The sequence below is a fragment of the Ochotona curzoniae genome, unplaced genomic scaffold (genome assembly GCF_017591425.1).
Source record: "Ochotona curzoniae isolate NIBS_2020 unplaced genomic scaffold, NIBS_Ocur_1.0 contig_1, whole genome shotgun sequence".
In the NCBI taxonomy this organism is placed as follows: Eukaryota; Metazoa; Chordata; class Mammalia; order Lagomorpha; family Ochotonidae; genus Ochotona; species Ochotona curzoniae.
In genome coordinates, this window is record NW_024464918.1 from 10866774 (window position 1) to 10938862 (window position 72089).

General features: G+C 37.9%; 1 non-coding gene across 1 annotated transcript; it reads left to right on the forward strand.

The window, feature by feature from the left end:
- The first annotated feature begins 41321 nt into the window (after nt 1-41321).
- LOC121154554 lies at nt 41322-41430 on the forward strand. Its single transcript, XR_005883551.1, has one exon. It is a non-coding gene; the product is annotated as a U6 spliceosomal RNA (small nuclear RNA).
- Nucleotides 41431-72089: the final 30659 nt, after the last annotated feature.

Consider the following 72089-nt stretch of genomic DNA (forward strand, 5'->3'; position numbering starts at 1 on the left):
ATTTTGCTAAAACACTCACAGCCACGCTCAAATTATGCATTCACCAAGGACTGCATAGATAGTGCAATCATATTTATGCAGCTGAAAGCAAGAAAAGATCAGGTGACTGGTGGAGATCACTTAGCTAAGAGCTATGAGCTTCCATTAACTGTGATAACCACAGTCTAATTTCACTACTGAATGAGAACTGCAAGATAATTAGGAAGAGTGTGTGCCAGAATGCCAGTGCATATTTCTCCTAAATTAATACAGCCTCATCAAATAGGTTATATTAAAAACAGACGCTGGATGATACAAGATCATTGATTGGCTTAATTAATAAGAATCAACAGGCAGAGTCAGCGCCTGTATTAACCTTGGCAGTCATTGAGAGTCTGGGAAAGGCACTGAGTGAGCACGATCTGGTCAGGGATAAATCAGTGCTCACAGAAGAGCTTCTGAAATGGAGTCTGGCTATTGTGCAGTATTGGGGTTGTGCTGGCCTCGACGAGGTTCTTTCAAATGATCTCCCCATGGGGTGGGGTGAAAATCCACTGAAGTGCTCCTGTCAAACAAGGGAGGGAGCCTTGCATCAAAGATAGATGCCTCAAAATCCAGTAGTCTAAATGAATGAATAAAACTTTCAAAATCCATTTTTAGGTCTCTTAGCAAAATTGAGGATGCCAGAAATTAAAGTCTGGAGATAATGCACAAAAATGTAAAGCTAAGTTAGAGTTGATACTGTCTTCATATGTATGCAATGCTGGGGTCTCTTCTACAGCATTTCTAACAAGGTGGCACTCCAGCTTTGTGTTAGGCCTCTGCAGTGAGCTGGTAGCTCAGAAGTTCAGCATTCCATTTTGTGGAGATTTGGGGTATCTTATCCTCAATCAGCAGGAAACTTTTGTTCTGGTTTGAGTGATATTCTTGGAAAACTCCAGTTATTTCAAGTACAGTCATTTTTGTGTTGCCACATTTAGCAAAACGAAATATGAGTGCTCAGTTACATTTGCATTCCAGATACACACGAAATATTTGTGGCATACTTATACTAAAAATTGTTTTGCAAAATTTAAATTTGACTAGATAGTTTTTATTTTATCTGACAGCCACATGTTATTTTAAAGTAGAGTATCTTCTACATTTGCAGTGTGGAAGAAGACCAGAGTTACAGAGAGAGGGAGAGACAAAGAGAAAGTCTTCCGTTTGCTGGTTCACTCTAAATGACTGCATTGGCCTGAGCTGAGCTGATCCAACGCTGGGAAACAGGAACTTATTCTGGACCCCCCACGTGGGTGCAGGGACCCAAGGACTATTAGGACCATTCTCCATTGCTTTCCCAGGCCATAAGCAGAGAGCTAAATCAGAGGTAGGCAGCTGGGATGCTAACCTCTGACCGTAAGAAATGCCAGTGCTACAGGAAAGAGGATTAGTGTGTCTGCCACAATGCTAGCCTCACATTTACTGATACATTCAAATATTTACAGTGCATTACTTTAAAAAATTACATATTCAATTATCATTTAAAACTCAGAGAGAGTGAGAGAAAGAGAGATTCTGTTTGGTGGTTGACTCCTCAGACGCCTGTGATGATTAAAACTGAGTCAGGTTCAAGTCAGGAAGCTAGAACTCAGCCTGCCCCCTTCTTCTGCTGCCTCCCGGGGTGTGCATTACCAGGAAAGAGAATTGGAAAAGGGATTGGGACCAGAGCTAAAAGCCCCTATATGGGATGTGGGTTTCCAAACGGCCTCTTAACTGCTACACCTAATGCAGCATAAACTTATGAAAGAAAGAGCAGTTTAAAAACAGCAACTCTTCTGGTATATTATTTAGTAAGTATATGTTTGTGTATTTACATCTATATGGGCATGTAGTTCTGCGTGAAGATAAAGCCTGGAAATGTTTACATTAAATATTAAAATCAACTACTTCAGAATGACAGGATTCTAGATATTTTTCTGCATGAATTTTCTTTACTTCTCTTTTCTAAGACTCCAATACTATGTTAGTTCTTCCGATATTATCTAATAGGCTGGAGGCTCTTCTAAATGTAATGTTTGATACATAATTTTTATTGCTCCCAATATTTAATTTTTTTAAATGTTTATTTTCTAAGTCTTCTGTAATTAGCATATACTACTTATAAAGGTAAATATGTTTTTCATTTTAATTTTGAAAGAAAAGATATTGTGTGAATACCATGATTTTTTGGCAAACATTATAATTATATATATATATTATATATATATAATCATTTTTGATGATGAGGTAACCAAATATAAAGATAGCTTGTTATAATTTGGGTGCAAGTATAGAGTGGAGGTCAGTCTCCATTGTGACAAAGATATGCAAATTAGTGCATTGCTTTTCATAATCAATGCTATCTAAATTTTATTTTTTAAGAAGTATTGATGCATGCATATATTTGAGAAAGTGAGAGCGGGAGAGAGTGAGAGTGCTCCCATCACCTGACTGATTTTCCAAATGCCTACAGCACATGAACTGAGTAGGGCGCCACTGCTGTGACGCAGTGGGTAGAGCCACTGCCTGTAGAGCCAGCATCCCATATGGGTACCAGATTGGGTTCCTGCTCTTCCACCTCTGCTCCAGACCCCTACTAATGTGCCTGACAAAGCAGCAGGGCATGACCCAAGTTCTTGGGTTGCTGTACTCACTTGGGAGACCTGGAAGAAACCCTCCTAGTTTCGACCTGTTCCAACACAGGCCATTATGACCCACAGGGGAATCAACCTGTGGGTGGAAGATCTCCACGTTTCTCTGCCTTCACTGAAATAAATACTAAAACTGAAAGAACATGAATTGGGTTGGACTGAGCTAAGGGTTAAGAACTCACTCTTTTCCCGAGTGAATGGCAGAAGGCCAATTATCGAAGCCTCATTGCTGCCGTTAAGGGTCTTCTTTAGCAAGAGGAGAGTGGGCAGCCACAGCCAAGTACCGAAGCCAGGTACTCCAATGTAGGATGATATATATTTACTTTTTAAAGTGTGTATTTGTTTAAAAAGTTGTTGAGGGCCCGGCGCAGTGGCCTAGTAGCTAAAGTCCTCACCCTGAACGCACCAGGATCCCATATGGGTGCCGGTTCTAATCCTGGCAGTTCTGCTTCCCATCCAGCTTCCTGCTGGTGACCTGGGAAAGCAGTTGAGGACGGCCCAAAGCCTTGGGATCCTGCACCTGCATGGGAGACCTGGAGGAGGTTCCTGGCTCCTGGCTTCAGATTGGTACAGTACCAACCATTGTGGTCACTTGGGGAATGAATCATTGAACAAAAGATCTTCCTCTCCTCCTCTCTGTATATCTGACTTTGAAATAAAAATAAATAAATCTTTTTAAAAAAAGTTATCGAGAGAAAGGGAGAGAGAAGGAGAGAGAAACACAGAGAATCCACTTATCAGTGTACACAAAGGCCAGAGCCTGTAATTCTATCAGGGTCTCCCATGCCACTCCCATTGAGTGGCAGAAACTCAAGTTGTTGAATTGTTTTCTGATCATCTGGGTGCTGGATCAGAAGTGCAGCAGCTGAGACTCAGTCAATGCTCTGCTATGAGATGCCAGTGCTTACAACACCAGTCAGAAATTCTGTAATTTAAATATGTATATATTAATAAAAAGTTAAAAAGGAAAAAAAGGGATAAATTTCTTATCCAACCTCAATGGTCTCTCATGTTTCGCAGGCAGCTAGGTGAGCATTCCAACGCTTTATTTTATTTTTTGAAGATTTATTGCATTTGTTCAAAAGGCAAAGATACATAGATGGCCACACACACACACACACACACACACATGCTTTCTTTTTTTTTTTTTTCTGATATACTCCATTTCCCTATTTTACTAGACATGATTAAAGATGGCTTCTCTAGCTTCTTGTGAAATCCCTGAGGTTAACTAGTAATTTTGAAGTTGAAGATCAATGTAATTTTTCACATTGGTTCAGGAGTCCATATCTATGACCAGGTAGGGGAGAAAGATAAACTACAGCATAGCTAATGGGTTCCCTCAAGTATTTGAAGGCAGTTTACTATCAGGAAAGAGGAAAAAATGCTGAACAAATATTGCAAATATTTCTGTAGTAGCTAGATAAGCTCAATGGTATCTTTCAGCTGTAAATTGGAAAGACCATGATGTGGGAGAAAATTGAATTATTTCTATAATCTAGAGCTTTTCTTCTAAAGAGAGATGATGAAATATTTTAGGAGGTGAATAGCCTTTTTAAAAAAATCTCAGTAATGAAAATCTTGCTGGTATCTCCATTTTTCCCCTCATTTGGAAAAGTATTTATGTGGATGGACGTAAATACTTCAAACTCAGTTCCTTCAAACTGAGTGTGAAGCTACAGAGGAGAGGGCCTTCACGGGGAGTAGCGTCACTTAAATGGCAAAATGTTGGAGTGTGACTGTTGCAATAATATGGGGGGAAATGGTGGCAGGGGAGCGTGGGGAAGAAGAGAAGTGGAGAAAGGAACTCTTATATGACTTAGAAATCAGACGTTATAAAGTCAAAGAGGAAACCACAGGGAGAAAATTAGGTAGTATATACTTATGATCACATTTTTCAAAGACTTATTGTCTGTATATTTTTAGGTATAACATGTCTTTTAAAGCAGAATATTGCTGATTTCTCTCCTACATGCCACAATTTGTTTGGAAGCAGGCACTTTTTCTCCCTTCTTTAAGAGACACCATAAAATATGTGATGAAAGGAAGATTATCATCTGTTCTATCATGTGATGATATAAACTGCTTTAGAACTCAACTAGATTTTAGAATTTCATTTTAGAAGCTCATTTTTATAAACTATACTCCACAGTACCTGCCTAGTGGTGGATATTAGTTTTCAAAGTCCAATTAATGCCTCTTCATAAAGCGAAATCTTACTTCCCTTTGTCACAATAACATCTCTTCTTCCCAAACTGCCAGGTATTTAGTGAAATCTTCGAAAACTGCTGGTAATTTATGAATAGGCCTGCTGGGTAAGAATTAACCTTTTTCTTTATTACAAGATCATAAATCCAGTGCAGCAAAACCATGGAGGAATTAGAATGACAGAGCATATCAGACCCTGCTGCAACTATAGAGAAAATGACAGGAAGGCAAGCATGCAGAAAAATTTAAAGAAAATGTCATTTTTTTAAAAAAAAAGTCCTTACCCCTTAGTATCACTGTAGCACACAGCAAGGCTTTCTATTTCACCTGTGTATGGTAGGTAAGTGTTCTGTACTGAACTACTTAAAAGCGGAAGGCTATATGATTTAAATTTTATGTAAGGAGATTGTATTTCACATCTGCTTTCTTTGATTCAGCAGCAGGATTTATGAAGAATTCTTTTTCATTTTGAAGCTGAAGGTGGAGCCCTTGTGCTGTGACCAAAAGGCATCCTCAGCATTAAAACTTCGAACTTGTTTATGCAGTTCTCAAAAGGACACATCTAACAAAAATGAGTATAGCTGTTTCTTTAACTCCTACACTGCCACCTCCAGTGGTTTTGGAGGAAACTGGTTTAAAGAGGATCCCACATACCGTTGATTGCAAATCCAGCCAGACACTCTTTAAATCTGTAGTGTGACCTCTTCTTCAGTGATGCAGCTTTCATTGATTCTGGACCATATCATTCTTCCTCCTGTCTGCCTGGAACTTTCCTCTGGCAACATTACAACACAGCTTTGGTTTCACCATTTGTAAAGCGAGTGGGTTCTATGAGCTATTTCTCATTTCTTTCCTTTTAAAATACTCTGAGTCCCGTGCAGATCTGCTTGTTCTCTGAAGATGTGCCCACAGTTCAGGTATGAGGGAAAAATGAAGCAGAGATCAAAAGGGTAACACCTGTCAAGTCTCTACTCAATACCTAGAACTTCACCAATGCCGTCACCTTTTCCTTCCAGTAAGAACACTGTTGACTTGGATATTATTTTTATTAGTCTGAGATGCTTAAACTTAATAATAATTTATGCAAAGACACCTCTTGAAGTGGATCACTAAATCTAACTTACACTTAATGGATAGGAATTTAAGATCCTTGAGAAAATCGTGGTGTCAAAACTATTTGAAATTCTGTGAGTGATGCATTTCTTTTATGGGAATATTTTCCTTTATTACACTTTGAGAAATGACTGGCTTATTACATTAGGATATCACTAGGTAATGGGGTGAAATGGTTTCTATTTTTGAAAAAAATATTGGTTTCAGGAAGAGTTATGGACTATGAATGAATTTTTGGAAATGTATCATGGATATTAGAAAGATCATTCTCTTTTTAGAATATAATAATCAGGGCCCAACGCAGTGGCCTTACAGCTAGGGTCCTCGCTTTGGATGTGCCAGGATCCCATATGAGTGCCAGTTCGGATCCCGGTAGCTCCACTTCCCATCCAGCTTCCTGCTTGTGGCCTGGGAAAGCAGTCAAGGATGGCCCAAGGCCTTGGGACCCTGCATCTGCGTGGGAGACCCAGAGGAATTTCCTGGCTCCTGGCTTTGGATTGGCGCAGCTCTGGCCTTTGCAGCCACTTGGGTAGTGAACCATCAGACGGAAGATCTTCCTCTCTGTCTTTTCTCCTCTCTGTATATCTGACTTTGCAATAAAAATAAATAAATATTTAAAATAAAAGAATATAATAATAATTCTTACTCAAATGTGTCATGACATTTTACAATATTTGATTTCTTGAACTGTCATTTTTAAAATAAGGCTATGGATTCTCAAAGTGATTACATTGTTGACTATTGGTTTCTGTATTTTATTTTGTGTTATTAGAAACATACTTTTTCTGTTATTCGCTTTTAAGTGCAATGTAATTTCTTCCAATATGAATAGCCTGCTACAGTTCATTCAAGACCTTCTGCCTTGATTGTTATATTATCTAATATTTGTACCACAATATCTTTTTCCTTTTCATTTGCATTTATAACTGTTCCTTTTCTTCATCTTCATCTCTCTTTTTTAGATAGAATGTGGCTGCTTTTTAAAGATTTTTTTCCAAAAATATCTAATTTATTTGAGAGGCAGACACACTACACATAATAGGGCAGAGAAAGAGAGAGAAACGGAGAAAGTTGACTCCCCAGTTGCCTCAGTGGCCTGGACAATACCAGGCTGAAGTTAGAAGTGGATAATTCAATCTAGGTTGCCCATGTGAATGGTAGAAACCCAACTACCTGAGTCATCACCTCCTGCTTTCCAGCATCTACATAGACAGGTAGCTGGGATTTGGAGAAAAGGTGGAATTCAAACCCAGACATTCAAAATATGAATTGGGGGTATCCCAACTAGCATCGTGACCATCTTGACAAGACCATGGGGAGTAACCGTGACTAGATGTGGGAGAGTGTGGTTTCAGTCATCCCTTCAGAGTCTTCTGGAATAGCAGTGAAGAAATGTGGGTGTTACTGCTTGCAATTGCCATCTCTTCAGGGCCTTGCCCCTGTTACGGTCCTGGTTTAGGGTAATTCTAGTGTTTAGCTAATGTGACCTGATAAGGCCCACTTTAACTGGATTGGAGTGACTTCAGATTGATGTTTCAATGGAGAGAGATCTGGAACATGTATTTTTATAGGGTGTATATATAGATCCTTCATTTTACTTTCCTTCTCCTATGTGACACATGGGCTGAATGTTGGGCTTCCTGGATGTAAAATTCCTGAAATTACTCTAAGGACTTTATAATAAACTCATTAGTCTTCTTGGTACAGGAAGAAGATTCCCTTAGGTTGCCATTAGAAAGAGGACTGGAACTCAAGTTGACAAGGTTATGAGCAAAGGCAAGACCTTTGATCATTAGTCACACAGAATTCCCATCCTTGCGCTCATAGGCTACTGTCTTGCTTGTTAGCAACAGGAGAGTACAGAAATTTACTGACTCTTCTGCCTGTAATGACAGCAAGGACTGTAATGACAGACAGAGTGAGGAGCTTCTTCACTGCAGAGCCTGCAGGCTTTGTGATTTTGATGGAAGGTTCTTTGACTCTCATCACAGTTTCACTTCCAGGTGCTTTGTTTTTCTGGTAGAGCAGGGGAGGCTTCCTTGAAAGCCAGCTTCTGTAATGATGGCTGTTTGTTGGATGTCCTGCTTTTTACATTAAAAACAGGTGCTGTTTTGGGAGCAGATTGGCCTACTTGGATTTTCTTGATGGCAAATCACCACATGAAACAACTATTAATCTTTTCAGATAGGATCAATGTGCCAGTCACATTGATCATCTACCTATTTATTAGGGTACTGGTGTTAACTTTGGACTGAGGGCTATTTTTCTAAGCAGGAAAAAGGACTTACAGTTTTAGACAGGACAAAAAAGTGTCAACATAACCTTTTCTTTCTCCCTGCCACCCCTTTACTAGCTTAGGCTGTTTAAAGGGAGGAGGAGCAGGATTTAGAGCAAGGATGACAGTGTGGTAGGGGAGGTTTAGCCAGCGTTCTGTATCAGTGGTGACCCAATCGTAATCAAAACAGGATGAAGGACAAAGTGACCCCATTACTCTTCACCATCAAACAACCAACACAACACGAATGTAAAATTAATTTAGGTAATCTTGCTGCCTGTAAATACTTTAGAGCAGTTTTTGAATTTTGAAACTGTTAAAGCTGATTCTTGACCACTGGAGAAATTAAGTACTTTGCCAAAATGTTTTAAGCCCCCAGAATCTCAGGAGGATAGTCTAGAAGGCAAGTCATTAAAGCACAACACCAACAACGCTTCATTAACAGACAGGAATAGTTTTTGAGAATCACATTATGGATGACAAAATTTAAACTAATCATAGTGACAATAAAAACTCAGTTGGCCATAGCATCTTAGGAATTATAGAAGACCATCGAGGTCATAGCAGTTTATAGACAGTGGTGACTGGAGAATTCTGTAGTTTAGAATGCGTTTATTAACAAATGAAGCACAGACAAAGCTTACATTGGAGAACTGAAAAACTTGTAGAGTTTATTAAGTGAGAAAATGTCAACTCTGCTTCAGATCATCCAGTCTAGGAAAAACTGCAGAGAGATGGGAAAACATTGCCCTACAATGAGGCTGCTCCATAGCTGAATAGCAATTTAAAATTAATCTTGTTATCAGTTCTTGTCATTATCTTTTAAAAACGGTGGCTAAAGAGGTAGGGAAATGAGACACGTACCATCCATTAGTAAGAAGGACCAACTAAAACCAGGTGCTATGTCTCGGTTACTGGACAGATATGATGTCCATCACCCCACTTTTCCTCCCTTCCCCACATTTGAGATGAAGAAGATGACATAGTGAAAGACAGACCCTGAGCAGCTCAGGTCTAGGAAGAGAGTTTGAGAGAGAATAAATTGACCTAGACCTCTCATCAGATTTCTCCTGCATGAGTGCAGCAATAAAACTTTGGCTGAACGAGATGGCAAGGAAGGGAGATACCAAGGGTTAGAAGAGAATAGGCAAGGGCCTGGCACAGTAGTCTAGCAACTAAAGTTCTTGCCTTGCACATGCAGGGATCCCATATGGAAGTCAGTTTTAATCCCAGTGGCCCCGCTTCCCATCCAGCTCCCTGCTTGTGGCCTGTGAAAGCAGTCAAGGATGGTCCAAAGCCTTGGGACCCTGTGCCCGACTGGGAGACCAGGAAGAGGCTCCAAGCTCCTGGCTTCAGATTGGCACAGTTCCTGTCATTGCAGCCACTTGGGGAGTGAATCAACAAACAGAAAATCTTCTTCTCTGTCTCTCCTCCTCTCTGTATATCAGACTTTCCAATTAAAAAAATCTTTAAAAAAAAAGAGAGAGAGTGTATGTAGGTAAGCCTGTGTCTCCATGGAATTCTGTCAAAGAGATTTTGGCTGCCACTAGACAAGACAGGGGAAAAGAGAAAAGAAGGCTTGGCATGGAGCATTCTTCAGAGCAGAATTGCCTTGGAGTTAACCATGGTTCTTGTGTTTTATTTTTCTTGGCTAGCTCTGCCAGATATGTTTCTAGAGAGAGCCTGGATGAAAGCTTATCTTTGAAGATGAGAGAATTTAGATGTGGGACGATATCACAGTGCAAGATAGCAAGGTTTACATAGGGGAGGGCGTTCATCAGAGTGGATGAACAGACAAAAGATGCCTGAGGAGGAGACTCTGCGAGGTGAAAAAATGAAGGGCAATTATGGCAAAAGAGATAAGCCTGGGCATTGAGAACCTCAGACCATTTGTTGTTTCTCTGTGTAAAGTTATCAAAGATTGTGGTAACTTGGAAGTCAAAAATGATGAATTCTGGCTAAGCTTTTAGTGTAGCACAAAATTAACCATTTTGACTTTTCTTCTCTCTTACACCCACTTGAACATATTTTTAATAGAGAGGTTAGAGGGGTGTTAGGCAGAAAGTGAGACATTTTGGAGGGCACGGGCAGGTAGAATCGGGCTTGGAGGTGGGGTGTTCTCCCAGAGACCTCAAACGTTGGACTCTTCTGGGGAAGGGTAATCACATTCTTGACTTTGCAAGACAGGTTTTGCCACCTTGAAATTAGGGACAATGGCCCCTCCTGTTCCAGTGTTAGAGTGCACGTGGGCTTCTGTTTCAGTACAGAAGGGGAAGAGGGGAATGGGTGCGAAGTCTACTCTAGGTCCCCTGGAGGAAGGGGCCAGTGGCAGTCGGCCTCATCGTGCTTTGGGGAGGCAAAAAGGGAACTTTCTTAACAGTCCAACAGGCTGAATGATCCAGCCCAGTGTTGCATGCAGAGGCTTTCTAATGGAAGGCCTGTGGTTATGAAGAAAGCCTACGAGGGGAGTGAGGGGGTTTGGAGAGGCATCTGCCAGGCCGGAGTCACTCCAGGGAGGGTTATTGCTGGGGAGAGGCATTGAGCCAGAAGTGACAGTGGAGGAGGAAGTCAGACTGGACTAGTTGCTCCGATTTTGCCTTCCTGCTGGGCTTTGGTACAAAAGATTTTTGTTTCCTGAAACTATTATAAAAGTATTGTTCTTGTTTGATATTTTGAGAATGGAGAAAATGATCCTTGCCCGAAATGTTATTATAAGTCACTTGGACAGTTTTAAAAAGGAAGTTAAAAAGTAGATTTTACAGCTCCACGTGGTGGCCTAACGGCTAAAGTCCTTCCCTTACATGTGCCAGGATCCCACATGGGCGCCGGTTCTAATCCCAACAGCTCTACTTCCCAGCCAGCTCTCTATTTGTGACCTAGGAAAGCAGTCGAGGATGGTGCAAAGCCTTGGGACCCTGCACCCGTGTGGAAGACCTGGAGGAAGTTCCTGGCTCCTGGCTTCAGATTGGCGCAGCACAGGCCGTTGTGGTCACTTGGGCAGTGGATCGTTGGACGGAAGATTTCTCCTGCTCTCTGTATATCTGACTTTGCAATAAAAATAAATAAATCTTTTTTAAAAAAGATTTTTTTAAAAAGTAGATTTTATTAATTTAGCGGCACTGGTGATCAAATTTTCTCATTAGATATGTTGGTTGATTAAATATGGTATTTGTGAAGAATTGCCATTATTTATTTAATATTGTTCACAATAAGCATATTGGTAATTTAAAGAACAATTTTCATCCTGTTTCTGGAGGAATTTCTGTCGTGGTTGTTAATCCCAATGTGGAAGCTAAGAGGCTGAAGACAATATCACAGTGCCTTATTCTCACAGGATATGTGCAGTGTCATTATCATACAGATATTAGTGTGGGTGAATACAAGTAATTCTACTGTTGACTCATAGTGTAATAATGAAAGCTTTTAAATAGAAGGTATGAGAATAGTAGGTACTGTTTTTGCTCTGAACAAAAATATTACATTGAACTTTGCTGCCATTACCAAGGCACCTGGTGAGAAACACCTGCAGCTTCTTTCTCTACTATTAAATAAATTTATGTCAGGAAATAAAAACCTTCCAATGAAATATCCTAAAGAGGGGTACAAAAATCTTATATACCTCAGAGACTTGTATAACTTCAATCAATGTGACTGCTTCTTTTTATCAAAATTTCTTATCATTACTTCAAGATTTTTTTCATACATTTTATTATTATTATTATTATTATTATTATTATCACTTGATGATACAGTTCCATATTCCCTTATCCCCTCCCCAATTCCCCCCTCCCCACCTAGTTCCTCTATATCATTACTAACATATAGTTCTTCATACACAGTCATATGTCCATCATTGAGGGCATCGACAATGGCAGAAAGTCCAGAATCCTATTGCCAAGATATAGTAAACAGTTTCACTGTAAGTCCATCTTTGTCTGGAAGCAGAAATGCATACTACACTGCATCTTCACATCTGGATGTTAGTCTCCATTTCACAGCTACTGTACATCCCCTTAAATGAAAAGTCATAATACAAAATCAACAATAGAAAGAAAATTAGAAATTTACAATGCAATGAAGTTAAATGACATGTTACTAGTTATGACAGTCTCCATTACACAGCTACTATACATCCCCTTAAATGAAGAGCCACAAAACAAAATCAACATCAGGGAGAAAAAAGAAATTAACAACACCATGAAGTTAAATAACGTGCTACTGAATGACTAACGTGTCGCTGAAGAAATGAAAATCAAGAACCTTCTTGAAGAAAATGTTGCCACTGCATGATCTACGAGTCATTGAAGAATTTAATCAGAAGAAAGTGTTTTGAAGAGATGAAACCAACAGAAAACCTCAAATCCCATGTGATATAGTTTCCGCTGATCTTTGTTGATTAAGTGTGTCTCCTCCAGACAATAAACAGATGGGTTTTGTTTTTTAATCCAGAACACAGTAGAGCAAATTAAAAGTAAAGTGGAGAGTCTCCAAAATAGAATGAAGCAAGCAGAAGAAAGAATCTCAGAATTGGAAGATATTTCCTGTCATCAAGGGGAAGCAAACAAAAAGCTGGAAGCAGAGCTGGATCAGGCCAAAAAAGTATTCAAGAATTGAAAGACACTATTAAGAGGCCAAATATAAGAGTTATGGGAGTCCCAGAAGGTGCAGAAAGAGAAGCTGAGTTTACAAATGTATTTAATGAAATAATAAAGGAAAATTTTCCTAATGTGGAGAAAGAATTGGGAAACAAGATCCAGGAGGGGCATAGAACTCCCAACATGGTTGATCAAAAGCGATCTTCACCAAGACACATGATCATCAAGCTCTCTTCAATCGAACATAAGGAAAAGATCCTTAAATGTGCACGTGAAAATCAATTGACATATAAAGGAATGCCAATTAAGCCCACAGGAGATCTCTCACAGGAAACTCTACAGGCAAGAAGAGAATGGAGTGACATATTCCAGATTCTAAAAGAAAAAATTGTCGGCCTAGAATAACATATCTAGTAAGGCTTTCTTTTGTCTTTGAAAATGAAATAAAATTCTTCCACAGTAAAGAAAAGCTAAAAGAATTTGCCTCTTCCAAACCTGCCCTACAAATGATACTTTAAGATGTTCTCTTGACAGAGAAGAGGAATAGCACCCACCAAAACCAAAGGCAAAGGGGAAGAACATCCCAGTAAAATGACAACAGAAGACTAAACCAATGAACAACCCATTCCTAAAATGACAGGACCAAAGTACCACCCATACATATTAAACTCTGAATGTAAATGACTTAAACTTCAAAATTTGTTAATATGAAATTAATATAAAGATAGCAGATTATATTTTTTTCAAAGGTACAATTCTTTTTTTACAGATTTTGTTTATTTTTTATTGCAAAGTCAGATATATGTATATATAGAGAGACAGAGGATGAGAGACAGAAATAACTTCCATCCAATGATTCACTCCCCAAGTGACCACAATGGCTGGTGCTGCGCTGGTCTGAAGCCAGGATCCAGGAGCTCTTCCAGGTCTCCCACGTGGGTGCAGGGTCTCAAGGGCTTTGGGCAATCCCCAACTGCCTTCCCAGCCCACATGCAGGAAGCTGGATGGAAAGCGGGGCTGCTGGGATTAGAACCAGTTCCCAAATGGGATCCCAGTGTGTTCAACGCAAGGACTTTAGCCTCTAGGCCACGGTACTAGGTCCCAAAGACACAATTCTAAGAACATAGCCATATATACCTCCCTGCTTCACATCCTTCTTCAACCTCCCTGCTTCCTTCTTTTCTTTTTTCCTTTGAAAAATTTTAAAATTTGTATTTTAAAAAACTTCTGCAAAAATGAAATTGCAATCCACTTTGCAGTCACAGGTTTAAAGCACTACCAACTGTAATATTCAACATGTAAAAAGTAGAAGGGCCACATTTCAACAGACGTATAATAAACATAATCTAAAACAACACCCAAGTCACAAGATGTGTGTTTTGTTTTATACATTTTTTAAAAATTCTGCATTAATTGTCACATGTCAGAGACAACATACGATGATTGGGACTGGCTTATTATGCTAAGCATAATCGTTTATGGTTATAACCATTTTGTTGTGAATGGCAGGATTTCATTTTGTTTTTTTAGGACTGAGTGATCTTTCATCATATCTATCTATCTATCTATCTATCTATCTATCTATCTATCTATCTATCCATGCAATCTATCTATCGCACAGCTTCTTTATCCAGTTATCCACTGATGGACATGTGGACATTGCTTCTATGTCTTAGCTGTTATGAATTGGACTGCAATAAATGTAGGGTCAGAAATAATTTATATGCTGATTCCATTCATTTTGAAAAATTCTCAGGGGTGTGATGACTTGGTAATATGCCTACAACTCTTCAGCAGAAAGCAACATTAATATTTTGGCCAATGGTCTTTAAAAATATTTTCTGTGAATGTACTTAAATGGAAGAGACTGCTTAAAAAATGTACAGAAAACTGGATTTCAAAGACGTGACCCTAATCTTGCTGGGAGCCAAAAGATTGTACCCTGTTGAGAATCATTGCCTCAGAGTAAATTCTTTGAGGAAGAGCTACTCATTATTCACATAAATCAGAAGCAGAGTTTTAACAGTTTTGTTTGCTTCTTTTTTGTTGTTGTTTTGTTTTGGTAACATAAGGATATAAAGGGACAATAGATACTTTTTTTTTTTCATAAGCTAGTTCAGCATGATCTACTTTAATCTTGGACTGCTGCAGCTATGGAATGGGATTCAGAGTTGTTTGAAAGATTAAATATAAAATCCCTTAAGGTGCTTGACAGTGCTCTCCATTTCAAAAGCCTTTCCCTCCAACACTCAAAGAATCATTATTTATTTTCTCCATTTAGTTCTGTACTATACGTTCTCTAAGGAGTCTTTTTAGTATCCACTGTTGTCCCGGAACTTTTTCACTAGCAAGGCAACTGAAGATATGGTACTTCAGGGTGGATTTGCTGTAATTGTGTGTGAGGCAGCATGATAATTTGCAACAGTATCCTATTGGAGGTGGGAGAAAAATACTAGAAGCTTGATTTTCTATTTATTCGAAGTCTCAGTCATTTTAATTTTTGTTTTTTAGCAGGTGGTAATATTCATAGTGTATTGGTAAAAGGATTTGATATATATGATTTATACATAAATAAAAGCACATTGCAGCTGCTTGCTCAAGGTTTCTTTATTGCTGGGGTGTGGTTTCTCTTTTAGGGATCACTGACAGGGAAGGTTGTGTTTTTCTGTTGCTGTGATTTGGAACAGAGGAAGGCAGTCGTAAATCCCACTGCCTGTCAGAATCCCTGCAATTCACTGTGTGTTATTTCAACATCATTATTCATGAAGTTTCATCATTCTTGTGTTTTTCAATAACAACAGAGATATATTTTAAATGTTCCTAACTCCAGTCTTTCAAGATTGATTGAAATAGAGAGCAAGATGATGCATTCCCTGTGTCACTGGTAGTATCTAAGAAGATATTATTTTGTTTGAAAATGGAAAATAAGATACAAGATTCTGCCTTCCTCTCTCGAAAAAAAGCTAGACACCAGGAGACAACAATGTCCAAATTAAATCTTGTTCCTGTTCCTCTCTTCAATTGTCTCTTGGAATAAGGAAGGCTAGAAGATAAGGAAGGCAAGTTTTAGGTTGAAAACATGTAATATAATATAGGATTTTGGAAACTGTGTATTTTTGTGTGTGTACTTGTGTGTGGATACATGCATGTAGGGCAGACACCATTCATTGTATTCCTCCTATCTGGCTGGCTCTTTTTAAGATTTTTATTTTTAGATTTATTTATTTTTATTGTAAAGGCAGACCAGATTTATGGAGGGAAGGAGAGACAGAGAGAAGGATCTTCTATCTGTTGGTTCACTGAGCCAAACAAAAGTCAGGAGCCAGGAGCTTCTTCTGGGTGCAGGGTCTCAAGGCTTTGGCCATCCTGCACTGCTTTCCCAGGATACAGAGAACTGGATGTAAGTGGGGCTGCCGGGATTTGAACCAGCATTCATATAGGATCCTGGCACTTGTCAGGTGATTTAACCATTGAGCCTTTGTGCCACACCCTCAGCTGGTTCATTATACTGTGCATTTTTAATATGTTCTAATACTTACGTAGGAAAGATGAAAGAGCAGAATTTCTTGTTCCTCTCATAGTAAAATGTTTTGACAAGTAATGGAAAGTTAAAATGGACAATTGTTGTGCTTTTTTTTTGCCAAGTACACACACAGCACAGGCAAGCTTCAGGACCCAGGCAGCTGCACAGTGCAGAGCCGCTGGCCCAAGGAGGCCCGCTGTGTCACACTCCCTCGCACATCCCCTCTTTCTCCAACCCTCACATTGGGGTCTGCCCACACCACAAGGAAAGCACTCCGTCACCTGGCCCACGCTAGCAGCCATGCTCTGTTTCAGTCTTCTGCTTTTTCCATGTGCTCTTGCTGTGGTCTAGCCGGCACCAGCATCAGGGACTATCAGTATTCTGTGGATACTTCCAGAAAGCTCTCTATATACAAAAATGTACATGTGTGTGACTTCACAAATGGGAATCATAGCATACAAATGAGAGTCACAGTATTGATATTGTTGTCTAAACTTGTTTTCTTCACCAATAATTTACTGATTTCCATATTTTCCCTATCTAATCTATCTATCTATCCATCTATAAATTTATTCCATTCTTTTAGAGGCTTAATGGCATTCCATTGCAGGAATTTACTGTGATTAATTTAGCCACCTCATTACTCAATACTGTCATTGAATATCTATCTAGGAATACATTTTAGCAATAGAATTACTGTCTCAGACTGTGTACATGTTTAAAATTTAAATTCAACAAGAATACATCAATTTATCTTTCCACAAATGAAACATTTTCATATTTTTTCTAAATCCTCACAATATCTGTCTTTTATGGGAAAATTTTAATTTTGTATTATTTTGCTTTTATTAAATAATGAGAGAGGTTGAGCATCTCTTCCTAACCAATTTTATTGTGCATCTCCTGCAAATAGGTGGTTTTACAAACATTATCAAGAGAGCCCTTTCTTTTGTACTAATTACATCCCTGCTTTTGTATGTGGACTATGAGACAAGCCAGAATCTGGGTTTGAAGGCAGGTTTACAGAAAGAGAGACAGAAACAAAGATCATCTGTCCCCTGGTTCATTCCCCAAGTGGCCTCAAGGGCCAAAGCTGAGCAAATCTAAAGCCGGAAGCCAAGGACACGTTCCACGTCTCCACTGTGAGTGCAGGGTCCCAAGGCTTTGGGCCATCCTCTACTGCTTTCCTAGGCCACAGGCAGGGAGCTGAATGAGAAATGGAGTAACTGGGACCTGAACCGATGCCCATATGGGATTCCAGTGCATGCAAGGTCAGGATTTAACCACTGAGCCATTGTGCCAGGCACAAGAAATAATATCCAAAGTTTTAACCAAGTGATTCATCATGAAAATTCAACATAGATTACAAAATAACTAGATTGCACAGCCTTTTGGCGATTTAGTTGGCCTTATGAGATCATGTTGCCTGCTCTTGCTGCTAACTTGTCTTTGAGAGAGAGATTTATTGGTTAGAGCTGATATTACGATGCTGCCAGGAACTTTGGAAACAGATTCCTAGTACTCAGAACATAGAGAGAAATTATTTAACGTCTTGGCCTTAGGTGGCAATATCTACTTGATTGACTTGAATCAAGCATCAAATTGTGTGGGGTACACTCCTGTCTACTGCGTGAACTGCTCTTCATGCGGTTTCATTATTTTCTGGGTCTTTACTTTGTATTGGATTTCGAAAAGCTTGCAGCTAAAGATAAACTAAAGTGGCAATTTTAAGCGACACCTGAAATAGAAATGTGACTGTGCATACATATGGATTATTAGATGTGCAGTTCATAATGTAACTATATATATGTAGTGTTACTGAAATTGGTGCATTTGCTATTTTGGTGATATTTTAAAGCTATTACTATTTTTTCCCTAAAAAGTTTGGATGCTCTGCTGACTGTTTTATTCTCTAGATATTTCTTGCTCTACTTCCATCAAATTCTACTCTAGAAATTTACTCTGTGGTCTCAAAAGACAAGCACAAGTTCAGGATTGCATCTTTTTTTTGTTTGTTTTTTTTAATTTATTTATTTTATGGGAATGTCAGATATACAGAGAGGAGGAGAGATGAAGAGGAAGATCTTTTGCCTGATGATACACACCCCAAGTGGCTGCAATGGCTAGAGCTATGCTGATCTGAAGCCAGGAGCCCGGAGCCTCTTCTGGGTCTCCCACGCAGGTGTAGGATCCCAAGGCTTTGGGCCGTCCTCAACTGCTTTCCCAGGCCACAAGCAGGGAGCTGAATGGGAAGTGGAGCTGCCAGGATTAGAACTGGCATCCATAAGGGACCCTGGCACATGCAAGGCAACGACTTTAGCTGCTAGGCTACCACGCTGGGCCTCAGCATTACACCTTTTATGTTCAAAGACAGAGAATCCACATTTTCTTTTATTGTTCTCTGAGACAGCTACTATGTTTTACAGTTTTTCATACTTTTTCTCTTCTCTCAAAGGTATTTCTAACTTTAATATTGTATTTCTCAAAAGTCATATAATTTTCAGGAAATAAAATTTTGTAGTCTTGTGGGTTTTATAAGTAATGCAATGAATTAAAATAAAGCAACTTCTATCCAAACCCATTTACCATGTCTATGTAAAAACGTCCCTATTATGTTTGCTAATATTATCTACTTTTCTTGATATAAAGTAATAATATTTGCTAAAATAGGGCAATATAACATGTATATATCTCTTTATAGTTCTACAAAATTGATGTATATTTTATGGAAAGCAAGACTTTGAAGATTAGTAATAGTGAAGAAGTGTACATATATAATGTCACAGTATATAATATTGGAGTTTTTCCTAATACCGTGCCTTTTAGGACTATATGTCTTTGTTCAAAAAATGCTGATTTAAAGATGATAGCTTTAGTAAGGGTGCTCTGACCCAATGAAACTTATGTCTCATGTTTGTAATGCATCTAGTCTGGTTAAATGGAATTGTCTACTCCAAAGTTGTTGTGGTAGAACACTAAAACAAACAAATTGTAATTGTTGAACGGGGCAAACTTTTCCGGATCAGTAAGGAAAACACTGAAGGAATATTTATTTTCTGAATTTATGTTGTCAATGTTAGGTTAGTAATATTGCTTTGATGAGAGTATTTTTAACATATATTGAATAGCTGTGCATTAACAAGCAAAGCTTTAAGTTCTTTCTTTTTTTTTTTAAAGATTTATTTTTATTATTTTTTTTTATTGGAAAGGCGGATATACAGAGAGGAGAGACAGAGAGGAAGATCTTCCGTCCGATGATTCACTCCCCAAGTGAGCACAATGGCCGATGCTATGCCAATCCGAAGCCAGGAGCCTCTTCCGGGTCTCCCACGCGGGTGCAGGTTCCCAAAGCCTTGGGCCGTCCTCAACTGCTTTCCCGGGCCACAGGCAGGGAGCTGGAAGGGAAGTGGGGCTGCCTGGATAGAACCGGCGCCCATATGGGATCCCGGGTGTGCAAGGCGAGGACTTAACCACTGCGCCACCGCGCTGGGCCCAGCTTTAAGTTATTTCTAAATGTTGCCAGAGAGATACTTTGACATTGAGCAAAGTCTTTTTAATAGTTTATTCAAGTTTACAAGCTTGAGGATAGGGGTGTATGGAGAGGCAATCATGTGTACAAGGCACAATAATTTGAAGAAGAGTTAGAAGTAGTGACCAAAGGTCAAAATCCTTAAAGTGTTTCTGAATTGAGAGCCCTTGGTTAAAAAACTTGACTCTCCACAGTGAAGATTCTGCCATTTCCTGAGTGTAAATCTCCCTTTCATTTGACAAGGCTTACACTTGCTGCATACAACTTGAGAGGGAGAAAGTGATGGTTCAAATGGTTGGGTATCAGTTAAACACATGAGACACATGAATTAAGTTGCTGGCTCCCCTCTTTGGCAAGTAAATCGGCAGATGGGGGCTGTCCACCGGTTAACTCCCCGTGTGGCTGCAATAGCTGAAGCTGAGTCGATCTGAAGCCAGGAGCCTCCTCCAGGTCTCCCACACAGGTTCAGGTTCCCAAGGCTTTGGGCCATCCTCTACTGCACTCCCAGGCTACAAGCAGGAAACTAGAAGGAATTTGGAGCACTTAGAACGTGAACTGGTACTCAAAGGGGATCCAGACACTTGCAGTGTGAGGATTTCAGTCACTGAGCCAATCATGCTGGTCCCTACTTACTTGTTTGAAAAGCAGAGTTACAGAGAGAGAAGGAGAGACTCATTCCCCAAATGGCTACAATGGCCAAGATTGTGTCAGGTCAAAGCCAGGAGCCAAGAGCTTCTTCTGGCTCTCTCATGAAGGTGCATGGGCCCAAGAACTTGGTCCATATTCTGCTGCTTTCCCAGCTTCATTAGCAGGGAGCTGAACTGGAAGTGTGGAAGTCTGGACTGGTGCTGTGCCCACACAGGACGCTGGCTCTGTAGAAGGCAGTTTGACTTCTGCACTATATTACTATCTCCTCATCCCCACTGAATTTTAACCTGTTCTTCAACTGAACTCCAGAAATGGATGATTCCGAAAAAGAAAAATTCTTAAAATCTCTATCATACATTCAAAGGTAAAAAGGAAATTTAATCAGACTCAAATAATTTTTAAGCTTTTTTTAGAGAAAATTTTTATTGACAAACATATGAAGAAAATCTTGTTTTGACATCTCCAGATAATGGCAAGCTAGAGGGAAAACAGGTTTAAGGTTTGTAGTAATTAGTTAATCTGTGAGTGATTATTAAAAAATAATATATGCAGTGCTGTGCTTCTCCAGAGGCAATGTTACAAATTGCTATGGTTGTTCTGGTTGCTGCTGCCACTGTTGATGTTTTGTTGTTTTTAAAGGATTGCAGCTACCATATGTTTGTGAATATTAATATTGTTTGAGGTTTCTCAGGTTGCTATAGTCACCACATTTCCCTTCTGCCAGTAGGACGCTGCGCACTGGAGTCAGAACTGTGCAGGAATCCACATATGGATTTGCAACCTGGGCGGCCATTTGTTCTGGAAACAGCCTCTTCCCTTCCCCAAATCCCCTGTCTTGTTCTTTTTGACAGATTGGCCAAAATGCTGCTGCTTCCAGCTGACTAACTTTCTCACACTAGGGTTCTGCCCAGCACAATCATCCATACCCTTTTCTCCTCTATATCCTAGCAACCCTTCAATTTTTAAGACTTAGAAACAACATTCTTACCCAACCCTTTTGGCAGTGCTCCCCCATCCTCTTTCCTCAGTGAAAACCTGGCTTTTCCCTCATCATCATAATGTATGTAGTAGTTCCTGGTGCTTTTATTTTTTTAAAACATCTACCTCTTTTTAAATCCCAACATCTTAGAAACTAGAGAGAGGTCAGTATCAGTTTCAATTTTTCTGTTCTTTTCCATTTGAACATTTCCTTACAGGAACTCCTCGTCCTTTTCACCTTCTCCAACTATTATGTTCTGAGCTCTCCTTTTGCCTCCTTTGTTTGTTTGTTTGTTTGTTTTTTAATACTATTTACTAGGCCAGGCCAAAGCCAGGAGGTATGAAGTCCATCCAAGAATCTGACCTGGTGCTTGGACCACATGCACCAGCAGGGAGCAGTAACGAAGCAGAGTACCCAAGACAAACCAAGCACATCAGTGTGGGATGTGTTTGTGCAGCTGTGTCACAAAGCCTGCTGCACTCCATTTTTTGATTCTTTAAAAAATTTTTTTTACTTAAGATTTATTTATTTTTTTTTAAAGTCAGATATACAGAGAGGAGGAGAGACAAAGAGGAAGATCTTCCATCCGATGACTCACTCCCCATGTGACCACAATAGCTGGAGCTGAGCCGATCTGAATCCAGGAGCCAGGAGCTTCTTCCAGGTGTCCCACATGGGTGCAGGGTCCTAAAGCTTTGGGTCATCCTTGACTGTTTTCCCAGGCCACAGCAGGGAGCTGGATGGGAAGTGGAGCAGCTGGGATTAGAATCAGCTCCCATATGGATGCTCCTAGGCATGTTCAAGGCAAGGACTTCCGCCAATAGGCCACTGTGCTGGGCCCTACATTTTTTTTTTAAATGTTTTATTTGCTTTTATCAGAAATGAAGATTTATAGAGAGGGGAGATAGAAAGATTTTCCATTCTCTGGTTCAATCCCCAAGTGGCTGCAATGGCCAATCTGAAGCCTGCGGCCAGAAGATGCGTCCGTTTTTCCCAACTGGATGCAGGGTCCCCTGGCTTTAGGCCATCCTCAACTGCTTTCTTAGATCACAAGCAAGGAGCTAGATGGAATTTGGGGCAGTCAGGCCGGGAACCAGCACCCATATTGAATCCTGCACGTGCAAGGTAAGGATTTAGCCACTGAGCCATCGTGCCAGGCCTTTTATTTTAAATTCTTAACTGGCAGTTTGTAGGATTCTGGACAAGCATATTCTTTCCTGACTTATCTCAAATACAAGAGGAAAGATTACTTTTTAGCCTCTGTTTGATTTGGTAGCTCAGCCAGTGAATCAAAGAACAGATTTTCTTTATTCTTTTTGGGAGCATTTTTGTTGATGTTGCTTTTGTTTTTCATTACATTCACTTTTAAAAGATCCAGATAAATTGTCCTTTAGAAAAATATACATCCAGAAATTTAAAAAAATATATTTATTTTATTTATTTGAACGAAAGAGTGACAGAGAGACACGGAGAGCTGGCTTACTTTACAACCAACCTGGTCCCTTCAGAAGCCAGGGGTGTGATACTCCATTTGAGTGGGAAGATAAAAATATTTTGTCCATCCCCTATTACCTTTCCAGGCATGTTAGCAGGGAGTGGGATGGGAAGTAGAACAGCTGGGAACTGAACTGCTGTGTCACAAGGGGAGCTCTGTGTCACCTGCTGTGCAAACGTAGAAATTTTTGAAAATAATTTAAAGATGCTTTTCTGGGACTTTTAATTTAAGTATTTGGTAGGTAGTCACACTGTCAGTTTTCTGGTTGTTATTTTCATGTGGAGATACATATAGGATAGGAGGCATTTGCCTAAAGCATGGCATTGACAATTTGTCTTTTGACAAATTAAAAATATTTAACAGAACCCTAACTTCATTTGCTCAATTTCTTACATTTTGAGTCTTGTGAGAAATAAAATGGACTGTGAAGTGTTTGACTCCAAGACCATGCCTTTTTCTGACTAATTCATTCAGCTACCTGGCACAAAGGCAATCTACTACTCCACGTGAACATTGATGAGTTGATGATTAGAGTTTTTTTCCATTATATATGTTTTCTATACAAAAAGTGTATTTTGAAGTTGAGAATTAAAGAACTAAGAAATATTGTTACATGTACAAGAACTTCTTTTCTTGTTCCTTTTTTCCTTTTGGGGGTTGGGTGGGTTGTGGAGTTAAAGTTATAAACTCTACAGTTAAAATGAATCGTTGCTACAAATTAGAAGATTAAGTTTTAATATTTTGAATATGGTATTCTAGGAATCCATGAGTAAGTTAGGATAAACTTAACTCTGGTTTTATTATTTCTATACTCTGACTACCCAGAAAACAGAAAAAAACTCTTTTGCTTACTGATATAGTTCTATATTATATATATGCATATATTCTATAAATATATGCATATTTATGTGCATACTTGAGTGGATAAGTGAAAATTGTGAAATGCCTTTTGGGAAGCCAGTTGTTAGATTTCTCAAACTAAAATGATGGATATATAACCATAAGATTAATACTGTTTGGGGCCAATGTGATAACCTAGTGACTAAATCCTCACCTTACATGTGCCAGGATCCTATATGGGCATTGGTCCCTGTTCCAGCTGCTCCATTTCCCATCCGGGTCCCTGCTTGTGGCCTAGGAAAGCAGTCGAGGATGGCCCAGTGCCTTGGGACACTGCACCTGCTTAGAAAACCCAGAAGCAGCTCCTGGCTCGTGGCTTCGGATTGGCTTAGCTTGTGGCCACCTGGGAAGTGAATTAGTGGATGGAAGATCTTTCTGTCTCTGTATCTCCTCTCTGTAGGTCTGCCTTTCCAATAAAAAGAAATAACTCTTTTAAAAATATTGAGTTTTTTTCATTGTAGAATGAATAAAAATTTTAGATGTTGGAGTATCATAATATGCTATAGCTAATATGTATTCTGGATATCATCATAATAAACCACCTAGGAGTTTTTGACTATTTTCTAATATTCCTGGCACCATATTTTTCATGCATTATTTCATTTCATTCTCTTAATAACCTTTGCCAGAAGTACTACTATTTACCTTATTCTGATGAAGAATCTGAGAATTGGGACAATCAACGTTGATTAATATCAGATAATTTATTGAACACTTTCTATTGAAAGTATGGGTTGATCTAGTTTCATCTCTCAAGGTCATGTTTGAGCAATAATTCATAATTTATTTCTGTGTATGAGATTTAAAAATATAAAAATTCCTAGTTGCATAATTGTTGGTTTTTAGACATTTTGTGATTTAATCTGTTTGCCAAGAAGTCCCTTTTTCTATTCCAAAGTAATTTGTGTAGCCTCTGTAGAACCTAGCTTGATTGTCCTGTAGAATTTTTATTGACTGGGCCCAAGAAAACTGTTATTAAATAAAAATTAAGAAAACTCTTATGTATGTACGTCTTACGGTGCTTGCTAATGTAGGAGAATGATACTTGTTAGTGGTTTTCAGATCTCTGTGTAGGTCATGACTATGTTTAATGTGATAGGCAAGAAAAATGATAAACAGAATTACAAGCAGAACAAATGATTTGCTAAACAACTTCCTCTAAGCATAGAAAATTGTTAATTAAGACAATTATATTAAGTGTCCTACATTTAAACTGAGAACTTCATTACAGACAATAGCTTTGATTACTTCCCCTCTGAAGAGAATGTTCTGTAGGCAAAGTAGAGGATACTTCCTGACTTTGGAGCATGTTATTTTGAGATCCTGTCTACTGGCACTGATCTATTCTTCTTGGTCTAAAAGTCCCACAGGCTGTAATGAGTGTACGGACTAGCATCCAGGATTATGATCAAGTTGTAAGAAATTTTCCAAAGTAGGAGAATTTTTTTTTGATAGGGATAATAGTAATCACTTTCTCTATTCCCAATTTTGGGCTGTTATCTCACTTTGATAAGTTGGTTATAATGGAAATAATGATTATTTTTCAACAGGTAAAGAATATGAACTTTGTTGAAGTTAAATAACTTTGCCAAATAATTCTGCTACAATGAACAGTGATTTATTATTGTTGGAAAGGTAGAGTTACAGAGAGAGAAGGTGAGACAGAGTTCATCTATTAATTGGTTCACTCTGTAAATTGCTGCAACAGCCAGAGCTGAACCAATCCAAAACCAAGAGCCAGGAGCTTCTTCTGGGTCTCTCATGTGGGGAAACAGAGACTTGAGGCATCTTGCACTGCTTTCCCAGGCCATCTGCAGTGAGCTGAATAAGAACTGAACAGCTTGGACTTGAATCTGTGTCCATGTGGAATGCTGAGACTGCAAGTGGAGGTCTTGCTTGCTATGGAACCACATCAGCTCTGTAAACTACTGAGATATAAAACACATACATTTTTCTTTATTATATCTTTTCATAAGAAATATTTTCCTTGACTGCTTTCCCGGGCCACAAGCAGGGAGCTGGATGGGAAACAAGGTCACCAGGATACAAACCAGGGCCCATATGGGATCCTGGCGCATGCATGGTGAGGACTTTAACCACTAGGCTACAGTGCCAGGCTCGGGTGCCTTTCATGTAAGGGAGGGTTTGGTTTATATTTCCCGGACCTGGTGCTGGTATGAGAGAAGTGACATAATCCCTTCTAGTCAGAAATAATGCCTCATTCGCGCAACATACCCCATGAGTTTTTTCTCCCCATTGTAATAATGGATACAACATTTGATGGATTTGCTAGTATAGGCAATGAAATGGTGGCTACAAGGGAAGAGGGAGAAATAGGCTTTTGTTTTAAGTCACTGAGATGTTGGAATTATTTGTTACCAGAATCTAATATACTCAGCGGAACGGATCCTTATTTGCACAGAGAATGAAACAACTTGTTCCTATAAATGTGTGCAAAAGCTCTGCAGGACCTGTGACTATCAAAGCAGCTAATTTGCATAGTTTTGAAACTTTAGCTAGTCAATATGTCCTTATTGTGACCTTAAAAATTCACAAATTTCTTATTATATTCTATCTCACAGTAGAAGGATTTCTAAATATAACTCTCTTTAATGCCAACACTCCTTTGCATATTGGAGTGACACTTCAGTCCTTGAGATTGTACGTTTGAGTGAGAACAACACATGAACGACGGATCAGAATCAGTCATTTCTCCCGAGAGGACAAGAACTAGCTTGAGTCTGAATGTATCATTTAGATAGTCTATTCTTTCCAACAATACTAAGAAATCTTAAAATGGAGAATTGAATCTGCCTATCCCTGTTCTATATTCTCATGTCTGGTCCACTCTTGTTATTCAAATTGGACTATCATTCATTATTTTCATTTCTCGGCAAATGAGTCTACAGACAGGAACACAGCTTTTGTCCTGAATGTTAACCATGGTCTAACTGCTTATTTGTTTTCTTTGGGTAAAGATTTTACATCTTAATTCATGGGCTTCAGGTTAAATGAACATAAAAAAATCACCAGCTGCAGTTGTTAACTAATTGTGTGTGAGTGTATATGCAAACGCACACATATGTGTAAAAATTCTTTTAGGGGAATAAACATAAGCATAACCTTCATTTACCAGTTTCAAACAACAATTTGTAAGTCTGTGGCTTCTCCCTAGCCTGGAGGAAATGGGATGAGGCATTAAAAAGTGTTGATACTTTCTTGACCTCATTTAGTGTGTTCAAAACCTACTATGTTAGCACTTTTAGAATAAGCACTAGTTTGTATGCAATCCATATGAAAGGCTTACACTAATGACTTGTGGGTACATACTTCAAGAAACAAAAAGGTGAAAGGTAATCCAAATTGCACTAATTGCTCAGGGACTAAGACGAAATAATTTGGAGTGGAAGAGTTACAAACATAAGGAGAAACTTAGGTTCTGCAAAACAGATGGCCTGTTTGTCTTAGGAGAGAACAAGATTTCAGGCTTGTTTTGTTGGATGAATTAGGGAAAAAGGTCTTTGGGGGTGGGTGTAGTTTTTCAGGGCTTCATAAATGAGAAACTCAAGTCAAGTAAGTACACTCCCAAAACTGACTAGATCGATTAGTCTGTCTATCTATCCATCCATCTCTGTCTCTGTCTAGGCTGAGCTCCCCTGCTCAACCATTCTGCAGTTTTCCTTAAGCATTCATGCATTAATGGACAGTTGGGATGATCTGTGTCTTAGATATTGTGAATAACATTGAAATGAACACAGGAGTGCAGAGATCCTGTTAGAACATTGATTGTACGTCTTTTGGATTTACACCTGGTAGGTAGTGGGATTGCTATATATATGTGATAGTTAAAAATTTTTAATTTTTAAAAAGAAATTCTATGCTGTTTTGCATATAGGCTGTTCTAATCCACATTATCATTACATGTGTACAAAGATTTGCTTTTCTCCAAATTCTCACCGAAACATATTTTGTCTGTTTGATAACAGCCATTCTAATACATGTGAAATGGTATCTCATGGGGTTTTGATTCGATTTGCCTGATTGAATGTTTTAAAACAATGTGTCTGTTGGTCATTTGTCTACCTTCTTTTGAAAAGTATCTTTTTAAAATCCTTTATTTAGTTTATAATTGGGTTATTTTGTCTTAATTTTGTTTTAGTTTCTTTTATGAGTATTTTGAATACTACCCCATTTCCAGATAAATAACTTACAGATACATTTTTCTATTCTGTAAACTGTCTCCTAACTGTCGATTCTTTCCCTGGCTGTGTAGAAGCTTCTTATTTTACTGAAATCCAATTTTTTTGTATTTGCTATTGTTTTTTGTGCAATGAGAATATATCCAGAATACTGCACTCAGGTCAACTGTATGGAGCTTGCCATTTATTTATTTGATGATTTCAGGTCTGAGAGAGCTTATTACTTATTTATTCATATTTTACCGTTTCAGGGTCTAGATTTTTGTTCTTTGCATCGATATGTCCTTTGCATATGCTTTGCTTTGGGGAAGTATAAATACTGGCAAATAAAGAGAACCGCCGAAGGAGGCAGAGGTGGCGGCTCGGTGCTGGGCGCTGGTCACTTGAGTCACTATTCACAGGTCAAAACACCTTAGCAGAAGCTGAAAGGAAATCACCACACAAGAGACCAGAGTGTCTGCTTTCAGTGCATTCATAAGAAAAGATGAATTTAAAACAACAGGAAAAATTTGCCTCGCTTCCCCTCAGTCCACACCTCCAGTGTAAAATGACTAAGAGGCGCCTCACTGGCCGTTTGGGTGAGCGAAAGGAATTAAGTCCGGGCCTCAGACTTGAAACCCAGTACATCAGGTGTGCTGTGGTGGAACCTGGAGCCTGGCGGGCCCTGGTGCCCAGTGTCCAGGCCGGTAGCCATGGCGGGCCCTGGTGCCCAGTGTCCAGGCCGGTAACCGTGGCGGGCCCTGGTGCCCAGTGTCCAGGCCGGTAGCCATGACGGGTCCTGGTGCCCAGTGTCCAGGCCGGTAGCCATGGCGGGCCCTGGTGCCCAGTGTCCAGGCCGGTAGCCATGGACCCTGGGCTGGGCGGAAGGGACCGCCCACCGCTGGCCGCCTCGTGACCTGCGCAGACAGGGGGCGCCAGTGTCCGCAGAACGGGCTGCGGACGGGCAGCTGGAGGCTCCTCAGCGCTGGGCCTGTCGGGGTGAGTGCCAGTACCAGATAATGTCCTGAGGTCTTTTACCCTAGTGCCAGAGCAAACACAAGCCACCTTTTACTCTGTGTGGGCGGAAATCCTGGAAGGGTTTAGGCGGCGCCTGGGTGGCTCCCGTGGGTCTCCCGCACGCGCGCGGCCACACCGCCATGCCCCGTCAGGGCCCATGACTGTGAGAAACGGACGTGAGCCAGTTTGGTGCCAGCCTGAAGGGCAAGGAACCCGCCTCCACCACTTCCTTCCCTGTATCTAGCTAATATTGAAGAGCAGAAGGGCTGTCAGCCGCTGGGGGAGCCAGGCCGTGCCCAGAGCTCGGTGTTACTGTCTCCGCGGGGAGACCCAGCAGCAGAACCGCAGGGCTCCCGTTTCTGGTCAGGCCTCGCAGTGAGCCTCCAGACCTGCGCTGGCAGCAGGTGGGGACCTGCACCCTGGTAGGACTGATGGAATCGTCATCTGCACACCAAAGGCCTGGTCGGGGTCTGCAAGACAGGTTAATGTTTACTTAACTAGACAGTTCCATTAACTGTGGTTTTGCAGTGTTGGAGTTTCCTTACATGACTTAACGTGCTTAGATAAGCTGATAAAATATCCGATTAAAAGACAAAATGAAATTTAGAACCCTAACACTTACCGGCTACTCATTATCTTTCAGACTGTGTTTTAACGTAATTTTTAAAAGATATATTCATTTTTATTTGAAAGGAAAACCTACAGAGAGAAGGAGAGAGAGCAAGAGAGGGGTCATCTGTTTGCTGGTCCACTCCCCTAATGGCCACAACAGCCAGAGCTGAGCCAATCTGCAGCTGGAGCCTGGAGCTTCTTGCGGGTCTCTCATGTGGGTCCCAAGGCTTTGGACCATCCTTCACTGATTTTTTAGGCCAGAATCAGGGAGCTGGATGGGAAATAGAGCCGCCAGTACTCAAATTGGTGCACATGTGGGATGCCAGTTTGGCAGGTGCAGGCTTAGCTCACATGCCACTGCACTGGCCCATAACGCAATTTTAAAAAGATTTTTTTTTCGTATTCTTTTAAAAAAGAGACTAATTGAGGCATTCATTTCGTATACTGAAAGCAGCCTTGAAATATTGGCCAAGAGTGTAAATGTACTTGGAGCTCTGAGTGAGTGAGTTGTGTCGACCTGAGGCATCAAAATTTTACAGTGATTCTTTAGAATGCAGAGGCAGGTTAACTTATTTATTTATTCATTTACCTTTAGGGTCTTTTAAAATGTGTTCCTATGATAGGGGTTTTATGGTGTGTGCTTTATTGATTCTTACGTTGGAGGAGTAGTTGGAATCTGCAAATAGTTACATGTTGATACGTTTCAGAAAATTTTCTAAAGGAATATATAGAGTGATTTCTTGGTGGATTTTGTTGGAAAATATTTTGGATTAAAGTTAGTTTTACAGACATAAAATCGTTGTGTTTGGATGTTTCTTTGCTTTGGGTAGATCTTTCTCTTAAGGATTGCTTAAGAAGTTTGTGGAAAATTGGATTAGAATGTAAGTTTATTTTGCTGCATCGAGGTAAAAGTGTATTGATTTAGTGTGAGAATGGGATGTGCTTCCTGAGAGTCTGAGAACCTGTTGCTGGAGCTGTGTAGGTGGAAACCCCACAGTTATGATGTGAGATTTTTGTGATTCAGTAATACTTACTTGGCAATATGAAAATTAGTAAAAACAAACAAAAACAAAAACAAAAACACTAAAACCAACCAAACAACAACAACAAAACAGCCTACTTTAATTGATTGCTATTGAATTTAATGGATAAATAATTCAATATGGGCTCAATGTGAAAAAAAAACCTGGAAAGTTTAGTTTAGTTTGATGATTGATAGGTTTTGAAAATTGAGAAATACTTTAATTTTGAAAATTAGTATTAGCTTGATTAATTGTTCCTTTAGTTTTCTTTCCCTTTCCATCTCTGAATGCTTGAAAAAGTGAAGAATTATGTGCCTATAAGAGGTGTGCAGTTATTATAAGGAGACTATTTTCAGAATCTTTTAGAAAAGGTGCCTCAAATTTTCACTGAGTTGTTAAAATTTCTCTTTTACCAAGTTAATATCCCAGCACCTTAAAATGAATGCAGTTTTTCCTTTTTCACTTAAAATTGCCATTTATGGTAGTTCTGTGGTGTGCTGTTCTGATGCCTGGCCTGCTCTCCTCTCATTCCTTAACATTTTCTACTTTACCATCATAACAATCATAGCATTTATTCCCTTAAGCCTTTTTTTTTTTTTACAGATTTATTTATTTTTATTGGAAAGGCAGATCAGATTTATGAAGAGAAGGAGAGACAAAGATCCTCCATTTGCTGGTTCACTCCCCAGGTGTCCAAAATGATCAAGCTAAGCTGCCCTGACCTGAAGCCAGGAGCCAGGAGCTTCTTTTGGGCCACCCATGTGGCTGCAGGATCCCAAGGCTGCTTTGCTGCTTTTCCATGCCTCTGGCAGGGAGCTGGATGGGAGGTGGAACATCTGGGATACAAACTGGTGCCCATATCAATTCCTGGTGCTTGCCAGGTGAGGATTTAGCCACTGAGCCATGGGTCCGTGCCCTCTGTTAGCTTTTGTTTTGGAGATTGAGTTAAGATCTATAGTTTACATGTTTAATGCCTTCTGTACTCTGTTGACAGCTCACAACCTGGAGCCCATTTAGGAATGGCTGTAAGCAAAGGCAATTTTGTTGGCGTTGTATTCATGGAGACTTTTGAATATTATGTGAGCTTTTGAATTACTTTTGGTTTCATTGGCTACATAGAGGTTCTCAGTTTCAAGAGATCTTCATAGGATCCTCTGAGGCTTGTGTTACGGTCTTGATTTCTCCTTTTACCCATTCATGCATCATTCCCTTCATTACTCAGTGTTTTATATTGAAAGCCTTCTGCAAATGCAAACTCTAACCTCAGAGCCTCTTTCTTAATGAACCTGACTTAAGAAAATGGGGTGTTTTCATATTAAATTTCCACACTCTTGAGACCTCACAATGAGGATTATATTTCAGTGCATGAAGCCTTTGGGAACACATTCAATCCATATTCAAACCATAACATTAGTTAAAAACAAAAGGGAATTACCCTAGAAGATTTATTATCTTAGGTATTTAAAATATTTAGAAAAAGTAATAAGGTTTGAAGAACCGGATATCTTTCCTCTAGTGCTATGAATATGTTGGAAAAATACAATGAAATGCTGAGAATGGATAGGCATTTACATATGGAAATTAAAGGACTGCAGTAATAAGATGTAGGGAAACTATAATTTCTCAAAGCCAAATGGAAAAAAATCCCCAAACAAACAAATAAATAAGAACAACACTATAAGGACCAGAATTAGAATCCCTGTGGACCAGGCTATAGAGAATTTGAATCTTAATAATATCAGTAATCCTGTGAAAGGTGAGGACCTTGAGACTGGAATATTTGCATCAGAATGCTGGAAAATTTAAAACTCCATTCCCCTTGAATGTTCTGCCCCTGTGGAAGTAGCTCTTACCATTCTGTTGAAAGCCCGCAAAACACTCTTTACTTTGAAGGTGCTGTTGAAACTAGTATATTAAATATAACTTTTTACTTATTAGTGTTGGAAGAGAATATCTTTTCCCATTTATATATTTTTAATGGTTTGTTTTGTGTCTGTGTATTTGCTATGGTGTAGTTCTTGTAAACTAAATATAATTGTATCTTATAACTACAAATGCTTAACTTACCACAATCTACATTGAAGTGCTGTTATTATTTTTTATTTATAGTTAAAATGCTTAGTATAAGGATCTTGTTACAATATTCTTTCATTTTTTCCTCCCAAGGTTTATGCTTTTTTTGTCTTATATTTTACTTATGTATATGTACATTAAAATCCACTATAAATTGATTTTAAGGTTTTTAAAAAAGATTAAAAGTAATAAAAATCACTCATGTATCTATCATTTCTGTGGGTCAGAACTACTCTGAATTGTTCCATCTTTCCCACCAATGTCTTAATAACTTTTTTGTACTGCCACAGGTCTTCCTTTACTGTTTCTTGTGATATAGATCTGATGCTGACTTATGAAAAAGTCATTATAGAATCTTTATTTTTGAAGTATAATTTGCTGGAGATGCAATTTTTGGTTGACAGTTTATTTTCATATCGTAAGTGAACTGTTAGTAATGTCTCCTCAAAGCAGTCATCGTTATTTTGTTACCTTTGCCAGTTGTGTTGAAAACTGTAGTCTTTCATTTTATGTGTTTTTTTGTTCTATATGAGAGTATAAATTCAGTGCCTGACTTCATCTTTGATTAAAGTAGAATTCATTTGGAATATACAGTGGTATCCACCTAACTCTGAACAAAAGTAGTATGAATTAACCGAGTAGAAAGCAGTGATTTGGACAGGTGAAGTGACATAGCTTCTGTCATTAGTCACTTCAGTACTCAAATAAGCCATGGTGGCCAAGATGGATTTTTTTTATCTAATCCCTCTAAGCTACTAATTCATGTCTAAAATGACATCCAAGAGAGACAAATGTGGAGCACTTGATATGGCACCATCTTCTTTAGAAGACCAGTTAGCCATTTGATAATCATTACAAGTTGATTATTTTGGACTCTTTGAGAACATTCATATTGACTGAGATTGAAATATTTTTGGAGTACAGATTAGATTTTCCTACATACAGGGAAATCCACTATTCAAGAGCTTAATGTATTTCATCCATGGATATTGGATTCCATATGTTATTTCAGGCAAGGGGACTCACTTTCTATAAGAATAGAAACAATTTATGAATATATGACCATGGCATCTAGTGTTGTGAACTATAATTCTCAGAATATATTGCCTTTCCAGAGTGATGGAGTGGCAAATAAGTAGTATTTTAAGGATATACAGCATATAAAAACAGCATTTTAAACAGCATTGAAGGCACTTAACAGAGTATACACCCTTACTACGCAAGCACGACATGGGTATATATCTCTACAAAGTGCCTAATGAATACACAGTTCTGGAAGTTTTCCAGGGTCCTATCACTTTGGATGATACTGTTTTAGAATTTTTATTTCTCTCTCTCCAGCGCTGGGCTCTGTGAGTCTAGAGCTTATGATTCCCAAAGAAAGAATTCTTTCTTGGAGGTCATAGCAAGGTTCGCATTAAATACCGAGCAGTGGATAGAGATCTAGTCATTTCAGAATCTTTCTGTCAAAAAATCAGAATGAAGTATCACCCTGGCAGACATTATGCGTCCTCATCAAGAGGAAGTAACGCTGCTGTCATACACATCGAGGTGATCCGCTTTTGGTGTCTTCTGCCCGATTTTGAACAAAATGGATAAGCACAGTGACCCCAATCTGGGAAAAGCATAGTGAGCAGCTGTTGTAATGGTAGAGAGGCTATAATCTATCACACGAAATTTACACTTGCAAGATTCCCCCAGGAAAAGAAGTCAAATAGAATCCTGGAGGAAACATTTTCAAATGAGGTTAATGTCGTTACAACTAATGGATCTAGAAGCATGCAATGTGGATCCATGAATGTTAGGGTGTATCACCAATATCAACTGTTTCAGTATCAATCTATTCATTCCCTTAGCTTTCTAGAAATTGCTCCAGAAAAAGCCCATTGCCTCAATCAAGGTTATGTTTGTTCTTCAGAAGCACACCACATCTAATTCTTAGACAATGTGGGACAGTAAAGGACAGATCCCTCTGATTCAATTTAGGAAAAGTTTGAAGATTAACCTGTTTCTGCAGATGCCTGTGCAATTGGCTGAGATCTGCTTTTTCAGGGTAAATTTTTTCTTTGTGCACGATACTGATTCTTTCACTTCCCTTTAGATGTTGGTTTTGAAAATATTTTCTATTGAACTTCATGTGTGCTGATGTCTGTGTCCAAGTTTGTTTCCCAGGGGATGTGATCTGTAGCACAATTATTTGGGCACCTTTATGCTGTAAAACCAAGTATCAGTCTTCAATCCATATGAAGTTGATTCCAGAGTGCTAATATAAGATTTACATGGTGTTGTCATGAATGATGATTGTTTCTGCAATCCCAAATTCAAACTTTTTCTGATAATTGTATACCAGCTTTCCTCTAGGGATCCACTCCTTTTTCCATTTTATTCTTTGGGTTTTGCCTGAGGTTGATTCCTTCGTAGCTCCATGGATTCACTTAAAATTTAGTCCTGACATTTCAAAGCATCTCTTTTCCCTTGCCAGAGTTCAGGGTTAAATATGTCACTTAATAAGAGTAAATGAGTTACCACAAAATCTGCTTGAGTTGCTAAGGGGAAGATCTGTGTGCTTATTAGATTTGAAATGAGAGCCTATGGTCTAGAATGGATCCATCTCTTCTATATCCTCCATCTGCTACCGAGTATTGAAGCAGACATTGAAGAAAGCAGAATCAGTAAAAGGAGAGACTAGGGTCAAATGGAATTATTCAAGTTCCAGATAAAAATGTATCAGAAGCAAGTATAACTCTTCAGATTTTTCTAGTGTTTGATTCAAATAACTTCTTCCTTTTTTCTTGTTGAATGTTATGTTTAGTGACAAATTAAGCTTGTAAATTTAGAGTGGATTAAAATTATGTCTGCAAAAACTCATGAAGTGAAGGGAAGGAGAGATATTGGGGGAGCAAGGGAGAGAAGGAAGTGCAGAAACATACACATCTGCTCTCTACGTAAAAAAAAATGTAAAATCAAGTCATTTTACCTTGAAAATATTGATGCTTTCATGGTTGAAACATTTGTGGAAATGGAAAATAAAATGAGTAGAAGTGCTTTGGGTGGAGAGACCTACTACCTGAAAGGCACCCTTATTTGAAAAGTGTAATGTGCCACTTTGAGCACTTCTAGGAGTTCTAAGGCAAGTTTAGTCAGATATTTTCTCCTTTTCTTACAGTGTGTTTTAACCATATCACCATAACAAATGCTATAATCACATCAGCATAGCCTAAGAAGTTCCTGCTGCTAATTGGAGAAAACAGGAACACTATGTTTTATTTGGAAATCTAGACTCTTTTTTAGGATACAGAAAGATGCCCCATTTTCTTTTGAAGAAGGGCATCTGGAAGGAAGTTTATTTTTATCTCTTTGAATTTCTATTCCCTAATGTATGTAAAGGGACTTATTTTTTTTAGCCCAGAAGAAAAATTGTCAAGATGACCAAAAATTATGTCCATCTACTCGTGCTATAAACTATTAATGGCTGGATAATTGCCTGTGGCTATTGTTGGTTGCAACTCAGCAAGAAATAAATAGTGTAGCCTTGAATCTTTTGTCTTTGTTTTTTTCACAGTGAGTAGAACATGACACAATACCTACTTTTTTTTTTTAAAGAGTTTTTTTTTTTTTTAATTGACAGAAATACAGGGAGGAGAGACAGATCTTCTGTCCACTGGTTCACTCCCCAAGTGGCTAAAAAGGCCGAAGGTGGGCTAAACTGAAGCCAGGAGCTTCTTCCAGGCCTCCCAAGTGTGTGCAGGAACCCAAGGCTTTGGGCCATCCTTGACTGCTTTCCCAGCCCACAAACAGGGAACTGGATGGGAAATAGAGCCACTAGGATAAGAATCGGTGCCTACATGGAGTCCTGATGGATGCTAGGCAAAGATTTAGCTACTAAGCTAGTGCACTGGGCCCCAACAGTTACCTTTTTAATATTATAAGTGAAATATTATGCTGTAATTTGTTGGAAAGCTGACTCTTTTGTTTTACTTTTCAGTTGTATTCATTTGTGTCAGGTGGATGAAAATCTTGTACCTAGAGATTAATTTGGAGGCTAGGAGCCAGATGTTATCCAGACTTCTTTCTTGGACTTTTCCTTGCTGTTACTGTGACTTATTGAACATGCTTTTTATCACTGCGTTTATCTAAATTTTTAAGCTATCTACCTATATAACAGTTAGTTATGTTAAACTGAGAACTTTTTGAGGCCAGGGCTATAGCTGTTTTAATACTCTTAGTGTCCAGGAACAGTGATCAACACATTGCTAGTACTAAATGAATGCATGTTGAATTTAAGTCAAGTTTGTTTATTTCTTGATTCTCATATTTATTATTATTTAGTTTTAAAGATTTAGTACTAATTTTTGCTACCTGATAAGTTTATATTGATGGAAGAAGTCTTGATTATTATGTCTGGCTGTGGGGCTGTACTTGGGCCAAATCACAAAGATAGGTACTAAGGTTAACTCTGTAGCTTACTGAGAACTAAGAGTTACTCCCATTCACTTTGTCCACTTCTGATAGTTTATTGATCTCCTATTAAATTTTTAAGCACTTAAAACTTAACTGCATTTACTTCATCAGTGTTTTGAAGATGCTATTGCTTATTTTACACATGCATAAATTGAAGTTCCAGGGAATTAGTTTTCTAGTCTTATACTTAGTAGGTATTTGACGCTAATACTGTGATAATCCCCTGGTTTCTTTATCATCTCCTGTCCTAACCTGTCTATCACTAATTCATACACCATAAAAATTTCTAAATAGCTGAAACAGAGATGAACTGTGGAGAATTTATAGGCCTAAGTAGGAAAATATAGCTGAATCGTAACTCCTCAACCCAGGTTAAGGCATATATGATTTATCTGATAAATGAATGATCTGCCCTTCTCTCAATTCTTCCAAAGATAGTATACTAGTACTGTTGTATGTGCATAGTATGTTAGATAATTCATTATATTGATGAAGGTTTTAGGTCATTAGAGCTTAATGCTTTTTTGGAATCCTGTTTGAGAAGAACGGATAGATTGTCATCTTTTCAGAAGACTTTGTCACTCGGGTAGTGTAATTGTTTAAAATTTCAAAACAGACATACATGAAAAAAAACTCTTTGTGTCCATGAGATAATATTTCAGTGACTTTTTGATACCTGAATATCATTCACATAGTAAGTCTATTTACTAACAAATTTGTTCTAGAAATTACCTGAGCATTGATATTTTCAGTTGGCAAATATAAAAATTATCTTATTTTTGACTTTTAATTATCACGCTACTCAAAAAGTGGGATTTCTGAGAAATTTCAGCAGTGACTGTGCTACAGTTTTGTATTTTTCAAAGAAATGTAATTAACATGGCTTGAGTGATGTTCAGAGACATTAAGGAAATTGCCTAGTATTTAGAGTTGTTTGGTAATACAGTGTAGACTTCCATTCAAGTCTGTTGACCTCATATCACTTTGCACGAGGGTGTTCTTTCCCCTGGATAACAGTACAGATATAATATTGGCAGAAACCTTTCTGTCTTCTCATCTGAAGACTAGTGTCATGGGTTGGGAACCACTGGGTGGAAAAAAACACACACAGTGACAGTAACATCAGCATCCCAAACTACCTGGTAAAAATACCGGTTTGTAATCTGCTGTAGTGCAAAAAAAAAAAAAAAAAAGAATCACTTCTGAATGCCCATGAGCGGAGTGAGCAATTCCTGAACAGAGTTTTGCATCTCTATTTGTGATGAGAGGAAGCAGTCATGTTGAAAGCTACAAGACCTTTCTGAGACACGTATCCATGCAAATTTACTGCTTGAAGTACATTCGATGTACTTCTGGTCTCTGGATCCTCCACACCCTGAAGATATAGAGCAGCGGAACTGCTTGTTTTTTTTTTTTTTTTTTTTTTTTAATGCAGAGTGGTTTTAAGAGGCCATTATGTTTAGTTTGTGTTGATGGCTCCGTCCATCCCTGTTTCAAATTGAATGTGACTGATCATAGGGCAGCTCAATTTTCAGTTCTGTAGGACTCTCCATGTTGATCTCCATAGTGGTTGTACCAGCCTATACTCCCACCAACAGTGAAGGAGGGTACCTTTCTTCTACATCCAGGGCAGCAAGTGTTGTTAGTGCTGAGTTCTGAATGTAGGCCAACCTCACCTGAATGCAGTTTTTGGTATTTCCTTGTCAGCTTGGGCGCCTGAGCATTTTTCCCCATGTCCATTAGCCAATTGAATTTGTTCTTTTGAAAAAAATCTCTGTTTATTTACTCTGTCCATTTATTTACAAGATTATTTATTTTGCTGTCATTGAGTTTCTGAAGCTCTTTGTAAATCCTAGATATTAGTGCCCTGTCGGTTGTGTAGTGTGCAAGGATTTCCTCCCATTCTGATGGTTGCTTCATTTTAATCATTTCTTTTGAGAATCTTCATGTCTGTGTTCATCAAGGGTATCGGTCTGTAGCTCTCTTTCACTTTTGTGTCTCTATCTGACTTTGGTAGTAAGGTGATATTGGCTTCATAGAAAGAGTGTGGAAGGTTTGCTTCTGTTTCTGTTCTTTGGAATAGCTCATGCAGGTTTGGGGTAAGTTCTTGAAACATTTGATAGAATTTTGCAGCAAAGCCTGACTGATAGCATCATTTGGTTCAGGAAGGTCTTTGATATTCTTTTTCATTTTTATCAGTGACACACTGATCATTCAGTAGCATGTTACTTAACTTCATGTTGTTCTAAGTTTTCTAGTTTTCTCTCTGCTGTTGATTTTGTTGTATGACTTTTCATTTAAGGGGATGTATAGTAACTGGGTAGTAGAGACTATCACATACTGATGTAAAGAAACAATGCAGTGTGCATCTCTACTTCCAAATTAAAGGTGGACTGTCAATGAAACTGTTGAATGTATCTTAATAATAGGATACTGGACTCTCTGCCGTTGTCTATGCCCGCAATGTCAGTACATACTTTAATAGCAGAATGATGAGACTTATGACATTATATAGTGACATGGGGGAAATTAGTGTGTGTGGAGTATGCTAATTTGAGGAGGGAGGAAGGGAAATCCCAGAGCCTATGGAATTGTATCATGGAATAATAAAAATCAATACATTAATTAAAATTGAATGTGACTAAAGATTTTTTCTTTTAGCACTTCTCACTACTTTACCAGTTTAGTTTTGAAAATAAATTCCCAGAAAAATTCAACCATTTCTTTAACAAGAAGAATCAAATTTGGTTTTAAAGATTTTTGTACTCCTTGGAAACGTGTTCAGTAAAGCTAAACTATCAGTGGCATCATGGCACTCCCTCTTTATCCTTAATTAAGGTTCATTAAGAACTCTGGATAGGCAAAGGCAGCGATAGAGGTCTGACTGGTCGCTATAACCTTGCGATATTTTTTTGAATTCTGTGTCAACAACATGAGCTCAAGCTGGTAACCTGAACACTCAAAGAAGAAAACTTTTGTAAAGAGTTTATTAGTGAGCTCCTGCCCTTGTTTTTCAGTCCCTTACTTTCCTTGTTCTTACTTCAGTTTCCATAACAACCCACCTCCCAGGAACAACTGGGGTTAATAATAAGGAGCATGTTTCCCTTTGCTTCTTATGTTTGTTTTTCAGGGAAATTGCATTTGCTGACATACTGTCATCTACTCGACTGCTGATTGAATTTTAGTTTCCAAGCATTACAAACTCTTCAATGCTTAATACAATAATAATATTTTAAGTTTTGATAGTTGTTACTCTTGTATCAATATGTTAAAACAGTACATATTTTTTTAATTTAGAAAGTAGCAAAAATATAAGCTTTCTTTAACTTCAGCCAGTATTCTGAAAGAAGACAAATGTTGTTATGTGTTATTGATGTGAGGAATTGTTATAGAAAATGATTTCTATAGTGCTTTATTTGGAAAACAATTTCAGAAACTACGCACTTTCCAGCTAGTTTGTCAGTTCGTTACTAGACCCAGCTAGGATCACTCTCCCTGGTAGGTTGATTATGACTTCAGTATTCCCAATTCTGTTGACATCAAACATCTACTGTTTCTCATGTGTACGGAAGCTCGTACATGGGAGCATGGACATTTCCTGGTGGATATGTTTATTGCCTGGATTGTGGTACTGATACCACAGATATATACCCAGATCCAAGCTCACAAAATTGTATATGTTAATGATAGATGGCTTTGGTATGCCAATGATATACCAAACAAAGATGGAAAAAATAAATATAACGAGTTTTTCAAATATTAATCTATTTTGTGAATTCTTTTTGGTTTTCTACACGGATTGATTGTTTGGACAGGTAGAGTTTTCTTCATTCTATTTAGTTTTTATTTCTAGCCTTTCTTGTTCTTGTTACTTTACTTTGTTGTGCTGGCTACAGCTTTCTAGTATAATGATGACTACAAGCAGTGAAAGCAGAGTTGATAGTGACAATCTTGTCTTATTGCCAAATGTAAGGGAAAAGGAAAGTCTGATGTTAGCTATAAGTCTTTTGTTTTTTTAAGTATTCTTTAAAACATTGAGGAAGTATTCACTTCGACAGCACATATACTAAAAAATTGGAACGATACAGAGAAAATTAGCACAGTCCCTGCACAAGGATGACACGCAAATGCATGGAAAAAAAAAACCAGAAATAGAACAGTAAACTTACTTCGAGACTTGGAAGGGGAGCTTTCTCTGGTCCTTGCTTAGTTCCAACTTTGGATCCCCACCCTCTCTTGCAATGACTATCAGGGTCGCGCTGGATCCCCCTACTCCCCCTGGTTAGATAAGATAGACAGAGACCAATAAGGAAAGCTTAGAACCAGACAGGAAACAGTCAGCTTGGACTCACATAGACTTTACTAGGTAGGACACAAAGATTAATTACTCCTAACTAAGGGATTGAAGATTTTTCTGCACACCCTTCCTAAAACTGTTCTGTGCCTCAATTGTTAACATATGCCTTGTTAGAGCTATAAGCCTGTTTGATCTTATTTTTGTTGTAGTTGATAATTGGATATCTTGGCATATTGAAACAAGTCTGTATTTCAAATTTTCTCCTGCTGTTTGATTTTTCTGCTTTCATTTATTTCTTTAGTAAGTTGTCTAATTCTGTGGAGTCAATCTCTCTATTTGTAGTTGTTGCCTCTGTTAAGTGACACATTAATTTTTTGCTTGTATTTTAGTTTTGATTTTTGTTTTCCTTTGTGGTCACTCTTGAATCAATCTGTCCTGTGTTTTCCAATTATTGATCTGAGTCTGGGTTCCAACATTTCACGCTAGTAATACTTCTGTTCTTTGCCAGTATGAGTATGTGTGTGTGTGTGTGTGTGTGTGTGTGTCTGCGTCTGTGTGTGTGTCTGTGTGAGGAATTTGGGGAATGCATTCAGAGCTCTGTGAGTTCATAATTTCTCTTGGTGTTTGCTTTCCGCTCACCCATCTTGTTTCACCTTTGCATATGCACATGAACTTGATCCAGCTACGGATGCATGATTTGCTCTTCAGTTTCAATCTGTTATGCCACAAGTGGATGACCAGAGATATATAACTGCTTATCAGGTCCCAAATATTTCATGCATCACCCTGTCATTGAATTTACAGATCGTCTGCAGTTTTTTGCTAGACAAAATAAGGATCACTCTCCTCCCACAAGGCTAGCTGTAACTTCAATCTTCTCTATTCTGTTTGTATCAAGATGGTTACTGTTTCTAACATAATATGGCGTTTTCTGATCTTTGTTCCAAATCATTACACCCTCCCCTCTTAGACAACGAGCTGTTGACGACACACTTTACCCTGGAAAACGTGGAGGCTGAGAGTGTTGAGAGTGTCCGAGACATCTTCATGCTCTCTGCCCCTCCTCCCAACCTTCATCCTTATTAATCAAGGTTTCATATTTTTTTCTAAGCACATCTCAATTTTTTGTGTCATTGATCCATTTTTAAAGACAGTTTCCTTTGGTACATTCTAGAATCCTGAAATCTTAGCATTTGATGTTTTTTGAGAAGACTGAGTTCTTTATTCTATCATTAAGAAAGTTTTACATATTCCAAGTACCTTTTTTACAGTTCTTCTAAGAGGTATAAAAATAAGGTCACAGATTGTTGAGAGTTTTTTTTCAGACTTCTTTCATTAAACACAGTTGAATTGTTTTCTATGTATTTGATACATATTGTCTAATAAAAATTTACACTTGTTAATCAGGTGAGGTTCTGTTGGTTTGGTATTTGTTTCTCCTTCTGCAGTGCACCTTCAGAGGGAGAAGCATTACTCGGAACCATTGCATTGCATGTGAACCATTGCTCTGTTCTCATGCACTGTCTTTTTGAGATATGGAGTTTGTGAAGTGAAAGCTTCTAGAGGTTCTCTTTTTCCTTTGGTTCTTCTCTTTATCTCTGGTTACTTTTAGGAATGAGTTCTCAACATTTTTTTTTTTTTCTGTTTAAACTATACCATCTGTATTCAGTGGTTTCTCTTATATGTTTCTTCTTTTCTGTTCATGTTCTCCTCTTGCAGCAAGATAATATTGCTTTAGTCTACGGCCATACCACGCTGAACGCGCCTAATCTCTTCTGATCTCGGAAGCTAAGCAGGGTCGGGCCTGGTTATTACTTGGATGGGAGATAATATTACTTAAAAAAATGTACTTAAGTCTTTACAAATCTCTTAGTCAAAGTGAAAGAGAAAATGGAAGTTGAGCTTAGGAAATGTGGACTCTGTCTTAGAAATGTGGACTCTGTCTTGGTTCATCTGCTAAATGAACGGACAGGGGTGCTTCAATCCTAGAGTCACCCGACTCTTCAACTCTGAATCTGTGAGTTTAAGTTTTATTGTCAGCCATATCGTTTTGCATATTTAATCATATACATTGAAATCCAATGTATATATGTATGCAGTAAGCAGGATTTGTGTATATCAATCATATTTATCACTTAATAAGATTCTGCTGAGAGGTGAGAGAATTTTGAGTTGAAATAAACACCTTTTCCTTTTCCATGCCATGTTCTCGAATACAAATAAATTTTTGAGGTGATTAGATTCTAACAGCTTCCTTTTCTTAGAGGAAGGGAACATGGAGAAGTTAATGGGATGGCAGACAAGGCCTCAAAGGAGGTAATTGTGAAAGCTAAAAACGGGATTTCAAAAATAGCCTACTTAATACTCTCCTTTGCTGCTGCCTCAGCTTTTTTCTCTTTTTAGGAATGCATTAATACAGCTTGATTTGTGCTAATTATTCGATTTGTATTAAACATCAGTGTAAATATTGAGATGGAAAAAATTTGCAAAAAATTATTGCAAATACATAAACCTAACGTGCTTTGTTTCTAAGGGAGGCGTTGTACTACTTCAGCAACCATGCTAAAGTACACATGGCTAATTAACGTTAAGTATATGTGATCTTTTGTAAGTGTATGTAATTCTTATTTGAAAAATATTTTTTCAAGTTTTAATTTGAGAGGGAATGAGAAAGATAAAAAGAGAAGGAGAGGGGTTGTGGAGAGAACCAAGAGAGTGAGAGGGAGAGAGAGCAGAAAAGAGCTAGAGAATTCTCCTCTGCTGTTTCACTCTGCAAGGCTCGAGATTCAGGAACTCAGTTCAGGTTTTTCTTGTGGGAGGGGCAGGGAACCAACCTCTTGAGCCATCTTCTCACTTTCAAGGTGCGCCATTCCAGGATGGTGGAGGAGAGATAGAGCTGGGATTTGAACCCCATGATATGAGATGAGATGCAGAGGTCTCAATTCACATCTAAATCACTGTGGCAAGTACTTGCCCCTTTAAAATTATTCTCAAAGAAATATGGATTTTTTTTTTAATTCACTGCCATAGAGGACAGACTTTATTCATTTTCAATCACTTTTTGGTTGGGATTTAGAATTAATCTTAACTTTGCCTTACCCAAATAATAACAATATTTTACTGAACATTTAGTATGTGGTAGACCTCAGGCTAAGTACTTTACAAAGAACATATTGACTTACGTTGTGAAGGGTAAACTAGGCCGAAAGATGTGACTCAGGCAGATGAAGCATTATTGGTGATCGAAACAGTTTCAAAGGTATAACTTTTTTCTAAAGCATTTGTACTTTTAATTTTCAATTGTCATTCTTCCTTGTTTACCACCCATACTGGCTGTGCTAAGGGATATTTGTGATTGTTGACCATCTTACTGACTTTGTCTTTTGTTCTGCATCTGTTAATTTTGGGTCCTTTCTCCTCTATACTCTGAGTTTCTGTAAGTTATTCTATTCTTGGTCCATCTTTCCTACCATAAGTGGGTCGTGGACTTCATTGAACTTTCATTGAGGGATATTGGGATCAGGTACATACAATTTCACCTTTGTATAGAGTTAATCTAAGAAACCTGATGTTAGTGAAGGCGTGAGGGACATGATGCCGCTGTTGGAACCCCTCCAGCATCCCTGTCTGTGGCATGTCCCTTCATCCCCTGCACTTCCCAGTGAAGAGACATGATGCTCCTGTCAGTGCTTATGTCAGCCGCAGTTGAGTTTGTGACATTTGAAATGAAACAGTCCTATTTGAGAATCTGGAATGCATTCTAACTGTTAGGCTTGAAGAGTATGTGAAGGCTGTCTCTGGAGCCCTCAGTGCCTTTAATACTGGCTGCTTGGTGAGTGCATGGCTGTTACAAGTGATTGGTCCCAGCTTCTCACTCTGGAGCCCCTGCTTCCCTAGAGGAATGGGGACCATTTGCCCTCTCATTCAGGTGTGTAGCATTTGTACTGGCTCTGCAGAGATGCTGAGTCATCTCACAAAGTAGAGAGCGAAATCTGGGGAGAAAAGAGGTGAATAACTTCGACATGATAAGCCCTACTTAAGGTTACATTTAGTGTGATGTGCTAAGGCTTCTGTTCCTGGTGTTGAATATTCATGTTCAGTGAGGAGTCCCAGAGGCTCACTACAGTGTCATTTTCTGCAGTTTCAGAATGAAGGGAAACGTGCTTTCTGCTGATGTGTCTGTGAAGTGATGAAGGTGAGCTTGTGAATCCTTTTAACCATTTAAGTTCTGATGCAAAAATATTTAACAAGAAGTCTCAAATTTCAGAAAATATTAAGATACTATAAGGGATTTTACTTAACTCCTCATAAATTCCTATGTTTTTAAAGATTTATTTATTTTTATTGGAAAGTCAGATATGCAGAGAGGAGGAGAGACAGAGGGAAAGATCTTCCATCCGATGATTCACTCCCCAAGTGACTGCAATGGCAGGAGCTGAGCCAATTTGAAGTCAGGAACCAGAATCTCTTCTGGAGCTCCCACGTGGGTGCAGGGTCCCAAGGCTTTGGGCGTCCTTGACTGCCTTCCCAGGCCGTGAGCAGGGAGCTGGATGGGAAGTGGAGCTGCCGGTATTAGAACCGGCACCCATATGGGTTCCCAGCGCTTGCAAGGTGAAGACTTTAACCACTACGCTATCGCACCAGGCCCATAAATTCCTGTTTTTAAATGAGGGCACTTGAAGGGCAACAAAACACCAGTAACTCTGATGTTTAAATTAACACACGCACTTCACATTCAAAATGCATGTATTATTTCAGTTACTAATGTTTTGGTTGACTTCAAATTCTTTCAAATTACATTTGTAATTTGCAGCTACTCTCATGGCTCTAATACAGTAGTGCAAAATATTGTGGAATGGGAGCAGGGTTAAAAATAATCAGAAGCCTGAATGGAATCTTAATTTATGCTGGTGGATGGAATTCCTTATCATTACTCACTCTTAGTATACAGAGCTTTGCTATCTTTTTTGTTTACCAGCATTTTAAATTATGTTGTAGTGAGATTTCTTAACATAGGCATGAAACATGGTTAGATTAGAAAAACAGATCTGTTTACCTGAGACAATTAGGAACGATGGGAAAGGTATCAATGAACGCGTCATTTAGAGGGTGAATCATAAATAAAAGACCCACACAGTTAGTGTGAATATTTTGCTTAAATGTAAAGCATTCAAGTGTATGCTGTTTTACCAAACTTTCTTGGAGGGGACTTCCACTCATAGACTTCTGTATCCTGGTGAATGACTCAGCCACATCCATAGTGTTTTTTAATTATGTTATTTCCAGATTCTATGTGTTTAGAAAGGCTTAGAATTTTAAAATGTTTGTGTGATCACTTACATCCTTACAGAGGCTTTGTAATTTCATTTCTTATTTTATATGTAATTAAATATAGTGTTTTGATAGTGGTCATTTAGAACGCTTTTTTTCCAAACATTTTGTTCAGCTTTCTTGGAATACTTTAAGTTCTTTTTGAACTTATGTTTCATATGGAAGTTATGTAGGTTACATAATAGGTAATTAAATGCTTTAATTACTGTAGCGAGTGTATCTGACTCTTGGTAAGTGTACAACCCAACTGGTGGAATTATAGTTGAAGGACACTCCGCTGTTGTGATGTAAGAAGAAATGTGTCCTTGTTCTGGTCACTGGTTCCGGGCACACGGTTGGTTCCTAAAACCTTTGGAATCTCTTAAGTTTAAGACATGCGTTTTGTATATTGATCAGATGAGTGCTGAGTCTCCCACGCCGGTGCAGCATTCCAAAACCTTTGGGCTGTCCTTGACTGCTTTCCCAGGCCGCAAGGAGCTGGATGGAAAGTGGAACAGTGCCCATATGGTATCCGACAGATCCAAGGCAAGGGCTGTGTCGGGTTCCTGGATTTCAGTTTTCTTTGGATGGGCAACCCATCCAAGTGAAAGCTGTTCTGCATTTTCTAGATTTGGATGAACCTAAGGTTTATTCTTTGGAAATTGACAAATTTGGTAGTTAATTGGGTCTGATATCAGTTTTGATGGGTTATGATGCCACCACACAAGATATAAATATTGTTTCAGGTTCCTTCTTAAAGGCTGTATATCACAAGGAGTAGATAAATAAATATTAAATTCCTGAAGGATCATAAAAGTTTGAACAAGGTAGTATGGATTATGCTTTGCAGTTTCAAGAAATAATCCCAAATTATAACACCTTTTTTTAGTAAAAAAAAAAAAAATAGAGTCATACAAATACCATAACAAATCAAAGGGATCTTCATGTCAGTCTTTCTCTCAGCAGTAGCCTGGGATTGGGATTGAAGATTACTTTCTGTCTGCCAAGTTCAGATTCCCAGAAGAGCAGCACGGAGACCAATAATGTAACCTGTAGCTACAGTCTGTAGCAAAAAAAATCTACTGAGACACTTATGTTTTGATGATGACATGGATTCTAGACTATTTGGTGAATTTATCAGAGGGAATTAAATGGGTCTGTTAATCTAGTGAGTATCTCAAGTGAGGATTGGTTAAGAGACTTTACAGGTGGAAATGCTCAGAGAAGGAACTAAACTTAATTTAATAACAGTATTTTGTTTTTTAAAAAATGGCAGATCTTGGCCTCAATGTGCAAGTTAAAAAAACAAAACAAACAAAAACCAAAAAAAACACAAATTGAAACAAATTAGGATGGGCACCATGCAAAGTAAGGTCTCTTTCACTTTGTTTGCTTTCAGATGTGAATTGTGGTTTCTGATGTAACCCCAATGAACAGGATGGATGGTGATTGGTGGTTCCTTGCTTCTGTTGAAGCAAATGTAGGGGTTTTACAAGTGTAGGGTTACATACTTGCTTAATTGTGCCTTGATATCTGACTCAATTGTAAAGACATTCTCTATTGAACTTGTTATCTCACAAATGTCATTGTCTTATTCCCTTATGGGGAAGAGTGTCATGGTAGAATTGGAAAGTGCAAGCTACCCTTGACTGACTGCTGCAAACATGTGGTATATGTCAGAGCATTCTCTCTGAATCAAAATCTCATAGATCTAGTTTATAATCAGATATTATTCTCATATCCTAGCTGGGGAACTTGAAAATAAAACCAACAGGGTTGTTACAGGAAATATTTGGTGGCTGTTATGATTTCGGTATGGTTAGTCCTCTTTGAGACACATGTTCAGGTGAAAATATCATTGCAAAATACTAAGAAGTGGGACTTCCATGAAGGCTTATGGTTTTGTTCTCAAAAAGATTAATTCATTCATTTGGTTGTTGGATTAATGGATTTATAGATCAGGTTTATCTTGAGCTTGAATTGGCTGTATAAAAATAGTTCGATTAAGTCTTTCTAACCTTGTAACTCTGGCCTGCTTTGTAACTCTTTCAGGATTAAGACCATCATTAGATGTGGCATTTGATATTGGGTCAGAATTGTGAGCCAAAATAATCTTTTTTTTGAATAGTTTATCCAATCTATGTTATTACGCTGTTAGCAAGACAAAAGTTTAAAAAGGGGGAGAAAATTTTAATGCATTATTGATTAGGGTAGAAAAATACAGTTATGATGCATTTTCATGAAAAGTATTGTCTGTGCTTATTAAAGTCTACAGAATAGTTGAATATGTTATCTATAGAATATCTAAAGCCTGTAATCCGAAAGGAGGGCTTGGAAAAAAGAATGAAGAAATTATGTTGACACTTCTGTGGATTTTTAGCAGTAGGTAGCTCTTGCCTTTATTACACGTCTTGACAATTGCCAGAGTTTAATACAGTGTTTAATACTAATGTCAGTATTCACACCACAGATGGAAACTCAAAGTGTTTCAAATTATGCTGCTACCTGAATGTTGCCGTACAATAGATTCACAAATCACAAATAATGAAACCCAAGCCACAGGCTCCTCATGAGCTCAGGAATTGAGTTCCATCTGATGGAAAAGACAGATTCCATATAAATAGACCTCTTCTTACAAGCAATCCAATCAAAATTTTGCACCTTGCTGGACTCCTCAGGCACAAACAGGACTTGAGGAATAAATAATAAGATTCTGAGCCTGAAAGAACTGCTTATAGAATTATTGGAAAGTTTTTTTTAACTTATTCTATAAGTTTTAGATAATATTATGGATAAAGAACATTTTTCTATTAATATAGATTAGAAAATTGGGGGCTTTTAAAAAAAGCTTTTAAGAAGACTTTCTGACTCACTTCCTGCCTCATTTTCTTTCAAATGCTAGCTCTGACTCAGCCATAAAATTTGTGGTTAGAAAAAGAAATAAAAGCCAAATTTGTTGGTATAGGTAGAAAACCATGGTTGGAAATGTTAGTGTATTTGTATGGTATTGTACATGTGGAATTATCTGTTGACTAATTACAGTGAGCATTGTTTTATTTCCAGTTAGTTCTGCTACTGTTTCTTATGACACAGGTATTTGTAAATGTTCATGTAATCTTTTTCTAGTAATTATGGCTGCTAATAGAAAGTGATTAAGGGTCAAAATATTTATTATATTTTGTGTTTTGTCTTTAGTGTGGCAATTTGGTTGTGGACACACTGTGAAATAGACATTTTCTTATTTAGGTAAATTAAAATGATATGTATCCACTGAAAATTGCATTTATAAATCTTCTTATGTCACCTTGCATGAAAAATAAAATTGTTGCTTAAATGATTTAGTAATTATTAATGAGTCACAAAGGTTAGAACAGTTGGAAGGCTCCTGTTGTCCTTTAAGACTTTCCTGATTGTCAGTTGCTTGCATTTTTTTTGAACATTTCTGTGTTTGATTTTTTCAGAAAGATATACTTTGTACTGATTTGCCTGTATATTAATGGCTCAGAAGGTGATACACTAAAAGGGGACAGTGTTGACCGTTAAATAACGACGTTGATTCTTTACGAAGCTGCATGTTTTATACTTTCAGTTATAGTAAGGACTATGCTAATATGTATGGAAAAAGTTTAGGTTTTATTTCTCTTAAGTTTTCAATATTGGAAAGTAATGCTATGAATACTGCTAGTCTGTACAAATCAGCTTAAAATTTAGGGCCACTTGTGCGGTTTTCTTGATCCATTTATTTGTTAGCACATTAGAACGGGAAATGCAAAGCTCAGTTTTTCCTCAAGGGCTTACTGGCCAGTATTGCTCAGCTTTTCCTATGTCATTGATTTATTTTGGATGCTAATCAAATCTGAGTCTGATCCAAGAATTGATGCCTCAGCATCCCAGGACTTGGTTTGAAGTGAGGGAGAAGGAAGGTATCCACAATGTGGATACCATTCAGAGGTGCACAGTTTAGCATTAACAGTATTTCTAAGCTGTAAAAGTATCATTTCGTATCCAATTTGACCTAATCCTGGAACTTCTAAGTTAGTATAGGGAAATTCACAGAGATGAGTAAATGAGGCCACCATGTATTTCCTCATTCCAGAGCTTCAACCCATTATAATCAGAAGGAAATTATGTGCCACTGATTTTTTATTATTGTTAATCATGTAACTGACAGAAAAGAGGTGGGAGCAATATTTTGTACTAGAGGGCAAGTTTCTCCTCTAGTCATTGCTAGGAGAAAAATGAGAGAAAGTAACTTTGATCAATTGTGTATTTGAATATTGATTTTTAAAAATATTTTTTCTTTTAGCTAACAGAGTTAGAATACCTTTGTAAAATCATATACATTCGGGACTTGGATCCAATAAAATCCTCTGTTAAAGGCTATTTGTGTAAAATGTAATAGTGGCCAATTTTTCCTTTCTGCTTTTTAGATTTTTAGGCAATGTTTGGGCTACTTGCATGTATGAGCTACTTGACTTTCTTTTCCTCTGTCATGCCTCCTCTTTTACTGTGGAAAAGCTACATTCCTCCTCCTTAGGATCAAAACTTCTGCTCTAGTAGCTCCCATTTTCCAGGGATATTATTTCATCCATATTTCTTTCTTTCATAATTTGATGCCTACAATCATATGATGGGATATTAATGATTAAAAAAATCTGGTTTGTACTTTGTTTTATCTCAGTCTTCAAGTCTCCCATAATCAACTTGTGGAAACATTTATTTATATAGTTTGCACCCAGTTGTTATCCTGTTTAATACCCTGTCTTGGTGTTTCCTCTGTTATTCCACTGAGACTGTTTCTGTCAAAGTCATTACTGAGTTTCCTCTTGCTTAGTGTAATGACTAGCCTTCAGCTTTTATTTGACCTTTCAGAGGTACCTCTCCCATATTCCTATACTTTATTCTTTATTTGCGTTGATACTGTTGTTTTAGTCTTTGCTACTTCTTTCTTGTCTTTCCAAGTTTTTTAGATTGCCTCCAAGCTGAGTCTTTACAATATGACTTTACTTTGTCCATACCTCCTCACATTGTGTACTCATTACAGGTCACGTCTTTAATATTTTTAAAATATGACAACCATAAGTTCCTGTTTTTAGTCTTGACCTATCTCTGAACTCTGGTTAAAGTTCCAGGCACCAAAAATTTCTCAGAATTTATGCTTATATTTTAATTCTATTTATTATACATAATGGTTACTTAGACAAAGTAGCATGTAAAAAGAGTGGAACTGAAACTGGTAGCTCTGTAAGACTGTATATAAATGGATACACTCATAGTTTTAGAAAACACGACAGTCATCCTTTTAATGAATTAGGGAAAATGGGAATAAAGCCTGCTTTTCCACTTGCATTGGTGTTTTATGACACGTGTTGCACAGGTTAAGAAACATATTAGTGTCAAAGTGGAGGGTGAATGTTGGCATGGAGGAGAATAAATTTAAGGAATAGTAAAATCATGCATGCATTAGGTCATCTTGATTCAAAACCAAATAATACAGAGTTCAAAGAATCTAGAAACATAATATATTTACTTTCTTTTTAGTGTAGATTCTACATATATAGCTGATTTTCAAAACGGTGGGGAGAGATAGGGAAAGTCTCAATGCCTATTAAACTGTGTCATAAACTAAAGAATTAAAAAAAAAAGGCAAATGTGAAGGACATCCCAGTAAAACAACAACGAAAGACTAAATCAGTGAACAACCCATTGCTAAAATGACACGATTCAATTACCACCTGTTTATATTAACCCTGAATGTAAATGGCTTAAACTCATCAATTGAACATCAGATTAATAGACTGGATTTCAAAAATAAAACCCATCTATTTGTTGCCTACGGGAGACACATCTCATCAACAAAGATAAGCGGAAACTGTGTCTCATGGATTTTGGTGTTTTGTTTTTAGTATCATTTCTTCAACATAGTTTTTTTTTTCTCATATTCAGTTCTTCATTGACTCATAGGTCATACAATGGCATCATTTTCTTTTACGAAGGTTCTTGATTTTCTTTTTCATTTCTTCAGCAGCACACTAGTCATTTCAGTAACATGTTATTTAATTTCATGGCATTGTAAATTTCTATTTTTCTTCCTGTTGTTGATTTTGTTTTGTGGGGTTTCTTTTAAGGGGATATATAGTAAGTGTATTGTGGAGACTGTCATATCCAGATGTGAGGATAGGATGCAATATGCATCTCTACTTCCAGATCAAAGATGGATTCCCAATGAACTGTTCACTATATCTTGACAGTAGGATGCTGGACTCTGTGCCATTGTCCATGCCTGAAATGATGGACTTATGACTATTTGTGAAGAATGATACTATTGTAATAACATAGGGGAACTCAGTGGTGGGGATGGGAATTGGTGAGGAGGTAAGGGAAATCCCAGGGCCTATGGAACTGTATCATATAATAATAAGAGTAATAATAGTAATAATAACAATAAATAAAAAAAAGAAAAACAAGGGATGCTTAATATCATCATTCCAAGAATACTGGAGATAATTTACCAGGAGCACTTCCTTTGTGAAGGACAAGAACTTTTCCTAGATTTTTGCTTTGGATGACTTGCAATGGTTAATAATGATAATAATAATAATAAAGCCTTTCTGTAGCAAGTGTCTATGTCTTCTCTTTACCATTTGCCATACTCTGTGTGAAATCTGCTTATTGAGTAAACTCATCTTCTCACCCACTATTCTGTTCTTAGGTCAAAATACACATTCCTTCATTACTTTCCAGGCAAGTGTTAGATTATGTGATTTGACTCAACTTCTTTCCAGCTATAATTGAGCACCCGTCTTAGAAGTTTGCTGAATTGTGTCTAGGTCGGGCAAAGCCCTGAGGTACCTTGAATGAAGTGGGAGATGCTCAAAGGTCCCTATTTGGATTCAGTTCAGGTTGGTGACTATGGTCCTGTGGGTGAATCAGGAATTCATGGGAGGAACACTTTGTTTTAGGGTTCATGGGTCTATTGAAGTCAATAAAATATCCACACAAATAATTGTTTCCAAGGAGAAAGAACTAAAATTTTTTTGAAAAATAAAAAAAAGCAATCCACACTCAGACTTGTTATCATTGTATTAATGTGAAGCCAATTTTAAAATGTAAGGATTTTTAGACTTAAGAACCCCTAGTAAATTTTTAAGTGTTTCTGTTCCTCAGCCTTCTGGTTTTGAAGATGACCTTCATAATGTAAATCCAAGCAGCAAAGGTTGCAGCCTAGAACCGATAGTTGAGATGCAGTGTCTCAAATAACATTGCTGTCTTCCTTCTAAAGTGATTACTCAGAACATTGTCAGGCCCTAAAATAGAATAGAAGTCAGTTTTTTTAGACTGTAACCCAGTATTGTCTGAGATTTTGAACTCCTCTGCCTGCTAGAAGCATCATAGAGATGGATTTATTGTGAACAGCTGCTTCATTCATTCTTGCGTTTGATAGAATGTTGGAAAAGCAATGTTTTACTGACTTTAAATACACAAATCAAAATCAAAGGTTACATAGTTCTGTGTCCTAGAAGGAATAATTGACCTGCAGAAAATTTTACGGTCAGTTCTATTTACAAGAGTTTGTTTAGCACCTAATATGTACAGAGTTATAGGTTGAATACTTGTGTGATAAAATTACCATCTCTGAAAGTTCACTGTCCCAGGAGGAAGGTGTGTAAGACAGAAACGCAAATATCATTGCCATGATCTACAAAAGTGGCATATGTATTCGAGTCAGTATTTGAAATTGAATCACCCTGTTATTTATTTTGAAATAATGATTCTTTCTAAAAAAAAAAATCACTGTCATTGGCAGTATTTATTGTGTATTGCTTCATCATAATTGTTTTGCATATTTTGTTTCAGTTAATCTACAAAATAACCTGTGAAGAAGGTTATTTTAAAGATGAAGTAGGCCAAGAGATGATAAGTCTTGGATCCCAGTGCCAATTTGTAGAGAAAAAGGAATTTAATCTCTATTCTGATTTTGAACTTTTGGCCTTAACTACTTTGCAGAATTGCTTCCATTGAAAGGTGAAGGTTGAGAAGGGATGTGGGAGACATAAATTTCAGAAAGAGAATCCCAGGACTCTCATGGAACCAGTCACGATGAATTCTCTGGAAAGTAATTTGTTTTTAAGAAAAGGTTCAAGGTTTAAATGACTTACTACCTTATTGCTGTCTATTCATAGTTACCCGTATCCCCTGTAGGAGTATATGTTTGTGTATAGTATATACATGTATGGACACAGCATGTGGAACCTCATTAATGTGTATAGTTCAAATGCATCAGCTAAAGACAAAATCAATTGCCCTTGCCCAAAAGGAAGAGACAGAGATGCACAGAGATACTTAGAATATGGCATATCTCCTCTTTTCTGCAGTCACTGCCTTAACACTTTCATATCCATGTAGTACCTGTTTTCTGTTTCTGTGGAGGCCTGGCTGTAATTCCTACAGTTAGACTGGCAGAGAATAGGATAAGAAGTTACTTGAACTATAAGGAGTAGAGTTAACTTTAGAACAGACAAAATGATTATGATCCTCATTTTTTTTTTGATCTTTAGGTTTTAATGAGCATGAATGCATTAAACAAGCAGTGTTGGATTTAATGTATTTAAATCTAATAAGTTATGATTACTGGCTACATGTTTTTTTTTTCCTGTCCCAAATCTAATTTCCCTCTGATAATTGCCGTTCCTTCACTAAGTATATTTTTATTTTCTGGTGGGAACATACCTCCTCATGGTTTTAGCACACATAATGTGAACAGAGTTGATCCCTATCTCCACAATTGTTCAGATAGGGTACCGTTATTCATTAGGTGCATAATATTGGATGCCAGGAGTGTACAAGAATGTGCAGTTGGAAAAGGGAAACCAAAGGGAATGTAAACCTAGAAGTGCTGAGTGTTTCCTCTTGGAGAGAGTTCCCCATCAGATGATGAGGCCAGTGCTCAGAAAGGCTGTGCAGCTGTGCACCGATTTGCTTCCTGTAGTTTTATCTCAACATCTTACTCCAGCTGTGTCAGATGGAAGAATTATTTATTAAATTCTTCAGTTTGTGAAGTTACTAGTCTTTCTAGAGAGAGAGAGAGAGAATCTTCCATCTGCTGATTCACACCCCACATTTGATTTTAGTCTTGTCTATACTCTGAGAGGCAGTAATTCTTATACTCAGTGTTTTTTGTTTTTTGAATTCTTTATTTAGTGGAGGATCAAGCTTATGAGTATAAAGTAAATTGGAAGTGTGTCATTTGGAAAATGAAAGCAATAATAGGAAAGGAAGGATGAGGGAGGGAGGGAGTGAAGGAGGCTGGGAAGTAGCATTCTCAAACCTGTACATTTAGAATACAGAAAATATGCTCCATTTATATAATGCAAAAAGAAAAAAAAAGGTTAGATGGGGTCAGCTGCCGGTAGAAACTTAGTATTTGTATTTGTTTATATCAAATTATCCATATGTACCCCTGCCAGATTACTCAATGTCAAGAATAGGTTTAACTTCTTTTATAAAGTACCATCCTTAGAAACATTTCGTTTACTTGTCCATGTTTTTGTTGGCTCTGCGTGCCCCTGGAATGCGAGTATTGTTAGCTGATCTCTGCCTTGCTCACTCACCTCTGTGTTCTTTGTGGTGAGGATAGTGGCTAGAGTGTTGCAGGTGCTCAGTTAACATTTCTGAGTAAACATTGAAAACAGACTCAGAAAAGAAGGTTTTGACCGCTGTGGGAAAAATTGGCTTCCTGAGACGAGCAGAGTTGAGGTTTTCTTCATTCTGTTTCTATCAAAGACTAATAATTTTTATTGACTTTATTCACCTCTCTTTATTCCTGATTTTTCTTAACCGTGTTTATCACGTTCGTATGTTTATGTATTTCTAATTCTATTAACAACAACACTGCATCAGGCAGTCTTTACGCATTATACATTCCTCTAAGAAAATCTCTAAGATGATCTTTTCTGAAATTTGTTCACCTTTTATTTTATAGGCAAACATGTAATATCTTATTGAATAGTGATTGGCATATTGAGTCAGTTAAGTTTTATGTAGTTGGTTTGTATTTTAACCTTGTTGCAAAAATTATTTATTTATAGTATTTTAGGAGCTGTAATCTACTAGGAACAAAATTTTCAGTGGAGTCCCTTTTAGAATATATTATGGACAAATTGTTACTTGAATTGACATTTAAAACAAAATTGTGAAGATCCAGTCAAAATGAACGGTTTCCTCAAAAGAACTGACTTGGACCTGGCGCGATAGCCTAGCGGCTTAAGTCCTTGCCTTGCATGTGCCAAGATCCCAATGGGCACTGGTTCCAGTTCTGGCAGCCCCGCTTCCCATTCAGCTCTCTGCTTGTGGCCTGGGAGAGCAGTTAAGGATTGCCCAAAGACATGGGACCCTGCACCCGCATGGGAGACCCAGAAGAGGCTCTGGGGTCCTGGCTTTGGATTGGGTCAGTTCTGGCTGTTGTGGCCACTTGGGGAGTGATGCATTGGACAGAAGACCTTCTTCTTTTTCTCTCCTCCTCTCTGTATATCTGACTGTCCAATGAAAATAAAGTAAATCTTAAAAAAAGTAATTGACTCATCCACATTTGGGCCAGCTACTTCAATAATTTGTTACCTTGCCTTTTAAAAGCAGTATCTGAACTAAACACATGTCCTGGAGATTTTCCTCATGGGTGTTCAGTGTCTGACCCATAATTTAGGCTTAATAGACTAAAGAGGATTTGCATGAAACTCATTGTGTTTTTGTTCATTCTGAAAATAAATGGATCTGGAAATGAATTTCATTTGTTCTTAGATCAAAAGATTCAGGTTCTTGTCACGACTCTGCTGTGAAATAGTTTGTGTTCTTGGGAAATTATATTCTCTTTTTGCCTTTCTTTGTAAAATTGGGATAATGCCATCTTGTTCTTTCTCACAAGACAATGAGAGTAAAAAAAAATGACATAATAAAAAATTCATAGGAAATATATAATCTGCTTTATAACAGAAATGAGCTATTATTTGAAAGAGAGTATTAAAGGTTGTATAAAATTAAGTATAAAATATATCATTGCCTCTAGGAATTTAAAATCTAAGACAATATATGGGCTGGTAGAGAAGTACTCTCTGCTTATGCTATTAAAACTAGGAAAACCAGTGAGACCCGACCATAAAAATAAGTATCAGGGCTGTGGAACTGTGCCCAACTGTAGCCGAGCTGTTGACAGCAAGTGAAAGGATGATTCCATTGAAAACGCTCATCACTGTTGTTTATGTAGCTTTTCTTCCCCCTTGGAGGGTACTGTGTTTCTGCCTTGTAGTCACACAAGACAGGGAACAAAATTTGAAAATGAGTTTGTGTCCATGTGAATCCGTAAATGAATTGAAATCATCAGGAAGAGGATGATGGTTTCAAGATCTCTGATTTTTTTATGATGCGACCTGATTTAACATGCAGAACTTGAAACAAGACTGGCTTACTTTGGTTTCATGATGCCTGCAGTGCAGTCCCTTCTTCTGTGTCATAGTCAGTTTGTTCTTAGCATGTTCCTTCATGCTACCATTACATCCGTCTTGTTTGTTTGTTCCATTACTATCCTTTAAAAAATCTTTTGCTTTTATTTGAAGGATTTACAGACAGATCTTCCATCCACTGATTCAATGCCCAGATGACTGCAACAGCCAGAGTTGGGGCATGCCAAAGCTAGGAGCCCAGGGCTTCATCTGGGTCTCCTTTGTAGGTGGCAGTGGAATAAACAGTTGAACAATCTTCTGATGTTTCTTCTTGACCATTAGCAGGGATTTATGTTGGGATAGATGTAGCTGAGACAAAACCAGGGCTTATTTGGGGTGCCAGCTATGTAGATAGTGGCTCTATGCACTATGCTGCAAATGTTGGCTCCTTTATCCTTTTAGTTTTATTATTTCGTTTACATACAAGAATATCTGGGTAGAATTATTGCTACTTTGGTGGTATTGCAGTTTTTTTCCTGAAACTTTATTAAAATTTGGAGAAAGAAGTATAAACAAATCTTTGTTTCAAGAATTTCTTTTCAAAAGAGTTTCAGTAACTTCTGGTACACAATTAGGAATGTTAAAAAAGATTGCTAGCTTTTGTATATACTTTTGTTTCTTATAGCAGAATCGTGCATATTTATTTTGGCCAATTAAAGGGACACTGTCTATTCAGGTGTTCCACACATGATCTCCTTAAAAATGGCTTAAATCTTGGGAGCTGGCATTGTTGTGTAGCTGGTTAGGCTATTGCAATGGCAGCGTCCCATGTGGGAACAAATTCCAGGCCCGGCTGCCTAGTTTCCAGAGTATCTCCCTGCTGATGCGGCTGTAAAAGCAACAGCAGTTGACCCAATTGCTTGACCCTTGTAGAATTCTCGGAGACCAGGATGAAGCTCTTGGCTCCTGGCTTCATCTGGCACAGCCCTGTTTGTTGAGATCGTTTGGAAAGTGAGCCAGCAGATACAGAATTCTCTCTCTGTGTAAATCCTGCCTTTCAGATAAATGAATCTTTAAAAAATAAAATTGCTTAAGTTACTGGGTAAAAATGGTTCATCCTCTCAGTATCCTAGATAGAAAACCCTGCTGTCAGCTTGATGTGTGTGTGTGTGTGTGTGTGTGTGTGTGAGAGAGAGAGAGAGAGAGAGAGAGAGAGAGAGAGAGAGAGAGAGAGAGAGAGAATACAACCTTCAGGGACATCCGTTGATGCAAGCACTAGTGTAGGAGAACCCATGAAATGACTCTTCCCAATTTGTGCATCTAGCTTCAGATTCTTGTATCAAGTGGAGATTAGCTAGAGCAGTAGCAGTGGCAGTGGCAAGTTTAGATAGTTCTTGGTAAAACATGTTGACTATTTTACATGTTTACTTTTTTTCTATAACATTGAGATAATCCTGGGTTTAAAAGTGAGTGCTGTTTCTTGATTGATACAACTTCTCTGAGCATCAGCTGCTATAGCTGTAAAGTGATGTCTGTAATCTGGCAAAGAATTATTGTAGAGATTAGATAACTATGTAATAAATTTTCAACCTGAAAGATGTTCAATGAATACCATGTATCAATTATTTTTATTCACTTTATATTCATTCATTATGATCCTGTGAGACATATCTATTCACAATTACCATTGGCAGTGTTTTAAAAGATTTTTCAACTCATATCACTATAAAAGTATTCTGTCTGTGTCTTGGTGCAGCCAGCAGAGTCTAAAGACAACTTTGATTAGTAAACTTAGTAAAAACAGAAGCAGGTGAAAGCAATCTAACTCTTAGTTCTTTAATAAGCCTATTTCAAAAGGTTTTCTGTATGTAGTAAGAGTTATCTGAGAGTAAAATATTAATTTTGTTTCATTTTTGTTAGACTGTGAAAATACATGCTGATGTTATTAACTTGACTTTCTACTGACTTGGGGGCAGAAGTGAAACACTATCAACTGAGAGTACATTTCACAGTGATGCAAACTTCAGCGCTTTGCAGACGTAGACCATTTAGGATAAACTTTTACATAATGTAGTTGAATAAAGTGAGGTACATAATATCCACTAGAATATCGTAGATGAATGATAAAAAGTGTACAACTAATATCTGAGTAATTTAAAGATATTCATCAGTGTGAGATAATTTGTCTTCTGTGGTTTCTGATGCTGGACTATAATAATTTGAAATCTTTTTTTTTTTTTTACAAAAGTAGAAATAAAGGCATTTTGGTAGCAAGAGAGCTGGATTTTAGACCTATTTTGCCTACCATTAGAAATTGTTTTAAGCAATGGGAAACTTTTTAAAAACATATTTATTTATTTTTAATCTGAGAGGCAGATTTGTAGGAGAGAAGATAGACAAAAAGAGAGAGAGAAAGAAAAAGAGGGTGTGTGAGAGAGATCATCCCTCTGGTGGTCGACTCCCTGAATGTCCGGAATGACCAGGCCTAAGCTGATCTGGAGCAAGGGACCAGGAACATTTCCCAGATCTCTCACTTCAGTATAGGGACCCAAGGACTTGAGCCATCCTCTGCTGCCCTCCCAGGTCATAGACAGGGTGATGGGTTGGAACTGGAACAGCCGGGACTCTTAACTAGTACCCGTATGAAATGCTGGCACTGTGGGTGAGGGATTAGCTTGCTAACCTGCCACAACAGCCCCAGCAATGGGGGACTTTTAAAACACAAAACTGCTTTCTGGGATTTGTAGAGTTTGTGTGGTATTTCCTCCATTGCTCATGTTGTTGAATATGTAAATGATGTGATCTGTTAAAAGATGTTTTTTATCTTTCTGTTCCTGAGCACAGGGATGAGAAATTTACTTGCATTTCAGAGCCTGATGGAATACAAACATGAGAGTGGGCTGAACAGGGCCTGTGGCCAACTGGATCACATATTCTTTGAGAGAAATGCTGCAACTCACCTCCGTGATTCCTACACATCTGAATTTTAAATCAAAGACATGGATGTTGTAACATTTATTTTTATTTGAAAGAGAGGAAGATCCATCTATTTATCAGTTGATCAATCCATGCATTCATCCATCCATCTGGAGAGATCTTCCATATGTTCACTCCCCAGATGGCAGCAGGCTAGTACAGGGCCAGGCTGAAGTCAGGAGGGTCATCCTCATCTCCCACATGGGTGACAGGACCCCAAGGACTTCTCCTATCTTCTTCTGCTTTTTCCATGCTATTAGCAAGGAACTGGATTGGAAGTAGAACTTCTGGAACATTAATGGGATGCCAGCATTGCAGGAATTGCCTCAGTGCAAGTCCCCCAAAATGTGGACTTTTATTGCAAAATCTCCCTATTTTATAACCTGTAGGCAGCTAAAACTTAGCTTTAATAAGGAATGAGTTTGAACTGCATCTATGTAAGGTCTGAGGTTTTAATCAGCTAAAAAAAGAAAGGCAGCATCTATTTTGGATCTTCTTTTCCTTTTATAGCTATTCACTTCTACCCCTACTGTGCCCCTAACTTTTCGACACACAGAGAATCCAGCTCATGGTTTATATAAAATTGCTTAGTTTTTTTCAAAAACCCTTCAATCTTCTGCTCACTGTCACTTGTCAGCTCTTACCTTAGTGAGCATGGCTTCTCCTTGGCTTTCCTTTCCAACCACCAGCTCAGTGAAGTCTCTGCATCCTCCTTCCAATATTAGCATGGAATATGTCTTCTGAAACTTGTATGCTTTGGACCTGAGACCAAGGAAAACTAATTGATCACTAATCAGTACCTCCACATAGTATGTATGTATATATGTAGGCACTTATTTATTATTTTTCATGGCATGGCTCCATAGGCACAGGGATTCCCACTTCCATCCGTGCCATTCCCCCACCATTGTTTTTACCCGTATTATTTTTAATTTTTTATTATTACTTCATTTTATGACACAGTTCCATAGGTTCTGGGATTCTCCCAACCCATATTATTATGAAGTGTAGTCCTTCAATAACATTCACAAGTCCAACATTCTGTTATTTGTGTTATGGCATTGTAGGTATAGGCAATGGTAGAAAGTCTAGTGTTCTATTGTGAAGATATATTTGACAGTTTCATTGAGAGTTCTCCTTTTATTCAGGAATAGAAATGCCTATTTAATGTATCTTCATTTCCCAGTATGCTAGTGTCCTTTATGCAGATCATCTATGTATATACATCTTTACCTATATGTCTACGTAAGTTGTATTTTGCATGAAGGTTGACTTATATTAGAGAGAACATGTGATATTTGTCCTGTTTGGATTGGCTTTTTTTCTTTTTCTTTTCTTTCTTTCTTTTTTTTTACTGAGCATAATGGTCTCTAGTTAGGACCATTTTGTTGCAAATTTTAGAGTTCCATTCTTTTTAATAGCTGAGAAGTATTCCACAGAGTAGGTGTAGCACAATTTCTTTATACATTCCTCCTTTTGTCAGGCATCTGGGTTGTTTCCATATCTTCACTATTGTATGCTGTACTGCTATAAAGGTAGGATTGTAGGTCACTTACTCTTATGCAGATTTCACTTCCTTCGGATATATTCCCAGGAGTGGGATAACTGGATCGTATGGTAGATATATTTTCAGTTATCTGAGCACCCTGTATACTGACTCCCATAGTGGCTGCACTAGCTTACATGATCACAAATAGAGGAATGAGGTACATTTCTTCCAAATCCATGCCAGCAATGCTGTTAGAAGCTTTCTAAATGTAGGCCAGTCTCACTGGAGTTAGGTGGAGCCTTAGTGTGTTTTTTTTTTTTTTATATGTGTTTTTCAATAGCTAGGGAGCCTGAGCATTTTTTCATATGTCTATTAGCCATTTGTATTTGTTCTTTTGAAAAATGCCTGTTTGTTTCCTTCATTCGTTTCTTCAGTGTTGTTTGTTTTGCTGTCATTGAGTTTCTGAAGCTCTTTGTAAATCCTGGGTATTAGTGCCATAGCTGTTGTGCAGTGTGCAAACATTTTTCTCCCATTGTATTAGTTGCTTCTTTGCTTTGTTGTTTCCTTTGCTGTACAGAAGTTTCTTAATTTGATGCAGTCTCATTTGTTTATCTTGGCTTTGACTGCCTACATTTTGGTGGCTTTTATAAGGAGTCTTTACCAATTCCTTTGTCTTGCAGAGTACTTCTCGTGTTTTCCTCTAATAATTTGATTGTTAGGTGCAGATTTAGGTCTTTGATCCATTTAGAGTGATTTTTGTGTAAGGTGACAGGTGGGGATCTTGCTTCAGTTCTGCAGGCTGCTATCCAGTTGTCCCAACAGCATTTGTTGAAGAAACTAGACTTTTTTTTTCCTGGATTATTTTTAGTTCACTTGCTGAAGTACATGTGTGGGCTCCCTTCTGGGTTTTCTTTTCTGTTCCATTGGTTTTCTTCCGTTTTTGTACCAGTATCAGACTGTTTTGATAACCACTGTCCTGTAGTAAATCTTGAGCTATGGAATTGTGATTGCTTCCGCTTTATTCTTCAGGATAGCTCTGGTTATTTGTGGTCTCCTGTGTTTCCAGACGAATTTTTGCATCATCTTTTCTACATTTGAGAAGAATTTTCTTTAGAATTACTCAGATGTGTGTCTGTTCTCTTCAGCTGTTCCTAGGAAGGCATTTACCATGATCAAGAGAAAAATGTGTGTGGTTGAAGTTGGCCACCAGACAGCCTTCCAGTGAATTTATTAGAGCATAGTATCAGTGTTGCCGCTTAGGAGGACTCTACCTTGGAGTAACAAGCCAGGGATCTAGGCTGCCCTCTTTAGTTGCTTTGCAGAAGAGATTTTGAATGTTCTGATTCTGTCTTCACAGGTTACACGTGGTTCTTGGGTTTTTAGGCTAGTTCCACCATTTTAGTTTGGTCTATGTCTGGATTATCTTGTCGACTTTTCTCATCTTCCTGTCTTGGCACTTTCATAAAGTTTTCTTAGAGAATCAGGATGGTAAGCCCTTTTGGGATATGACGTTGATAAAGAAATTAAACTACAGGGCGTTTGTTCTATACAATCTTTATAAACAACTCCTCCACAACTCCTGTTTTTGCCCAGAAGTGAATTTTTAAAAGATTCTCATTCAAACCAGACTGGCAGCTATCCATGGGCAAAGAAGCTATATCTTATTAACTTTTGTATCTTCAGAATCTAGCAAATAGAAGTGGTTCAAATACTTGTGAAATAAATAATCTGGTGGGAAGAAGGAGTATAATATACCAGAAGAACTCAGTTTCCATTTGCAGCTAGTATTTTATGATCCAGGTTGCCAAACATATCACAGCCTCTTGATAAATCTCACATTTATTAAACAAATGATGTGATTGCTAACAGAACACTCCATTTACACTTTTTCTCATTTGAAGCAGATGGAGGAAACAGAATTTGTTGTGGCTTTATTTCATTTTCTCACCACTCATTGAATTTGGAGTATGCCCAGTGTTTTCTCAGACCATTTAGGAAACTCGTCAGGATCAAAGGCTACTCTCATCACGTTTTCTTCAGCTCCTAAGTTGAGTTATAGGATGAAAGAAAATTTATTTTTAGTCCAGAAAGCCCTTTTGACTAAGCATTATGTTGGTGGAACATACTGTGACATTTCTTGTTTTGGTTACATATAAAGACATAAAAGTGAGATAAAACATTAAAAAGATAATAAAATTAAAAAATATTAATCATTTATTGAATATTTAATATATGCTAAACTCTTTGCCAATCACTTCGCTGAAATGATATTTACAAAATTTGAATTATATTTTAATTACATTTTCCATGAATCATTTGATGTTTCCAATCATTTGATGTTGGAACTACCCTGTGATTTATCAGATGAGGACCCTGAAAGACAAAACACTAAGTAAATCATTCAATGTGAATTATTTAGTCAACGTTTTTCTTGTTTTGAAGTTTAATTTTGTTCTTTGATACCAAAATCTGTTAAGTTTTATTTCAGTTGTCCTCAGAACAAATATTTCTACTGGTGAGCCTTCTATTGGTATTAGAATTGTATAAATTAGATGCTGCATGAGAATTTCAGAGCCTTTGGAAACAACAGGATGGGTTGAAGACCTGCTGTTAAGAAAGATGTTCTCTCAAAGTCGCACTTTAGTCTAAGCCTCTGGTCCTCCATAGCTATCCTAAGGTCAAGTGAAATACAATCCTTTGGGCATTTGCCTCTACTGATTTTGTTTCTCTGGATGATCATTATAATTTAGTGAGGAATTAACTGATCCTGGTTTATAATCAATGCCTTGTATGCACAAAGAACCCAGAGTAAGATTCATGTTAGGAAGTTTTGGAGATATTGCTGGTGCAATGTGTAGTTTAATACAGGCTATAGAAAAGGAGAAGTGCTGGAATTGATTAAGAGTATGAGATTTTAAATTAAAAAAGAAGTTTTATACAATAAAGTTGTGAAGCTCCTAACGTGACTTTAATTTAAAAGTGCTCATTTTGTCTTTTATGACAAGAAATGTGGAAGTTGATGAATTCCGGAATTGCTTTAGTGGTTTAGTGACATAGGGTTTGCATTTCTTCAAACTTCTTGTACTTTATGATATGGTGCCAAAATGGCTACAGCTGTTGGAGGTAAGAAATCTCCCCACAAGGCAGTAACATGGAGGAGTAATCAGGTCAATCATGACTTGCTCTTTTGTCAGGAAAACCAGTGACTTTGTGTAAGTCCATTCAGTTCATTTCTGGGTATTAGTCACTGGCCAGACCTTTGTTTTATGGTCATCTGTAGCTATAAATGAGGTTAGAGAATTGAACATTTCACTTTCTCAGGCACTAGAGTGGAAGGCAGTACCTCAGATCTCCAGTTCATTGGATTTGCCATTTAATCTTATGTTTGTAATCAAATTAAATTAAATTTCCTGGAAACACTTAACATATAATCTGATTTACAGTAAGATACTCTGAGGGGGGTCTTCAAAAAGTTGGTGGGTAATGCACATTATCTTTCAATTTCTTTTTTCCATGAGCATTTTGAAGTACTCTCATCTGAAAGTTATTATGAGTAACAAGGAAAAAAAGTGGTGGTTGTTATCTTGGCTCTCCTCTGTTTTTATGTTCCACATTTTCTGTATGCTGAAAACTCACTATAAATAATGGCTTTCTGCCTTTACTTTAAAGCTTCATAATTAATTTTTTCACTTTAAATTTCCTTACATAGTTTTATTTGTATTCCCTCTTTCCCTCTGTCCTTTCTTCCTTCCTTCTTTTTCTAATTTTTGAGATAGCATTTTTAATTTACATTATGGTTAAGACCTTAATGCTCCACTAAGTAACACAAGTAAGATGAAAGTGAACACAACTGTAGTGTAGCAAGGATGGAGGTAAAGGGTATAAACAATATACCATTGCATCAAAATGGATGTTATGGAGGACATCATGTTGAGTGAAATAAGCAGAACACAAGGAAACATATACTGCATCTTCTGTCTTGCACGTGGAAACTGATATGACAAAAAAAGATATGACAAAAAAAAGATATGACTGTGTGTTTAAGTATTGCTGCAAATTATAGTTCAGTCAATCTTTGCTCCATATCTGTCAAACTAGTGGTCAAGAATGCTATATTACTATGGTATTAATTATTTGTGACTATTTTAAGTTTTAGCTTTAATTTTTTCATTACAGTATGTTTTATTGTCATGATCAAAATAATTCTGAAATTTTGTTTATTTATCTTTAAATGTTTGCTTATTTATTTTTATTGGAAAATTAGTTTTACAGAGAGAAGAAAAGAAAGATTTTCTGTCTACTGGTTCACCCCCCTTGTGGCCATAACAACAGAAGCTGAGCAAATCTGAAGTCAGGAGCTTCTTCTAGGTCTCCCATGCCGGTGTCAGGTCCCAAGGCTTTGAGTCATCCTCAGCTGCTTTCCCAGGCAATAAGCAGGGAAAGCAGGGAGCTGGAAGGGAAGTGGAGCAGCCAGGACACAAACTGGCACCCATATAGGATCTGGGAGTGTGGAAGGTGAGGATTTAACTCCTAGGCTACTACGCCAGTCCCTAAGAGTAATTTTAGAACAGGGCATTTCTTTCATCCCAAACAATCTAATCAAATTAAGAAAAATGAGTATGTTCTTCATTAAAATGATGCATGTGAAATTTGATTAAAGGTACAAGACTGCATATGTAATATTTTTAATTCTCTTACTTATCAGGCTTCTCTGCTTGCTATTTCTCTTTAGTTGCTTTATCTAACTGCTCCTTTCTTGAGTTAAACTTAAGCTTGTTTTAATTCTTTACTTTTTGTGATACAGTTCTTAAATTTGAAAAAGTAAATGTGGTGAACAGTTCATCAGACCTGAAATGTGAATAGTAGTAATATCAGATATATTTGAAGTTATAGTAAAAGCATTTCATTTCCAAATGTTGAGGGAGAAAAAGGAGGGTCATTGTGCTCAGTGATTCAACAAATTCATGAATTTGAATTAATGAATTTTTAGAAATATTTTCAGGAGGGCCTGGCACAATAGTGTAGTGGTTAAAGTCCTCACCTTGCACGTGCCATATCCTATATGGTCACCAGTTCTAATCCTGGCAGCCCCACTTCCCATCCAGCTCTCTGCTTGTGGCCTGGGTAAGCAGTCAAGGACTGCCCAAAGCCTTGGGACCTTGCACCCGCATGGGAGACCCAGAAGAGTTCCTGGATCCTGGCTTCAGATTGGATCAGCTCTAGCCGTTGTGGCCACTTGGGGAGTGAATCATTGGACAGAAGATCTTCCTCTTTTTCTCTCCTCTCTGTATATCTGCCTTTCCAATAAAAATTAAAAAATAATAAATCTTTATTAAAAAGAAATATTTTCAGGAATAATTAAACATATCAGTGATCTAGTGCCATAATAATAATGCACTGGAGGATACAGTAGATGTAATTTTTTCTCACAAGTCTGCGGGTTGGCTTGACAGTTATGCTGATACAGGCTGTGGTTGATTTGAGCTGGAATAGGTCACACATCTGTGGTCAGCTCACAGCTTAGCAAGGAAATGCAGGGATTACCTTTAGGTTGGGGAATTCAGTGTCAGGTCTGTCTTTGCCTGTCAGCACAGTAGCCTAGCCATGGTCATTTAGTAGGGACAAGTTTCCAGGAGTGAGAAAGCCCATCTATACACAAGAGGAAGCAGAAATATCTCTGCCTTTCCTAGTCTCTGCATTGGCTAAAATGAGTCAGATGGTCAAATGAGTTAAATAGGAAGTCCAGCGACCATGACTGCAGTGAAGCTGTTGTTTCAAACCATGAATTTCCCAAACCAGACTTGGTTTTGCTTGGTGAACATGACAGGAAAAAGCTCTGATCTCTGAGTATTTCTGGTCACTTTTTTGTGGTATTCCTGAGTGATTACAGAGTGCTTAACCTATTTGCATATAAATTTTTTTCCTTAGATGGAAATTATGCTGTCCCTTTTTTTTTACTTGCAACCAATTTTTATTTTTTAAAGCAGTCTTGTGAATATTGCAGTTTATTGATGTATCTCCGCAATTAAGTCTTCATGCTTCTTCTCAAAGCTCAGGTGTTGCTGTCCTGCAGCGATGGACTTATTGCACGGAGATGATCATAACACGCATGGACTACTGACTGGTGGTCAATAGCCGAAGTGTATTGACAGCACCAGACTTTTAAAGCAAGGTTGTGGTGTAGGGATCCAGGGAGGAGGGGCTTGAGCCATTTACATCTCAACAGCAAGGTGCAGTTCCCCAAAACACAGCTAGTTCCTCCAGTAGGTTCTTTATCTAAACCTGTGAACCAGGGGGTTTCCTGCTCATTCATCTCCACATCAATTGCTCCTGGTGCCTTCTGGAGGAGATTCCACTGGCTATGTCTCCCACAATAGTAAGATTCTGAATGTCCTTCTACAGTCAAGTCTGCTGTTCTTTCATGTGTGTAGCAATTATTATTCCTAATTAAAGAGAAGCACTGCCAGTGAGAGAAAAAAATTCTTGCACATATTTCTAGGAGTAGGTTATGACAGATAAAATGAAAAAGTCTCTACTAATTGGAATAAATTTTATATTTGTATAATTTATCATATTCAGCTATGGCACTCACCAAAGATTTGTAGATTTAGGCTCATGTCCTCGCATATATGCATAGGGCCATTAAAGGAGTTTTCCCCAGAAGTCCCTTGGAAATGTGGCTTTGTCATAATTGCTTAAATGTCTGTTTTCAGTTGTAAAAACTCACGGTTAGAAAACATAGCGTCATTGCCTTAAACTTTTTCTAACTTTCTGTAAAATTGTGATATATGCAGATGCTCGCTCTGGCAAGCATAGAGCCTCACAATTTTCAGTTGAAGAGACGAGTGGAGTGTTTTCTTAGGGCAACCTGATCTCTAAGGCTGAAAGTTTACATATGCCTCTGACCCTCAGTTATCACTAACTTATCCTCATCTTATTTCTGTAAAGTAGAGAAAGTCCAGATTCCGATTTTAACATGGCAACTTAAGTGCACAAGGGAATAAAAGTGAAAAATCATAACAATTACTTTCTAAAATGTAAAGAAAATTCAAATGAATACTGTGAGCTTAGGAAAGATGTATGAAACAGCGTACAGCAGCCATCTGTTAGAGCAGTTGAAAAGCAAAAATTTGGCGTGTTATTGACTGATCTTAATAAATGTTTCACTCGCAAAGAATTTCGATTCAAAGTCAACTCTATTATTTTTTAATCAACATTCCATTATCAGTATCAGATCACTGTAGTCCATGCACAGCACCAGGTGACCAGATGCTGAACATTACATTAGCAAAACAGCAAGGCAGAATTCTCCTTGCAAGCCTCCCCCCTTTCCTTTTGCCCACCAACAAAACTCAGATTCAAAGTAAGGAGAGAGAGAAAGGGACGTACAGAGAGCATGAGGGCGATCTTGATATAAACTGCAGGTGCAGCCATGTGACACTGATGTATTGCTTATGTAAGCTTTTTTGCTGTGTATATATTTGTTTCTGTGGTCGTATTGTATGTGTTAAGTAGATGCTGATAGGAATACATCTATTGCATTTCTTTTTTATTATTACATTTCTAAAGTTCTATTTCTCAGAATAGATCACTTAAGTGCTGTTGCTTCACTTAAAAGAGAATTCAATTCCCTCTCTTTTCCATTCTAAGCTCTTCCACAATAAACATATTCACTTTTATCCATAATTGCTATTCAGCTAGTTGTAGACATGGAGAGAGGAGGATATTGTTAGGGATTTATAAATGGAGCATAACCTGTATTTGCAGGTGTTGAGAAGTTAAGTCATCCTACGGTCAACTACCCTATACTCAGAAGATAATCAACTTAATTGTTATGCTAAATGGGAGAACTTTTAACTGTGATGTTATTCTTTTGACTATATTATTTGCTAAATAGTGTATTTATAAGGTAGAAATAGGCAGGTTATTAATCCCAGGGGAGCTATACCTTGCTTTAAAGAAAATAAGGCTTCTATATGTCTTGTATCATTTAACAACAGAGTGAAGCTGAGTTAGCTGAAATTTTCTTCTTTACTTTTACCTGATTCTACTAAGATTGCAGAATGAACAGTTAACTTTCCCAACGACACATGTGCATTTGTAGACATTGCATTGTTTATGAACAATGGCAGATTATAATAAGACATAGTTGCAGCATGATTGCAAATGAAGTAAGTGCTACTACAAAATTTGATCCATAAAAATTATTATGCTGGGTAATAATTATACCATTGAATTTATGCTTTCATGTTAGATGAAGTACTAAGAAGACTATGGTAATATTACTAAGAAGGTGTGTGTGTTTGGCTAAAATGAATTTCAATAGTACCTTAAAATGCAGTAAACATCCCTATTGTGTGACTTAAGATGAATGAATTTATAGTACTTAAAAAATACCAGGGCTGGATATTGGGCCTGGCGGTTAAGACTTCCACATCCTACCCTTTAATTCTTGTTATCAAATCCCATCATAAACTCTTGATTCCAGCTCCTAACAAATGCAGACTCTGAGAAGCAGTTGTCTTGGCTTAAGGAGTTGCATCCCAGCCATCCATGTGTGAGTCTAGATCGCATTCCTGGATTCTTGCTTCAGCCTGCACCCAGCTTTGGCTGATATGTACATTTGAGGAATCAGCTAACACATGGAATCTTTCATGTGGCTGTATGTCTTTCTTTATGTCTGCCTTTCAAAAAAATTGCTAAGTATGTTTTGTATGCCATTGAGGTAGCCTAACAGATCAAAGCTCTTGAATACAAAATGTTAAGAGGGCCAAGAAGTATCCATTCACATGGAGAAGTTTTGAGCATGCTAAGTAAGATACAACCAGTCACTTGGACCATCTTCTGCTTTTCCCAGTCAGTGTTGCAGGCAGTGGCTTTTTCCTGTACACCACAATACTGTCCTCCACAGGTTTCTGTGTGAACATATGTTTACAAGTCTTTTGGATAAATATCTAGGAGCATCACTGCAGAAGCATTTGGTTTGGGTATCTTTGTAAGAAACTGCCAGCTTATCTTCCAAAACAGTTGCACGATTTTACATCACACCAGTAATGAATGACAGTTCCTATTACTCCACATCCTTGCTAGTATTTGGCATTGCCAGGATTTTGGATTTTAGCCATTTTAATCGGTGTATAGTTTTGTTGCGGATTTCCTGTTTTTATAAACACAATTTAATTGAGGCACAGAGATGCTCTTCATTTCATTTGTGTCTGTGAATGTTTTTATGCTACATTGCAGAACTGAATAATTGCTACAGATACCATGTGTTCTCCAAGGCTTAAGCGATTTTATATTTGT